This window comes from Lithobates pipiens, unplaced genomic scaffold (assembly GCF_037356315.1).
Source record: "Lithobates pipiens isolate NorthernLeopardFrog02 unplaced genomic scaffold, aLitPip1_a1.2 Scaffold_25, whole genome shotgun sequence".
Taxonomy (NCBI): domain Eukaryota; kingdom Metazoa; phylum Chordata; class Amphibia; order Anura; family Ranidae; genus Lithobates; species Lithobates pipiens.
The window spans coordinates 35,497,202-35,569,290 of record NW_027507787.1 but is presented as its reverse complement, the minus strand read 5'-3'; positions in this window follow the sequence as shown (position 1 = coordinate 35,569,290).

The window sequence follows — 72,089 nt, the reverse complement described above, 5'->3', positions numbered from 1 at the left end:
TCATGGGAGCCAATCAGCTTCTACCTTCAGCTTGTTCATGTCAGGTCACCTTGAGGCCAGGTGACGGATGCACACCATAGGGATCAGGAGTGCACCGCAAGGTTGTGGACCCTACGTCTGCCTGCTGCGGACAGGAGTCAAGGTGATAAGGAAGGCAGGGCCGCCGGAACACCAAGACGGATACCACCGGGGTTAGAGCGTAAGATTACCTGGGGCACAGAGTCTAAGAGCCAGCGGGTGTTCACCAGAGCCTCTAAAGGTGAGGATGGTCTGGGCTGCAACTGGCTCCAGGTCGTGACCCCCAGGGTCCCCCAGCTCACACCCACAGTAGGCAACAGGAGAATAGGGATAGTGAGGGATAAAGCCAAGGTCGGGGCCACAAGCAGAGAGGGATAGTCAGGGACACGCCAAAAGGTCAGGATCACAGGCAAACAGGGATAGTCAGGGACACGCCAAAGTCTGTAACAGAACAACAGAAGAGCACACGGCAGGTAACAGGAAGCCAAACACACAAAGGTTGATCAGCAGGTTTGGCCTGCAGTGCACAGGTTAATATAGAGTTCTCTGATAGGAGCTAGGGTGGAGCCATGCCAGAGGATGGATTACAAAAGCAGCCAGGTGAGGGTCGGCTGGTCTCTAGAGATGAACACATGGAGACAGATACGCAGACAAACTCTATTGCATAACCATGACAGTTAAATTAAGCTTTGACAAAAAAAAAACTGGAAGCTGATTGGTTTCTTTACAGAGCTACACCAGATTTTAAACTTTCCAGTTTAGTAAATCAACCCCTTTGTGTCTTTTACCAAAAAAAGGTTGCTGGTCTTGGGGCCGGTTCTTCCAGTTTGACATCTACCAAATGCAAAACCCCTGAATTGCCTTCAGACAAAACAGAAGAGGGTAGAGTATTACTACAATGTCTGATATTGTGGAGGATCGAGTGTTTGGACTTGTGACCAGCCCATTTCATGTTATGATACTGTGGATGCATTATATTTGTAATATAAATATACTGACTTGTTGAACATATCTATCTCAGATGTATAGAACTTGCGAGGATTAGCAGTGTACATGGTACACAGGTGACTGTGCTAACATGGGTGAGTGTCTTCTGATTTATATAGTGTGACTCTTTCATTATGCTTGAGTTGCTTCCCCCTGTATCCACACTTCACATGTTGCAGGTTAGTAGGGTTATCTACACCTATTCTGTTTCCTAAAAATTGGGTATCCCATGGCCAAAGTAATTTAATAGCAGACATTCAGTCATGATTTACATTGTTTGAAGATAAAATGAGAGGCGGTCAAAAATGTAATCCACATTTGGCTGGCTATCAAAAGAGAACTGTAGGAAAATAATCAGTAATGAATAAAGTTAAGATTAATATCTATGCTTGAATTTTGTTTCTGGGGAAAGTGTTTGGAAAAAGGAAACATCAAAGTATAGACTTATAGCAGGAAACAGTCTATTCGCCACATGGTGTTCCCTCTATATGCTAATGAGGTCATATAGCATTTGTATACAACAAAGCCTGAGTCACAAATGCACCCTTCCACTCAACCCCCCATCAACAAACTGCTGTATCGCTAGAAACTATTTGGACTACAAAAAAAGCTTTGTTAACAATTTCCATAATAGACCATTGGTCTCCTTTATTAAATTTGTCACACTGGTAATCTGTGAAGGAACTAAACCTGCAGTTATCCAGCATGAACAGAAAATGTGTGTATGAGGTATAAGCTTTTTCTCTTTAATTTTGTTTTAAAGCTGACGTTTATTTTCTGGCTAAGTTTTGCCTTTGCAACCCCCCTTACCCATGTCATCAACCCGCCAATTACATTTTTAAATATAACATTTCCGTTTTTAATAGGTGCCTTTTATTAGACCCCATGATGTCATCATTACTAAGTATCTGTGCTTCTCTATGCAATACAGACAAATAATACATAGTGGGAGCTGACAAAAGGGTGCTGCAGTGTTCCAGATGAATTTTTTTTTAAAAGTCAGCAACTACAAACACTGTAGCTGCTGACTTTTAATAAGCACACTTACCTGTGCAAGGGGCCCAAGATGTCAGCCGGCCAAGGCCGATAAGTCCATACGTTCGGTGCCACCATTCAAACTAAGGGAAACAGGCAGTGGAGCCTTGGGGCTTCACTGCCCATTTCCTACAAGCACGAGTCGCGCAGCGCTTTGTGAATGGCCGGTTGTGTTCTGGGACACACACAGGTCCCAGAAGACAGTGTGCCCCATTCCCCAGAAGACAACGTGAGGAGGAGAAGAATGAAGACTGCCGCGGAATAGGATGTGTCAGATTAGGATGATCTGCCTAGCAATAGCTATTTCTGGTAAGAAAACCTTTTTTTTTTCAGTTTTTTTATGTATTTTTTTATGTATTTTTTTTTTTATAGGGTGGACCTCCACTTTAAAGTGTTCCTAAAGGCTGAAGGTTTTTTACGTTCATGCATTCTATGCATGAAGGTAAAAAAAAAAACACTTTTGTGTTCAGCAGCCCCCTCTGCCCCCCTAATACTTGCCTGAGCTCCCTCTCAATCCAGTGATGTGCACTAGAGCATTGGCTCTCCACGGAATCTCCCTCCTCATTGGCTGATCAGCCAGTGAGCCCATGAGGAGAGAGGGGGGGCGGGCTAAGCCAGGGATCCGTGTCTGAATGGACATGCAGAGCAGCAACTCAGGAGCGAGCCTGCTTGGATGCCCCCATTGCAAGCTGCTCGCTCTGGGGCCACACAACAGGTGGGAGGGACCAGGAGCGCAGCGGAGTACCCAAGAAGAGAAGGGTAGGGGCTGCTCTGTCCAAAACCGCTGCAAAGAGTAGGTAAGTATAACATGTTTGTTATCTTTAAAAGAAGAAAAAAAATGCCTTTAATATAATTTTAATGAAAACACCACAGCACCCTGCCTCAGTACTCCTCTCAAGAGTTCTTCATCCCAGTGCAAGCAGTGGGCTGGCTCTTTGGAGGTGCAATGTAAATATCAAAATGCTTTGATAGTAGGATGTCAGTCTGGAGGAGTGGGCATTCCCAGGCAGGCTCCATTTTCATACAGACCTATGCCCTAGGTAACCCCCACGTTTGATGCTGAGCCTCCATGACTGAAAGAATTGAAGTCCAGCGAATGAAAGAGACAGGCAAGGAACAGTAATGTCCCGTACACACAAGCAGATTTTCCTTAGGAAAAAATGTGGATGTTTTTTCGACAGAATTCCGCTCAAGCTTGTCTTGCATACACACAGTCACACAAAAGTTCTCTGAACGTTTGAACCGTCACGAAAGTGGTGTACAACACTACGACAAGCAGAGAAAATGAAGTTCAATGCTTCCGAGTATATGTCGAATTGTTTCCAAGCACACGTAAGAATTTTGAGTGTCGGAATTTGTACATACGATCGTTATTTCCGATCTGAACTTTTTCCGACCGAAAAATAGAGAACATGCTCTTAATCTTTTGCTGGCTGGAATTTCGCCAGCAAAAGACCGATGGAGCATACACACTGTCGCATTTTCCGTCAAAAAGCTAAGAGTTTTGCTTACTGGAAACTTGGAGAAGGTTCCAGAAACAGCTGGGAGGGGTCTAGAAGGGGTTGGCTGGAGTGTTCTGAGGGCCCTGACCAATCCCCAACAGAAGGGTTGTCAGGGGGCAGGCCCCCTCAAATATTTAGGGTCAGCCTAGCTGGGGCAGTGTGGTGGTAGATGGAAATGGAGTGTTAGGCTGTCGGAGGCCTTTAAGAGTAGCTCTCCAGTCTGGGGGGTGAACTTGGGCCTGGGCTTGGGTGTAGAAGGGACCCCTTCTCATGACACTTGGAGGGATCCTGACCAGGAGGCAGGGAAGCAAAGGAGACAAAAGCAGGAGAACACTGCTGGGCAAATCTCCAGGGAGGAAGACAGCCAAGAGGGCTGGTGAGTGTTTCAGTCAGAGGACTGAGAGGCATGCCGGAAGGGACTGGGTGCAAGCAGTCTTTGATGGATGCAGAGTCAGTCTGGGAGGACTGTGGAGAAATAGCCAGGAGGGCTAGTGAAAGGAGCAGCTGCAGCCAGGCGGGCTGGCAGTGCCTGAAGAGGTGGTACTGGGAGCAATAGCCACAGGAAAGCACAGCTAGCAGCAAAGACCCCTATGTTTGCTACACTACTAAAGGGGCCCATGGTCCCTGCCTGCAAAGGGCATTTCACAAGGATCTAATGGAAATTGTGCTGGATCAAACTGTCAGTGCTAGCTGCTCCTGGGAGTTGTAGTTCTACAAGCAAGTTTGCTGGAGGTAGAAGAGAAGTGTGTATATACCAGATGTATATAGTATGTGTCCTTGAAGAATTCTTTACTGATCCTTACTTATGGGCATCCCATAAGAACCCTTACCCCATCCAAGGTTAATCCCCTAAATAAAAAAAACAAAGCTGCAAGGACTGCTTCTTGACTACTGAGTGAAAAGAAACTTCATATTCCTGGCTGTGTAGGGTGGGAGATAACCATATTCACCAGCGGCTCTTGCGGGGGTAGCGCTACATACATTTATAGACAATAAAGCAATTGTGCCTTCAAAACTTTTTTCATTTCAGGTGATGGATCGCAGGTTTGGTGTGATTGGCGGTCTTCAGTATACAAAAATTAATTGTCCAAAAGGTAGATTTGAAACAACAAGTTTGCATTTCTTCAGAGGAAACCATAGCTGAAAATTAAATATGTTTAATTAGAAAAAAGGTTAAAGCCTTTTTATAACTGTGCTTGGTGTCAGAATAAAAGCCCATTTAAGCCTCCCGTCACTCTCCGGATTTGTAGGTCAAAGGAGATTCTCAGTTTAAATTAAAATCAGAATTAAAACAAAATACACAGCCAGCAGAACTTCTAAGCTGCTTGTGCTTGGAGGTTCCAAATTTCAGGAAAAGGCATTATCTCGGCCCCATTAACGTTTTACAGCATTCGTTCACATATCCATTGCAGTACAACAATATGGGACACACTAAGGTCACAGCTAAACAATTTAGGTTTACTATAAAGCCACGACAATGATGCAAAAAATCAGCACCTAGGACTTGTACCTCTGTACTATGCTAAAATTTCTAGAGTAATCTAGGGTGGTATAAAAGTGGTTCTAAAGCCTTAAGGTTTTTCACCTTAATGCATTCTATGCGTTAAGGTGAAAAACCTTCCGTGCTGCAGCTCACACCCCCTCTTTTTCCTACCTGAGCCCATTCAGATCCAGCGATGTGCACGAGCACTGCAGCTCCCACTGCTGTCTCCCTTCTCATTGAACTGATAGATAGCAGTGGGAGCCATTGACTCCCACCCCTGTCAATCAAAAGCTGTGCGGGGTGGGGACGAGTCTGTCTGTGTCAATGGTCGCAACAGCAGCTTTCCCCTGGGGCACCCGCCAAAGAGGAGGGGCCTGGAGCGCTAGCGGGGGACCCCAGAAAAAGAGGATCTGGGCTGCTCTGTGCAAAAGCATTTGCCCAGAGCAGGAAAATATAGGCATGTTTGTTTATTTAATTGAAAAACAAACAAGGGTTTAATACCGCTTTAAATCAAAAGCAAACCTTTATTATATTGAAGCTTACCAATTCTTTGATGTGATGGGTGCATTTGTTTTATTTTTTAGGCTTTCTTTCCTTTATTTTTAGAAAGTTTGTTTAACAGAATAAGCTGTCCTGCAGATGCAACAGTTGGAGTGTTGAGAGAAATCAGTCACAGGGGAAATGCTAACAGGGGTGGTTACAATGATCAACTTTTATTTATGTAAAGCTTTTTTCCCAAAAGGAACAAAACGGTTGCTGTATCTGCTTTAAAATTGTGTTACTGGCCAGATCTGAAAACACAGGGAAAACAGAGGGAAAATAGCCTAAAAAAATAAAAAGAATGCAGCTACCGCATTCAATAATTGGTAAGATAAAATATCTTAAATGTTTGGTTTCAGGTTTAATATTTACAGACCACTTTTCGCTACAGGTAAGCCTATAATAAGGCTTACCTGTAGCTACCCCGGATATCTCTTAAACCTGCACGGTTCAGGGGATATCCCCTGTATTTGCATGTGCCAACGTCATCAGCACATGCGCACTGACACAAACTGAAGCAGCCACATGCGTGGGAGTGACGTCATCGCGGCTCTGGCCAATTGCAGCACCAGAGCCACGATACTCGAAAGTAACCCCTGGGAGCGATGTCACCGGCAGTGCTGTGTATGGGCACCGAAGCGGGGGCTTAATTCTCAGGTGAGTATTACATAATACGCTAGTATGCTATGCATACTAGCCAGGGCCAGATTAAGAACATCATGGGCCTGGTGCTGAGGATTTTGGTGGGGCCTTTAATGAACAGTAAATAAATAAAAATGCAAACAATTTTTTGTTATAACAAATTCAATTAAAGAGAGAGAGGGAGGGAGGATGAGAGAGAGAGAAAGAGAGAGAGAGAGAAAGGGGATGAAAGAGGTGTGAGGGGTAAGGGAGGGAGGATGAGAGAGAAAGGGGGGGGAGAGAGAAAGAGGATGCACGTGAGCACGTGTGGGAATGACATCAACGCAGCCTGGCCAAGGCAAGTGACCGAAGTCACAGAACCCAGAAGGAAGATCGGGTGAAGATGGAAATGCCCGGGCCCCCGGCGGGTTGATCACAGCACAGCACTGAAGGGCTCAGTCTGACAGGTATGTGTACCCTAATGTGCTAATATGCTGTGCATACTTGTACATTATGGTATAACCTACCCCAGGGCCTCTAAAAAGTAGTAATGTTAGAAAAGTTTACTACCGCTTTAATATCACAGGAGCCTCTCATGGGGCCCCTACTGACCCTGTGGCCCTTGGGCAGTGACTAAGTACATAGTTATCAACATTTCAAAAATATTTTCAGGGATGCTTTTTTTTAAGTTTTTTAAGTTTTAAGTGCTATATTTAGTATGTTCCTCTATACATCACAATAGTAATTACAAAATTTAATAAGTATTAATAAAGGGGCAGAACAAATATGAGGACTGTGAGATTTCCTTTAGTTGAACTGACAAAAGTGGCCATTCTAGAGCTGGTAAAATTGAGGATATTCAGTATAATTTTAAAGAACATTTTTTGTGGGTAAGAGGCATAGGGGAGGAGTATGGATTGTATAAAAGTGGGAAGTATGTGCAGGTGAGGGAGAGGAATGTGGAGGGTCTAACAGTGGGCACTATGTACATGAGAGGAGTGCAGAGGGTATGGCAGAAGGCACTATGTACAGGAGAGGAGTGTGAAGGGTATGACAATGGGCAGTATGAACAGCAGAGGAGTGTAGAGGGTATGACATTGGGCACTATGTATAAGAGAAGAGTGTGGAGGGTATGACAGTGAGCAATATGTACAGGAGTGTGGAGTGTATGACAGTGAGCAATATATACAGGAGTGTGGGCACTATGTACAGGAGAGAAGTGTGGAGAGTAGGACAGTAAGCAGTAATTACAGGAGAGGAGTGTGGAGGGAAGGTATGACGGTGGGCACTATGTATAGGAGAGGAGTATGGAGGGTATGACAGTGAGTAGTATGTACAGGAGAGGAGTGTGGATGGTATGACAGTGGGCACTATGTATAGGAGAGACGTATGGAGGGTATGACAATGGGCACTATGTATAGGAGAGAAGTGTGGAGGGTATGACAGTGGGCACTATGTATAGGAGAGGAGTATGGAGGGTATGACAGTGAGTAGTATGTACAAGAGAGGAGTGTGTAGGATATGACAGTGGGCGTTATGTATAGGAGAGAAGTGTGGAGGGTATGACATTGGGCACTATGTATAGGAGTGAAGTGAGGAGAGTATTGACAGTGGGCACTATGTACAGGAGAGAAGTGTGGAGAGTATGACAGTGGGCACTATGTATAGGAGAGGAGAATGAAGTAATCGGAGAAGGAAAAATTTAAATGTTTGTGGAAGGATATTTAGGGACTGCGTAGTGGTTATGTGGGCCATAAATGGATTGAAATTACAGAAATTAAGCAGAGACCAGCCATAGTCGATCTATGTATGGGCTAGCTGGTTTTACACAAGTCAACCTATTAACCGACTTGAGTACAACCAGCCTGTCAGGTTTTCCCCAAAACAATCAGTGCTGCCAGCTATAGTTAGCAACACTAATCATTGTATTCACTGGCAGAACACAATAACACCGCGGGAGTGATTGCCCCATTCACAGGCCAGCAGGTGAGAGGGTGTGTAGGGGACAGGCTGGGGAGAGATACTAGTCAATCCCTGGGTAGGCACTGGTTAGTATCAGAGCCAGATACCCACAGGCTACATACGCCACAATCATTGGAGCGAGAGCAATATTTCTAGCACTAGACCTCCTCTGTAACTATAAACATGTAACCTGTAAAAAAATGTAAAGCATCGCTTAGTACACAACAAAAAATCGTCCTAACTTTAGTGTTTTTTTTATGAATTAAACAGTTTCTTTCCCAAAAAAACGTTTGAAAAATTGCTGCGCAAATATCGTGTAACATAAAAAGTTGCAAAGACCACCATTTTATTCCATAGGGTGTCTGCTAAAACAATATATAATGCTTGAGGGTTCTGAGTAATTTTCTAGCATAAAAAAATGATGATTTTTACATGTAGGAGAGAAGTCTCAGAATGGGCCTGGGTGGCAAGGGGTTAATTATCATAAGTAATATACAAATAATTATTATAAGCTCTGTGAGTTCATCCTCTCAGTCTGCTGCAGAGTGTTCCAGCTTGTATTTAAACTGCCGCTCTGTATGCAGCTTCTGACAGGCTGTGCAAGGAGCCCCGTATCTCTGGAACCGTAGAGGATAGCAGCCCCATATTTTAACCAGAGCTGGAGTGGGTCTTTAGCTACCTACCCCCCAAATGTCGGGTCTCTGTGACTCATGATCGCCGAGCTACAATCCTCAAAGTCAATCTTTTTTTTTTTTTTTTTTTTTTTTGATTTTTTTATTGGGCAAATGGGCCTATCTTGAGAAAGGGGCCTGGAGCTGCAGCTCCAATAGCCCCTATGTTAATCCGGCCCTGATACTAGCTCATTATGCCTTTGTCTTGGAGATGTTAGTTTTTTTTTTTTCAAAGTGGGTTTCCCTTTCATCCCTATTAACCACTACAATACAGGGCACTTTCGCCCCCTTCCTTCCCAGCCCAATTTTCAGCTTTCATCGCTCTCGCACTTTCAATGACAATTGCGCGGTCATACTACACTGAACACAAATGACATTTTTATCATTTTGTTTGCACAAATATAGCTTTATTTTGGTGGTATTTATTCACAACTCCGTTTTTTATTTTTTGAGATATAAGCGCAAAAAAAGTGGAAATTTGGTAAAAAAAACAATATTTACTTTTTTCTATTTTAAAAGAAATCCAATAAAATCAAATTTTGTCATAAATTTAAGCCAAAATGTATTCTGCTATATGTTTTTGGTAAAAAAAATTCTGTTAAGTGTATAATAATTGGTTTGTGTGATCACGGACATATGTACGCAAATGATCATGTACATATGTGTGCAGATAATCATTGGAACATGTGAATTTAGTGGGACATATGTGGGGGACATGTTTTTTTTTATTTGGGGACATGTCTTTTTATTATTTGGAGACATGTGTGTTTTGGGGACATGTGTGTTGACATGTGTATTGTGGTGACATGTGTGTTTACACTGTGTGGTGATTTGTGTTTACACTAGACTGGTGATCAGTTAGTAAAAAGCTGTAAAAACAGCTCATACTCACTGATCACCAGCCGGCTGCAGCGATCTGCTCTCCTCTCCTCAGCGATGACTTCTGTGTGAGGAGAGGAGGAGCCGATTGCCTAGCAACCGGCTGTTTGTTTACATCACATGACGGCCGTGATTGGACACGGCCGTCATGTGATCAGGAGGGCCAATCACACAGCCCTCCTGCCGATCCGAGATGCGCCGTGTCCGGGTGACACAAGCACATCTGGATCGCGCCGCTGCGCGGGCACGCGAGCGCGCGACCCCCTCCTTCTGAAGGACGTTCCTGAACATCCTATCAGAAGTAGACGGCTCCCACCCGGCCATATATGTGCATTGGCCGGGTGGGAAGTGGCTAATCATGATTTGAAAACAAAGTAAGGATTAAAAAAAAAAATGGATAATGTGGTTGTAAACCCTTACATACAGTTAGATCCATATATATTTGGACACAGGCATCATTTTAGATTTTTTTCAGGTATTTACCAAAACATATTCAAGCTATAGTTATATAATGAGCAGTTCAGGTTGAACTGGATGGACTGGTGTGTTTATTCAACCTTACTAACTATGTAACTATGAATATGGGCTGAAAGTGCACAATCTCAGGTTTAATTTGAGGGTATGTATTGTACATCTAAATAGGAGGAACGGTTCAGGAATTACAGCACTTAAAGCAGAACTCCAGGCAAAAACTTTTTCCATGTTCTCGTTGCTGATCTCTATAGACCTTCACCAACTATGTCAGCCATGTTCTTCTGAGCTCTGTAGTTCCTCTGCAATAGCCTGCTGAACTTGCTGAAAAAACATTCCTGTTTGTAACACAGCTGGCTGCCTTCCCTCCACTAACCTCAGCCAGTGGTCTGACACACCCCCTTGTAGTCCTTTGAAAGCGAGTAGGGAGTTCTATTTCCACCTGGCTCGCTGTAGTGGGCAGATGGGGTCTTGCAGCCCCTGGTCTGTGTTACCCATAGAGGTGGTGTCTTCCTCCTCTGCTCCCTCCTCCTCCCTGCCAGCACCGCTCCTGTCCTCTCCGCCGCCACCGCCCACCCTCTGTCTCCAGTGCGGGGAAAGTTACAAATCATCGGGAGGACAGAGCACATCTCTGCTACGTTTGCATACGAGAACCTCGCTCTTGGTACAGCCCCACCTCCCTACACAATAATTGTGATAGACAGCGCAGAGTGCACTATTCCAATGTACAGGGAGGCGGAGCTGTACCACGATCGGTGTTCTCACATACAGACCTATCAGCTCGAAATGCACTCTGTCATCCCGATGATCTGTAACTATCCCCCGCTCTGCAATGATGTGCACTGATAAGGCAGTGGTATCACCGTACTGATGGTAACTGATAAGGCACTGGCTACTCTGCACTGATAATGCACTGGTGTCACTGCACTGATCAGCACTGGTGGCCCCTGACATTTGGTACTGGTGGTACCTGACATTTGGCTCTGGTGGTCCCTGACATTTGGCTCTGTTGGTCCTTGACATTCGGCAATGGTGGACACTGACACGTTGCACTGGTTTGCATTTATATTAAAATGCTTTGTATTTATAAGGCTGTAACCTATCATACCGTGTGTTATGTATGGCTTTCTGGCTGCAGAATCAGGGGTATGATTTATGTTGAAGTGGACGAGTTCACATTTGCATGTAAAAGCCTAATGTACCTCCCACATTCACTCCCATCCCAAGGATTCATTGGAAATGTAGGCTGATTAAGGTACATGCTATGTACACACAATCGGACATTCCAACAACAAAACCTTAGATTTTTTGGATGTTGGCTCAAACTTGCATACACGCGGTCACACAAATGTTGTCGGAAATTCCGATCGGCAAGAACACGCTGACGTACAACACGACAAGCCGAGAAAAATGAAGTTCAATAGCCAGTGCAGCTCTTCTGCTTCATTCCGAGCATGTGTGGACTTTTGTGCTTCGGAATTGTGTGCACATGCCCGGAATTTCTGATAATAACGTTTTTTGAACACAAAACAAAATTTGAGAACCTGCTCTGAAACAGTTGTCTGAAATTCCAACAGCAAATGACCGATGGAGCATATACACGGTCGGAATTTCCGACAACACACTCACATCGAACATCTGCAGAGGGAAAATCTGATTGTGTGTACGGCCCATTAGAGAGATAGAGGATATGATGCAATCACTGTTATAAGAGATCCTCCCTGCCAGAAAATATGATGCATTTTTTAAATCACAGAGCTGACTTCCTGAAAATTAAATCAGACATATCTCTTAAGGGGAAAGAAATTTCACAAATGTAATAACTGTTTAGTGTTTTGTGTGGGGGGGTTGTACTAATAGGGGTTTTTTTTAAAATCCAGGCGTTCTGCTTTCAGACTAGTCCTTCCTTTTTCAGGGGACCAAAAGTAAATGGACAATTGAATCAAAAGCTGTTTCATGGCCAGGTGTGGACTACTCTATTGTTATTTATTCATCAATTAAGCAGGTAAAAGGTCTGGAGTTGATTCTAAGTGTGGTATTTGCATTTGGAATCTATTGATGTGAACCTTCATTATGCGTTCAAAGGAGCTCTCCATGCAAGTAAACAGGCCATTGTAAGGCTTCAAAAACAAATCCATCAGAGAGACAGCAGCAACATTAGGAGCAGCCAAACCAACAGTTTGGTACATTCTGAGGAAAGAAGAAAGCACTGGTGAGCTCAGCAACATAAAAAGGACTGGACATCCACGGAAGACAACAGTGGTGGATTATCGCAGGATCCTCTCTATGGTAAAGGAAAACCCATTCAAAACATCCAGACAAGTGAGGGACACTCTCCAGGAGGTGGGCATATCATTGTCAAAGTCTACAATCAAGAGAAGACTTTATGAGAGAAAATACAGAGGGTTCCCCACAAGATGCAAACCATTCATAAGCCTGAAGAATAGAAAAGCCAGATTAGACTTTGCCAAAAAAAACATCCAAAAAAGCCAGACCAGCTCTGGAAAAGCATTCTTTGGATGGATGAAACTAAGATTAATCTTTACCAGAATGACGGAAAGAAAATTTAGTGTGGAGAGGGCTTGGAACAGCTCATGATCCAAAGCACACAATGTCATCTATAAAACATGGTGAAAGCAGTTTGACGGCATGGGCATTCCAGTGACACTGGATCATTGGTGGTTTATTGATGATGTGACAGAAGACAGAAGCAGCTGGATGAACTCTGCAGTGTTTAGAGATGTCAGCCCAGATTCAGACAAATGCAGCAAATTGATTGGATGGCGCTTCACAGTACAGATGGACAATGATCCAAAACACACTGCAAAGGCAACCCAGGAGCCTTTGAAGGAAAAGTGGAATATTCTGCAATGGCTGAGTCAATCACTTGATCTCAACCCAATTGAGCATGCATTTCACTTGCTGAAGACAAAACTAAAGACAGAAAGACCCACAAGGAACAACTGAAGACAGATGCAGTTAGAGCCTGGCAAAGCATCCGAAAGGAGGTAATCCAGTCTTTGACCATGTCCATGTGTTCCAGACTTCAGGCAGACTTCAGGTAGTCATTGCCAGTAAGGGATTCTCAACAAAATATAAAAATAGATGGACAAGGGAATAAAAAAAGAGGGGGGAAATATAGAGGGGTGAAAGGGGGAGGGGGTAAAAAGAAGAGAGGGGAAACAGGGAGAAAGGGTGGGGGCTGTCTCTGACTTCCCCTCCTCGGTGGCTGGTTGGATGTAGTTGATTCCTACAGGAGTTAATGAGAAAATTAGAGGAGGCAGCCCTAAAAGGGGTAGGAAATAATGAGCAGAAGTTTAGGCAATGGAAAGATCATGTTTTAAAGCCATATTACCTGGTGGGGTCATTATCCCCCCCCCCCCCTCCCTCTCCTTTATGTGGGTTAGTTATATAAGTGGAAGTATTCTGGAGTTGTTTGAAAGTGTGTCCAGTATGCCCATTTAGCACGAAGTTGTGCAGGAGTGTCACGTGAGATGTGGATCAGTTCTTCCATTTCAGCAACTTTATGGATTCTTTTAAACCATTCTTTAACCGAGGGAATGTGATGTGTGTTTTATTGCTTGCTTCCATTCTGTTACAGTGATCAGATATTCTAGCTTTTTAGTGGTATTTGGAATGAATTTGCTTAAGAATGATTTGATTTAATTATATATCTTTTTGAGGGGGAAGTAGTAGGGGGATTAAAGGCGTTTAGGTAATATAAGGTAGAGTAGTCATTTTCAAATTCCTGGGTGATATAGCAGTTTTTTGTGAGTATTTTACCAGTTGAGGTGTGTATTTGGTGAACTGTGTTTTTAGCTTTTTTTGATGGAGTGCTTGGGCAAGTAGATTTTTTCTAAGGTTGCATCCTAGTTCCTCCTGTAGGTGTTGGATGATGGGTTTTGATAAATTCCATGTAGGATTTTTAATCTAGGGTGTGTTTATGTGTTGTTTCAAGTGTTTTGAGTTTAGCAAATAGGTCTTTGAGTTGTGTTCTCTTTTCTTTGATAATTGCTGCTGCTCGGGATATACATTTTCCTCTCACTACACATTTGTGGGCCTCCCATTGAGTCAAGTTGGAAGTATCAGGGGTGTTATTCTCTTTGAAGTATTCAATAAGGCATTTATGAATCTGTTTCTCGCATTTTGTCTGTCAGGATGTTTGAGTCTAAACACCATATTTGTGTGTGAGTGAGCTTGTCGGGAAAGGTGAGTGTGACAGATAGGGTGGTGGTCAGAAAAAGTCATAGGTTTTATCGTTGCCGCAGATAAGATAGATCTTGTTGTGCTACAAACAGGTAATCGAGGTAGGAGTACTGCCGCGTACACACGATTGGGCTTTCAAGCGAACAGACTTGGCCACACACGATCACTCCAAAAGTCTGGCGGATTCAAACGTGATGACGTAGAATAAGAAAGTTCATAGCCAGTAGCCGATAGCTGCCCTAGCGTCGGTTTTACTCTGCCGGACTTTTGAAAAAAAACGCATTGTTTTGCTCTAATAAATATCCCCAAAAAATATATAAAAATGTTTTTTTCCTCATATTTTTGGTAAAAAAAAAATTGCAATAAGCGTATATAGATTGGTTTGCACAAAAGTTCTAGCATCTACAAAATAGGGGATAGTTTTATGGCATTTTCATTAATATCTTTTTTTTACTAGTAAGCGATTTTTATCATGACTGTGACATTATGGTGGACACGTCGGACAATTTTGACACAATTTTGAGACCATTAATACAGTGATCAGTGCGATTAAAATTGCATTGATTACTGTAAAAATGTCACTGGCAATTAAGGGGTTAACACTAGGGGTAGTGAAGGGGTTAATATGTATCCTAGGGAGTGTTCTAACTGAAGGGGGGATTGGACTGTGCAGGGAAACTAACAGATCGCTGTTCATACTCTTTATGAACAGACAAGCTTTCAGTTCACTACTCAGAGAACCGGAAACTGTGTGTTTACACACACAGCTTCCGTTTCTCTGTGTGCCCCGAGCGATTGTGGGAGCCTGGCAGTGATCGAGACCGCCGGGCACTTGCATCAGCTTGGGGAGTGAGCGGAGGGGCACGCAAGTGGCCGTTTATGTTACTGACGTAGCATAACTGCGATTCGCGCAGCCGAGCCATGCTGCCGCTGTAAAACTGCGGCGGCTGGTCGGCTAGCGGTTAAAATGTAAGCTGTAGCTGTAAAAATGTCCCATGTGCATGAGCCCTAAGGGTAATTTTTAATAACATTAAATTATAATTTAACTTCCTCCAAAGGCATCTGACTGTTGACATACATATGCTCAGGACCATTTTTAAGGCAGGGCAAAAGGGGCAGCTGCCCTGGGCCCCATCATTGTAGTGGGGCTCAAAACAGCTGCCTCATACTTGCCAACTATCCCAGTTTAAATTCCCTTATCCCTTGAAGTTTAAGTCCTGTGCTGTGTCCTGATATCTCAGTATAAACTTCTGCTGCTGCTGCCAGCTCTGCCCTTTTGCCATGTATAGATGACTCATCTGCAGCCCCTGGGTTTACATGTAAACAGTGGCGGCATTAATATGCAAATATTTGTGGACTGTGGCATTAATATGTAAATAGAGGCAGCATTCATATGTATATCATGTCCCCTTGAGGTTACATCCACCATTACTTCTGCTGAATGAGGCCCACTGGGGAGGTAAAGGAGCATGCTTGAATGTCCTGCCTACAACTGTGGTCTTTAAGCCTAACATCAGCCTGTTCTGCAAAAGTAAGCAAATTGGAGGTGGAACCCTTCTTCAAAATAACATGGTGCCACAGCACCCTGAATTTTGGTGCATGTGAATACGCAGGCAGGCAGTGAGGAGATGATGTGCTGTAGCCTTTAGCAACCAATCTGTTAGGGTCTTCAGGTAGTGAGTCTGACTTGGTGGAAGGGGACCTCTCTTACGGCTCTGGTTCTAGTCTCTCTGGAATGGAAACAGGGAGACCGGAGCGCAGCGGGGTAGGAGGATCCAGCCAGGTGCAGCAGCAGATGCTAGGTAGATGAGGATCCTCTGGTGCAGGAGCTCTCTGTAGCAAGAAGGCAGCTGGTGGAGAAGGCCACGGACCGTGGGACCAGGATGGGTGGATCTCTGGATGAGGAGGTAGCAGACACAGAAGCAAGCAGGAGCCAGCAGAAGAATCAGGTAACAAGCAGAGGTTCAGCAACAGGAATCAGTCCAAGAAGGGTCAAACAAGCCGGGGTCGGAGCAGGAGAGATCAGCAGAGTCAGACGGAGCCGGGTCAGGTATCAGATAGGGTTCAGGCAGAATAGCAGGTCACTTCAGGTACAAGCTGCAGACGAAACAGCACAGAACCCCCGCAGCTGTGCCTTTAAAAAGGGCCACTGGCGCCAATCGTACTAACGCTCGCCCGTGCGTGCGTGTACCGCGCGCACATACGAACGACGTGCACCCGCGCGCGTCTGAAGACGCTCGTGCCCACGACGACCCGCGGCACGAACGCGCGTGCGCGTACGGAGAGCCGATCGCACGGAATGGGCGGATTCCTGACATTGCCCCCCCACAAGGGGCAACCTCCGGGTGCCCCTAGTGGCTCTTTTCTCCGGGTGTGCAGCAAAAAAGGCCTGGATTAGTCTATTAGCATGTAAGTTAGTAGCAGGTTCCCATGAATTATTCTCTGGGCCATAGCCCTTCCATTTAATCAGAAACTGACCTTGTCCCCGTCGTCTTCTGAAATCCAGGATGGCCTCCACTTCAAATTCCTCGCTGCCATCAATCAGCACAGGGTCAGGTGGCCTTGTTCCTCTACCAGGGAAGGGATCAGGTACAGCAGGCTTAAGCAGAGCTACATGAAAGACTGGGTGTATTCTCATGGAATCAGGTAAGGACAATTCATATGACACCTCGTTAATCCTCCTCTTAACAGGAAACGGGCCCAGAAACTTGGGTGCCAACTTCCTGGAGGGGCAGGCTAATTTTAAATTAGAAGAAGACAGCCATACCTGGTCCCCGACTTGAAGGATCAATTCTCCCCTTCTCCCTCGATCGAAGCTCCTCTTGCTGTCAGCCTGAGCCTTGGTTATGGCCTCCTGCAGGGTCCGGTTATTCTGCTGAAGAAAGGATACTGTGTCCTGTACTGCTGGAACATGGGATTCTGTAAGGATATCGGGAAGAAAAGACAGGTTAAAACCGTAATTGGCAAAGAACGGGGACTGCCCTGTGGTAGCATGGCTGGCATTGTTGTAGGCGAATTCCGACAGAGGTAACAGGGAAACCCAATCGTCCTGAACAAAGGAAGAGAAACATCTGATGTATTGCTCGAGGGTTTGGTTGGTGCGTTCCGTTTGCCCATTGGTCTGTGGGTGGTAGGCGGAGGACAGGGCCAACTCTATTTTCAAAGCCTCACATAGGGCTCTCCAGAAACGGGAGGTGAACCCCTCTATCAGATACGATGTTGGTGGGTACCCCGTGAAGCCTGATTATCTCCTTGATGAAAATGTGGGCAGTCTCGGTCGCGGAGGGGGTTCCTTTTAAGGGTAGGAAGTGGGCCATCTTAGACAAACGGTCACAAACTACAAAGATGGCAGTACAGTTCTCAGAAGGGGGAAGTTCCACAATGAAATCCATAGTAATCATCCGCTAGGGGCGGTCGGGTGCGGGAAGAGGTTTAAGCAGCCCCCAGGCCCGATTTCTGGGGACCTTATTCCGGCTACATACGGGGCAAGAATTCACTTACTGCTTGCAGAACTCCCTCATGCCTGGCCACCAGAAGGAGCGTTGTACAAGCTCCAAAGTCTTGCGGACACCAAAGTGCCCAGCGAGCGGATGGTCATGGAGGAGACCCAAGACCTTTACTCTCACGTCTTCAGGGACGAAGATCAGGTTGTCCTTCCAAAGCAGGCCCTCCCTGGATGCTAATGAAATTCCTGGGGGACAGGAGGATGTGGAGGAAGCACTTCTTAGCAGAGACACTAGGTCTGGTTGGATGAGTAGAAAGGTGTTAGCAGGGAGGATGGTATCCGGGGGTGCGGTATCCTTGGAGCTGTCAAACATGCGGGAGAGTGCATCCGGCTTCACATTTCTTGATCCAGGGCGATAGGTTATGTGAAAGCAGAACCGAGAGAAAAAGAGGGCCCAGCGGGCCTGCCGAGGTTTTAGACGTTTAGCGGTACGGAGGTACTCGAGATTTTTGTGATCCGTGTAGATGAGCACGGGGTGTACCGCCCCCTCAAGTAAGTATCTCCACTCCTCCAAAGCAGACTTAATGGCAAGTAATTCCCGGTCACCCACATCATAATTCCTCTCCGCCGGAGAGAGTTTTCGGGAAAAGAACCCCACGGGGTGCATCAGGTCGTCTTTACCTAAGCGCTGGGAGACCACCGCCCCTACTGCTATCTCAGAGGCATCTACCTCCAGAATATAGGGTCTAGACGGATCCGGGTGACTGAGGATGGGAGCAGAGGTAAACAAGTCCTTGAGTTTCTTGAAGGCGGCCTGGGCTTCAGGACCCCAATGAAAACGCATATTTTGCTTAGTGAGCTGGGTGATGGGGGAGATAATGGCTGAGAACCCCTTAATAAATTTCCTATAGAAATTGGCGAAGCCCACAAAGCGTTGGATGCCCTTCTTGTCGGTGGGGGCTGGCCATTCGAGGACAGCAGCAACTTTTTGCGGGTCCATCCTGATGCCTGCTGGGGAGATTTCAAGGCCGAGGAATTGGATATCCTGTTGCTCGAATTTACATTTTTCGGCTTTAGCGTAAAGTCCATGTTGCCGGAGCCGAAGCAGCACTCTGCCGACGTGTCCCCGATGCTGTTCCAGGGACCTGGAGAAGATCAGGATGTCATCAAGATATACGATAACGAAAATATTCAAAAAGTCCCGGAAAACATCGTTAATCAAATGCTGGAAGGTGGCTGGGGCGTTACACAACCCGAAAGGCATCACTAGGTACTCGTAGTGCCCAAAGCGAGTTCGGAACGCAGTCCTCCACTCGTCACCTGCTCGTATACGGACCAAGTTATAGGCTCCCCTCAAATCCAATTTGGTGAAGATAGTAGCCGACCTCAGTTTTTGAAAGAGTTCTAGAATCAGGGGTAGGGGATAGCGGTTTTTAATCGTGATTCTGTTCAGCTCTCGATAGTCCACACAAGGTCGAAGGGTCTGGTCTTTTTTAGTAACGAAAAATATCCCAGCACCGGCAGGAGACGTGGAGTGACGGATGAACCCCTTCTTGAGGTTCTCGGAGATGTAGGCCTTCAGAGCCTCTTGCTCCTTCTCGGACAAAGGGTAGACACGTCCAAACGGGATCTCTGCCCCAGGAAGGAGCTCAATGGGACAATCGTAGGGGCGATGCGGAGGAAAGGGAATCAGCCCCCCGTTTACTGAAGACATCCAGAAACTCGTGGTAAGGCTCGGGGACTGATTGACATAAGTCCAGGTCTGGGTCTAGGCAGACGAGCGTTCCGGACTGTACAGAAGCCCCAGGAAGACAGTGGTCCTGGCAGTAAGGGGAGAGGAACCTCACCTCCCCAGAAGACCAGTCAATGGAGGGATTGTGTGCCTGCAGCCAAGGTATGCCCAGGATCACAGGAAAAAGTGGGGACGAAATGACATCAAGAGTTAACAGTTCCGTATGTCGGCAGGAGGTGGAGGTGGGTAGTGGAAGGGTCTCCTGGGTGACTCGGCCAGATTTAATCTGGGAACCATCGGCCAGGAAGATAGAGAGTCCACGAGGTTTTTTCTGGAGTAGAATGGAGTGTAGGTTGGTGAAGGCAGCGTCAATGAAGCAACCGCAGGCCCCGGAGTCAAGGATGGCGTTGACGTGGATCGTTCTTCCCTGTAGCTGAAATGAGAGCAGAAGGGCAACATGGAAAGAGTTTGAAGGCAGGTTTAAGGAACTGTGAGATACTGAAGAGAGGCACTTACGTGACTTAACGGGACAGTTGGCCACATAATGTCCGGAGCCGCCACAGTATAGGCACAAGTTCATCTGTCGGCGGCGGGCTCACTCTTCAGGAGACAGGGTAGGTCGGAGTAATCCAAGCTGCATAGGTTCCTCAGGAGCGGGAGAAACACTGGCAGGCCCCCTTTGGGGGGGAGGAGAGAAGAAAGGTGTGGAAGACGGGGTTCTGGCGGTCATCCAGGCAGGTCTCAAAGGTTGGGAGGAGCGTTCGGCCCTACGCTCGCGAAGTCTTCGATCGATCTGAATGGCCAGAGCAATTAAGTCCTCTAAGGCGTCAGGGGTACCAACACGGGCTAATTCGTCCTTGAGGCCCTCAGACAGGCCCATGCGAAATTGGTGTCTTAGGGCCGACTCGTTCCACTGGGTATCTGCGCTCCAGCGTCTAAAGTCCGAGACATAGTCCTCAGCCGTCCTACGGCCCTGCTGGAGCGCAGTTAATGCGGATTCTGCGGTGGCAGCCCGCTGGGGATCGTCGTAAAGTTGAGCCATCCCTTCGAAGAAGGTAGAGAGAGTCTGAGTAAGGGGACTGTCATTCTCCAGAAGGTGGTGGGCCCAGGACTGAGGTTCTCCTTGCAGAAGAGAGATAACAAACCCCACCTTAGTTGCCTCCAGGGAGAAGGTCCTGGGCTGGAGGGCAAAGTATAGCTGGCAGGCGTTGCGAAAAGCCCGGAATTTGGAGCGGTCCCCTGCAAACCTCTCCGGAATGGGAACCCTAGGCTCAGGTGGAAGCATCATGATTGCCGAATGGGCGGCTGGCTGAACCGAAGGAGGCTGAGGTGTGGTGTCTGATGAACCCGGGGTAGAGAGATGCTGAACACGCTCCTCTAACCTGGTGTAGCCATCCTGAAGAGACTTCACGGCCTGAGTGAGAGCCGCAAGGTGGGAGCAGATCTCCTTCATGGCGGAGGCCCCTTCCGCAGACTCAGACATGGCTGTTTCGTACTGTTAGGGTCTTCAGGTAGTGAGTCTGACTTGGTGGAAGGGGACCTCTCTTACGGCTCTGGTTCTAGTCTCTCTGGAATGGAAACAGGGAGACCGGAGCGCAGCGGGGTAGGAGGATCCAGCCAGGTGCAGCAGCAGATGCTAGGTAGATGAGGATCCTCTGGTGCAGGAGCTCTCTGTAGCAAGAAGGCAGCTGGTGGAGAAGGCCACGGACCGTGGGACCAGGATGGGTGGATCTCTGGATGAGGAGGTAGCAGACACAGAAGCAAGCAGGAGCCAGCAGAAGAATCAGGTAACAAGCAGAGGTTCAGCAACAGGAATCAGTCCAAGAAGGGTCAAACAAGCCGGGGTCGGAGCAGGAGAGATCAGCAGAGTCAGACGGAGCCGGGTCAGGTATCAGATAGGGTTCAGGCAGAATAGCAGGTCACTTCAGGTACAAGCTGCAGACGAAACAGCACAGAACCCCCGCAGCTGTGCCTTTAAAAAGGGCCACTGGCGCCAATCGTACTAACACTCGCCCGTGCGTGCGTGTACCGCGCGCACATACGAACGACGTGCACCTGCGCGCGTCTGAAGACGCTCGTGCCCACGACGACCTGCGGCACGAACGCGCGTGCGCGTACGGAGAGCCGATCGCACGGAACGGGCGGATTCCTGACACAATCAGTGAGCAGTAATGCTGTGCATTAACCTCTTGCAACCAATCAGTGAGCAGTAATGGTGTGCAGTTACCTATAACAACCAATTAGTGAGTGGTATATAGATGTTCAGTAACCTCTAGCAATCAATCAGTGAGCAGTATTGATGTACAGTAATCTCTAGCAACCAATAAACAAGCAGGAGTCATGTGCTGTAACCTCTAGAAAATAACAGTGAGCCATAATGTGGCTAGCAGCCAGTCAGTAAGTGGTAATGATGCACTGTAACCTCTGGCAACCAATCACAATCACTGCCTGATCTGAATCAGTAAACAGATTTTGAGTCTAGCTGCTATTTATTGTATGTCTCAAAGCATGTGGAAAGCGAAATTGCATGGAAGAGGGGGCCCAAGAAAATGTTTACCCAGGGTCCAGTCAATATTAAAGACGGCCCTGCATATGCTTAAACAATTTTGCTTAACAAGTGATTTGTAACTGTGTTCATCTGGTTTTATAATCCAGGTATTCCTGCCAGGCAATTTAGGTTGGGTCCTACTGACTAACAGCACTGCAAGTTAAACAAGCCTGACTTTGTCAGCGTGCTTTCCCAGAGTGCTGCTGTAAAAGGAGACAGGAGATATGGGGGGAGGGAGGAGTGGTAAGGCAGTCGGAGGCTGGATATCAGGATAGATTTGGATATTTATGCTAATATACATCTAATGATTTTTAATGATCACATAACTGCATTCAATTATTATTTTTTAGAACTAGCTAGAGCTAAGCTTGAAATTCATGCTTCAGTAAATCGACCACTGAATGGAAATTGAAGGGAGAGAAAGTGTAAATTAACATGGAGCCGTTACTCTATTTAAAAAAAAGTGCACAATAAAATAGTTAGCTGTCTCTTGAGAAAGAAAACAACTATGGCGGTGTCCCTTTACAATCTATCATGGCTCATTTCAGCCAAGACACAGTTCACTTGCGCACTGTGTGGGTAGCAAGTGAGTTATAACAAGCAATTTGAGTTAATGAAAATCTGTAGTATTCAGATAATCATAGGAAAGCTGTATATCTGGATACAGCCTATAATAGCCGTTCAACATCTCTGCCTTTCAAATTCCATTTATTATTGTTCTTCCCAGTGGTGTAGCAACGGGGGTAGCAATTGTAACAACTGCTACTTGGGCGTATGGCTTTAGATGGCTTAGCTCAGACACTTTTTCAACAATGCTTGTTTTTTTGTCCCTTATTGCACCAGTGAATGCTTCATTATAGTGTGCTTATCACTGCGAAGAGGCTTTCATGCCTAAAAGTTTGTTTTCTGGGTCAGATAACTGTGACTAATAAAACGAAACCATCATGGGGCTCTGGTTTACCTTTTACATAAGGACGCAGAAGTGTAGAGAGATACCAGGCTACTCTTTCATAATATCATATAGGGTGCTTTCACATTTCTCATTTGATTCTAAAGCAGCCTTTGATGTGCATTATTGAGCACTTTGTATGTGTTGTGCGGGTGTTCAAGTCACATCAGATGCTGCTCCTGAAATGCCCTTTTTAACATTTATACAAGGCCAAAATTAGAAATTATCACTTTTTACATTTTGCAGATGCACCTTTAATGCATTGTAAATGTCATAGGCATGTTTACAATGTGTTTATGGCACACTTAGGCCTCATGTACACTGCTGCTTCTAAATTGACGCTTAGGAGCAGTTGGGCATTTTTTCAACTGCTCCTGAGCTCTCTTCTGTTATCTCATCAGTACATGTGCACAGTGTCATTTACAGTCGTTTCTAGGCAGTTGAGTTTGTGTTCAGAAGCTGAGTTTAGAGGCATTTCAAGCGTCAAATGCTTCTAAACACGGTAACTCAAGTTTAGCCGCGTTTCGTTTACAGGTATTTTTCATTTTGAGCTATTTAAAAAAAATAAACGCTTCTAAACGGAAACACGGCAAAACGCAGCTAAACACAGCATGTAAACACGGCAAAACAGATATTTAAATGTGGGTTACTATCTACATATTTACATAGTAGGTAAGGTTGAAAAAAAACACAAGTCTATCAAGTCAAACCTATGTGTGTGATTATATGTCAGTATTACCTTGTATATCCCTGTATGTTTTGGTCAACCAGGTGATTATCTAATAGTTTCTTGAAATGATGCTCCCTGCTAAGACCACCACCTGTGGAAGGGAATTCCACATTCTTGCCGCTTTTACAGTAAAAAAACAGTAAAGTTTAAGGTTAAACCACTTTTCTTCTAATTGTGAGGCCCTGAGCCATAGACAGGTAACAACTAAATAGCCCAGCTGTGCAATCAGCGTGCCTTTTTCTCCAAAATCTGGCGTAAACCAGCAATCTTCCAGGTACCACAAGGTCCCACTGCCAATGAACTGTAGCTCCCCAGCTCCGGCAGCACTCATGCAGCCCCAGACCATGACACTCCCACCACCATGTTTGACTGTAGGCAAGACACACTTGTCTTTGTACTCCTCACCTGGTTGCTGCAACACACCCTTGACACCATCTGAACCAAATAAGTTTATCTTGGTCTCATCAGACCACAGGACAGGGTTTCAGTAATCCATGTCCCTAGTCTGCTTGTCTTCAGAAAAATGTTTGGCAGGCTTTCTTGTGCATCGTCTTTGGAAGAGGCTTACTGTATATATATATATATATATATATATATATATATATATATATATATATATATATATATATATATACATATATATATATATATATATATATATATATATATATATATATATATATATATATATATATATATATATATATACATATATATATATATATACATATATATATATATATATATATATATATATATATATATATATATATATATATACATATATATACATATATATATATATATATATATATATATACATATATATACATATATATATATATATATATATATATATATATATATATATATATATATATATACATATATATATATATATATATATATATATATATATATATATACATATATATATATATATATATATATATATATATACATATATATATATATATATATATATATATATATATATATATATATATATATATATATATATTGAACACTTATAATCTGCTATAATAACATACGAATGTAACATTTTGTGAAAGATGAACTTATACTTTAACTTAGGCTAGCCATTTAGTATGGCATTTTTCAACTAGCTATGTGATTTATGTGAAATGGTTAGCATTGTTGCGTACAAAGAAAAACATTAACTTGTGTATTACCTTTTTAAATAAAATTGATCAGTTTGGTGTTTTGTTGAAACTACTGGCTATAATCCATTCAAAGATATCACATTTACTTGTGCACCTGTGGCCTGTTTGGATTTGATTTGCTTTTTCCTTCTTCTTCCTTCGGTTCAAACATTACCAGTCTGGCGTAAACCAGCAATCTTCCAGGTACCACAAGGTCCCACTGCCAATGAACTGTAGCTCCCCAGCTCCGGCAGCACTCATGCAGCCCCAGACCATGACACTCCCACCACCATGTTTGACTGTAGGCAAGACACACTTGTCTTTGTACTCCTCACCTGGTTGCTGCAACACACCCTTGACACCATCTGAACCAAATAAGTTTATCTTGGTCTCATCAGACCACAGGACATGGTTTCAGTAATCCATGTCCCTAGTCTGCTTGTCTTCAGAAAATGTTTGGCAGGCTTTCTTGTGCATCGTCTTTGGAAGAGGCTTACTGTATATATATATATATATATATATATATATATATATATATATATATATATATATATATATATATATATATATATATATATATATATATATATATATATATATACATACATATATATATATATATATATATATATATATATATATATATATATATATATATATATATATATATATATATATATATATATATATATATATATATATATATATATATATATATATATATATATATATATATACATATATATATATATATATATATATATATATATATATATATATACATATATATATATATATATATATATATATATATATACATATATATATATACATATATATATATATATATATATATATATATATATATATATATTGAACACTTATAATCTGCTATAATAACATACGAATGTAACATTTTGTGAAAGATGAACTTATACTTTAACTTAGGCTAGCCATTTAGTATGGCATTTTTCAACTAGCTATGTGATTTATGTGAAATGGTTAGCATTGTTGCGTACAAAGAAAAACATTAACTTGTGTATTACCTTTTTAAATAAAATTGATCAGTTTGGTGTTTTGTTGAAACTACTGGCTATAATCCATTCAAAGATATCACATTTACTTGTGCACCTGTGGCCTGTTTGGATTTGATTTGCTTTTTCCTTCTTCTTCCTTCGGTTCAAACATTACCAGTCTGATCTGTTTTTGTTGCCTTTACAGAAGTAAATTGTTTTTGTGTGTTCTTACAATTGATAAGTCACTTGGCTCAGTATTAGATGCTGCATCAATATCTCGCTTATATTTGGGGTGACGTGGCATAGTGATTGCTCTTTTTGAATTTGTAACACAAATGACCTTTTGCAGGACAGGCTTGCCTTATGTGTAATTTATCAATCCTGCCACTTTTGAACAATTTATATCTGAATCGAGTTGTTCCTGTCTGGAAGCAATGGATTGCTTGCCTGCTTGGTTCACTTTCATTCAACCATATATTTGTGCCTTAGTGGCCTTCTCAGTTACTGCAAGATGTCTTCCATGGCTTTAACTAGGATACAATTAGCACTTTCTAAATTATTTTGTAGTTTACTTTAAATATAGTTAATTTATGAATATTGTTCATTTCTGCATTAGAAGTATGGGTCTCACGTCTGTAAACTATTTACATGGTTTATTTACAAAGACAATTTGATACCTGGTGGCACTTTTATTCTAAATTTCTGTATTAAAGTGGAAACTAAAAGGTTAAAAGATAAAAAGCCACCATTACTGGTTTATGCAGGCTCTGGAGATACCATCTGTCCGGCTTCAATGCCTGGCAAATCATTGACCAGAAACAATCATGCAAGATTAAGACTACATGTTTTTACCTGGTCAGTTACTCATCAAAAGCCAGGGTCAGGAGGAAAGCCCCCAACACCTTTAAACAACACATTGTCTGGTAACTCCCTTAATTCTGTTCTCACATGCTCACTTTAAAGGACAGGTTCACTTTACAAAAAAAATTCTCAAGCCTCCTAACCTATTATAAACTAAACCCTTCCGCTAACCAAGTGCCTACATATCTATATCTCTGACAATGACCATTTAGGACACCAAAAATGGACAATCATGAAGGTCCAGACAGGGATGTTTGCTTTATTGTATAAAGTGGAAAACTACTATAAAAAAAAAACTTGATTTTGATCAGTAAATTGATATTACTTAAAGTTGCTGGCTGGTAAGCATTGCATATTACCTTGTTTTTTAGTCTCACGTAATATCACCACTCTAAGTAACACAAGGAGCACATACTGTAATAAATTACAGAACACAATTTAAGTCAAGGAAACATCTGCAGTATGCACATAGCTTGATTGTAAGAAAAACATTTTGACATTAACTGAGCATTATGGATGAGATCTCATATGGTATTATAGACTAAGAACAAGAACAGATTCACACAGAGCAAACAGCATGCATGGGTACATTCGGGTACATGTAAACCTATTGGAAATAAAGTAATTGTCAGTTGCATATAAATCAAAATGTCAACATTTTCCAATAAACTGTAACTTTTATGGGATGCATATATAAGTATAAACAGTATCATACTGTGAAAATGTTGTTAGAATGTTGTTATCTCAGAGTGAAACTAAAAATGCACTCCTATAAAATAAAATGTATCCTATAAAATTCAACATAATTTAAAACCCACAAGCAACATTTACAGTCATGTAAGGATATCAAGAATTACAGTATTGTGTATTGGATGCCCAGGAAAGCAAGCATCCCTTGCATCCCCACACACAATTCAACCAACAAGCAGATAAGTGGGAACCACCCCAATCTTTAATGAGCATTTATAGTAATGTGCACATCTTAGGGGCTTAGCACATTACAAACAACAAAAAGGTTCCGTGCACAGTTACCAACTAGCCTGCAAAAAAAAAAAAAAAATTATCCCTGTCTAACAGTTCATGTCAATAACAGAGGGTTTAGTTGCCCACAGATTAGGCCAAACCTTGACTGGTCAGGCCCTTTGACAAATGACTGAACATTTACCTGTTCAACGGGCGCTGAACATCATGCATGTCAGCAGTATTACTACTGATTTAATACATGACAGCTTTATGCTATCATTGGTTATTAAGGACCCCAGGGGGTGCAAGCACCTTTAGGTCCTTAACGACCAGTGACATCAGCCATCCCATTCACTTAGATGGCAGGGAATCCCCAGCCATGTAAACATAGGGGCTTTGGTGATGGTGACAACACTGACCAAATATTGACAAGAAATATCAATCTCACTAATGCCCTGTACACACGGTCGGACTTTCCGACGGAAAATGTGCGATCGGATCTTTTTGTCGGAAAATCCAATTGTGTTGGCTCCATCTGACTTTTTCGATTGGAATTTCCAACACACAAAGTTTGAGAGCAGGATCTAAAATTTTCCGACAACAAAATCCAATCATTTAAATTCTAATTGTGTGTAGACAATTCCGACAGACAAAGTGCCACGCATGCTCAGAATAAATTACGAGATGAAAGCTATTGGCTACTGCCCTCTTTATAGTCCCGTCGTACGTGTTCTATGTCACCACGTTCTGAACGATCGGATTTTCCGTCAACTTTGTGCAACCGTGTGTATGCAAGACAAGTTTGGGCCAAAATCCGTCAGAAAAAATCAGACGGATTTTGTAGACGGAATGTCCAACCGTGTGTATGGGGCATAAGTGTAACTGATCCCAGCAGACAACAGACAAAACATTTTTTGCACACTAGCAGCTATTATATAAAAAGAAAATTGTAAAAATATGCAAAGAACAAATACAATCCCAGCATTACCACCACTTAAAATACCCAAAAGTATTCAGTACAGTAATTGACATTCAATGAACAATAAATTGTACACAGACATTAGTCAGTAAATGAAGAAATAATAAAGTCCATAGAATATACAATGAAGTATATAGGGTGATCCGTATCTCCACAGAACCATAGAAAAAATCACCAAGATCCTGATAACCGTCAGCGATACACCACGTGCACGAATATCCCCTTTGGTAATGCACTTGCCACAAGAATAAGTCAATGAGCCTGATATCGCCACACAATATTTGATAGGCACTTGTCCGTGAGTCATGAAGGTTCATCATATAGTGGCTCAGAAGTGCATCATGCAAAACAAAGAAACACTCCACATATCCACACATCCAGCGTAATACTGTAATTTTATTAAAACAATATCCCCTACAAACAATATATGATTACAGGAAGAACTTATAAAAACAGAGTGTATCCATTAGGTGAGTGTCACGTACCTTTAAGCAGAGCCCGGAGTGCAGGGAGTGGCCTCTCGTAGACCTCTGACTCGAGAGACCCTGGTAGTAGTGACAGGGGCTCAGGAGCACAGAGGGGCACAAGTGCCTGACTGGATAGCAGGTGGTAGTGGCAGAAGACTGTTGAAGGAGGAGGTGTATTGTAGTCCAGTGTCTGAATGCAGGCAAAGGTGAGATAAGTTCCAGCAGACAGCAGAAGGGTTCCGGTAGTCCAGCAACGGCATACAAGTGATTACAGGAGGTGACAAACAACGGAGGGGTATTGTAGTCCAACAACCGGTGCAGGTGTAATGGATAAGCGGAAGCGGAAGAGTCCAGTAGTCTGCGGCCAGAGGTAGAAGGCTACAAACGCAGAAGGAGTACAGCCAGATATTGCGGAGGACTGGGAGGTGTCCTGTAGTACAACAGCAAGCAACTTACAGTTGACGGATGGTGTAACAGTCCAGGTCAGGCACAGGCGGGCAGATCAGGTACAGAAACGGAATCCAGAAGAGTAGTCGGGTACAAGCCAAAGTCGGGGGGCAGGCAGCAAACAGCAGAGTCGGGAACAAGTCGGGTTCGATACGGATCAGGGTACAGGTACAGATACAGGTACAGGTTCAGGTTCAGATTCAAATACGGATCACCAGGACGCACAGGAACGCTGTTGATCAGGCAGCAAGGCAGTGAGGCATGGATCCAGTTTAAATAGCGCTATTGGCGCCAATTTGCGCCGATCGCGGTAACGCTCCTGGAACTGGGCAAGAGATCTTCTGCGACTTTCGCCGCTCGGACGTCCGTGAGGAGGATCTTCCTGACATTGCCCCCCCCCAATGGGCAGCCTCCGGATGCCCAACTGGGACATCTTACCTGGGTGAGATCTTTTAAATGCCAGAACCAACCTCTTGGCGTGGATGCCAGTCTCTGGTTCCCAGGAGTTCTCTTCTGGACCATACCCCTTCCACTTCACCAGATACTGTACCTGGTTGCGTCTCTTTCTGCAATCCAAAATTGCTTCTACTTCAAACTCCTCTTCACCATTAATAAGCACAGGTTCAGGAGGGCCCACGTTCCGATCGGTGAAGGGATCCTGGATTGAAGGTCTTAAGAGGGACACATGAAACACCGGGTGAATACGCATCGATTCTGGTAATTTCAGCTCATAAGCCACATTGTTAATTTTCCTGGAAATTGGGAAAGGACCCACAAATTTTGGGCCCAGTTTTCTAGATGGGCATGTTAATTTTAGATTCAGAGTAGATAACCAAACCAAATCTCCGGGTTTTAGGTCGAGCTCCCCTCTCCTCTTTCTGTCAAAAACTGCTTTGTTGCGTTCTTGAGTTCTTGCCATCGTTTCTTGAAGCAATTTGTTATTGGTGCAGAAAAAGTCCAAAGTTTCTTGAACTGCTGGAACCGTGCATTCTGGGATATTGGCTGATAGGAACTGAGGGTGAAAACCATAGTTCGCAAAGAAGGGAGATTGATTAGTTGCAGAATGAACAGAGTTATTGTAGGAAAACTCGGCAAGTGGTAAAAGGGATACCCAATCGTTTTGCGAAAAAGAAGAATAACACCGCAAATATTGCTCAAGGGTCTGGTTCGTTCGTTCGGTCTGGCCGTTGGTCTGGGGATGATAGGCAGACGAGAATGAAAGACCAATTTTCAAGGACTTACATAAAGCTCTCCAAAATTTTGATGTAAATTGTACCCCTCGGTCGGAAACAATGTTCGCAGGTATACCGTGGAGTCTTACAATCTCCTTAATGAAGATCCTTGCGGTCTCAGGGGCAGAGGGTGTACCCTTCATGGGCAGAAAGTGAGCCATTTTGGACAATCTGTCGACCACCACAAGGATAGTGGTGAAGCCTTCTGACGGTGGTAATTCTACAATAAAGTCTATGGAAATCATTTTCCAAGGCCTTTCCGGGATGGGGAGTGGTTTCAGCAATCCCCAGGCTTTGGTCTTGCTACTCTTGTTCTGGGTACAGGTAATGCAAGATTCAACATAAAGTTTACAGTCTCTTAGCAGCTGAGGCCACCAGAAGGTGCGTTGGAGAAGTTCGGCGGTCTTGTGTACCCCAAAATGACCGGCCAATTTGTGGTCGTGGCAAGACTTGAGAACAGCAACCCGTAGTTGTTGGGGCACGTAGATCTTGTTTTCATGCCATAACAAGTTATTGCTAGAGAGTAAAGTGGTGTTTGAGGGATGTGGAGCTGAAGATGAAGCCTGCTTAAGTTGGGATAGAAGATCTTCCTGGAGCATAAGGAAATTTCCGGGCGCAAGGATGGTGTCTGTGGGTTGAGGAACTTCGGGTTCGCTGAACATCCGGGATAGCGCGTCGGGTTTGGTGTTCTTTGATCCGGGCCTATAGGTTATGTGGAAGGAAAATCTTGTAAAGAACAGTGCCCATCTGGCCTGACGCGGCTTCAGCCTCTTAGCAGTCTTTAAATACTCTAAGTTCTTGTGGTCGGTGTATACCAGAATGGGATGGGCTGCTCCCTCCAGGAGATAGCGCCATTCCTCAAGTGCGGCTTTGATAGCGAGTAACTCCCTGTCCCCGACATCATAATTCTTTTCCGCTTCAGACAATTTACGTGAGAAAAACGCCACTGGGTGCAATAAAGCCTTTGGGCCCTGTCTCTGAGAAAGGACTGCTCCCACTGCAACTTCGGATGCATCCACCTCAAGGATGTAGGGTAGCGCAGAATTAGGATGCTTCAGGACAGATGCTGACACAAACTGTTCTTTAAGGGAAGAAAATGCGGCCTGTGCCTCCGGAGTCCACTGGAACTTGATACCTTGTCTCGTTAATCTGGTGATTGGAGCGATGATTGTAGAAAATCCCTTGATGAATTTTCGATAAAAATTCGCAAACCCCACAAAGCGTTGAATTCCTCTTTTATCAGTAGGGGCTGGCCAGTCCAGGATGGCCGAAACTTTTTGCGGATCCATCTTGATTCCATCCACCGAAATAATCAGCCCCAAAAACTGAATGCTGCGACGTTCAAACTCGCACTTCTCAGGTTTTGCGTACAAGCCGTGTTGGCGAAGCCGAGTGAGAACCTTCTTAACGTGCTCCCTGTGAGCTGGTAGAGAGGGGGAGAAAATTAAGATGTCGTCCAGATATACTAAAACAAACAGGTCGAGAAAATCTCTAAAGATATCATTCACAAAATGCTGGAAAGTCGCAGGAGCGTTACATAGCCCAAAGGGCATTACGAGATATTCAAAATGTCCGAAGCGGGTGCGGAAGGCAGTCTTCCATTCGTCCCCGCTTCGGATACGGACCAAATTATAGGCTCCGCGAAGATCCAATTTTGTGAAGATACTAGCTGATCCAAGGCGCTGGAATAATTCGGGTACCAAAGGCAGTGGGTACCGGTTCTTGACTGTAACTTTATTTAAGTCCCGGTAGTCAACACAAGGGCGGAGAGAATGGTCCTTCTTTTCTACAAAAAAGATTCCTGCCCCAGCTGGGGACGTAGAAGGACGTATGAACCCCTTTTTCAGATTGTCATCAATGTAAGTCCTGAGAGTCTCCAATTCCACTTCTGTTAAGGGAAATATTCTCCCGAAAGGGATTTCGGCTCCGGGAATGATCTCAATTGGGCAATCGTAGGGTCTATGAGGGGGAAGTGTTTCTGCCCCTTTCTTGCTGAACACGTCCAGGAAGTCATGGTAGGTCTCAGGAACGTGCTGGCGAGTCTCAACATCGGTCTCCATACACATTAAATGGGGTGAAACCTTAGTTGATTCTTGAAAGCAGTGTTGACGACAATAGGGGGAGAAAAAGAAAATGTTTCCGGTGGACCAGTCTATTTGCGGGTTGTGTGCCCGAAGCCAGGGCATACCCAGTATGATAGGGAAAAGGGGAGATTCAATAATGTCCAGGCAGAGTTGTTCCTGATGGTTACCGGAAATAGTAGCAGTCAAAGGACATGTCTCTTGTGTCACTGGTCCTGATTTGATAGCTGACCCATCAGCAAGGTGTACAGACAACCCTTTCGCCCTGGGCCGTAAGGGCACTTGGAACTTTTGGGCAAACGATAAGTCCATAAATCCACTGCACGCTCCAGAATCAACTATTGCGGGGACTTGAATGTTCCCTCCGGGTAGCTGAAGAGAGACGGGTACAGCCAGGTGAGTAGCATTACTAGGCACAGCAGGTAAAACAGGAGAAGATACAGAAGAATGCTTACGGAATTTGGCAGGACAGGATCTCACGTAATGTCCGGGTTCTCCACAGTAAAGACACAGATTGTTGAGCTGCCGGCGTTGTCGTTCCTCGGTGGTGAGCGTTGGTCTAAGTAAGCCCAGTTGCATGGGTTCAGGCGTGTCAGCAGCAGGATGTGCAGGGGGATTAGGTACACGGGGTAACATCCAGACTGGTCGGGACGGCCCGGCAGTGCGTTCTGTTCTCCGTTCTCTCAAGCGTCTGTCTATCTGGATGGAGAGGTTGATAAGGGCTTCAAGAGTTGCTGGAACACCCACCCGGGCCAATTCATCCTTTAGAGGTTCAGAGAGTCCCATGCGAAACTGGTATCGCAGAGCGGCATCGTTCCAGGTAGTATCGGAACTCCAGCGCCGAAATTCAGACGCATAGTCCTCTGCCGCTCTGCGGCCTTGCTGAAGAGAATATAAAGCTGCTTCCGCTGTGGCTGCCTGTTGAGGATCCTCATAGAGCAAACCCATGGCTTGAAAAAATGTATTCAGATTATTAAGGCAGGCTTCCTTTTGCTCCAAAAGGCGGTGGGCCCAAGCCTGGGGCTCACCCAGTAGAAGGGAGATAACAAAACCCACCTTAGTGGATTCTAGAGAGAAAGTTCTGGGTTGAAGTGCAAAAAACAATTCACAGGCATTGCGAAAAGCTCTATACTTGCTGCGATTTCCCGAAAACCTCTCCGGAGTTGGGACCTTGGGTTCAGGGGGTAACATAACCACTGATGGCGCAGAAGAAGTTCCCGACACGGTAGGGCCTGTGGTAGATAAGACCTGGACACGCTCTTCCAATCGAGAATAGCCTTCTTGTAGAGATTTAACAGCCTGGGTAAGTCCAGCAAGATGACGGCATAAATCATCCATGGCCGAATCTCCCTGCGTGGGCTCAGACATGGCTGCCTGATACTGTCACGTACCTTTAAGCAGAGCCCAGAGTGCAGGGAGTGGCCTCTCGTAGACCTCTGACTCGAGAGACCCTGGTAGTAGTGACAGGGGCTCAGGAGCACAGAGGGGCACAAGTGCCTGACTGGATAGCAGGTGGTAGTGGCAGAAGACTGTTGAAGGAGGAGGTGTATTGTAGTCCAGTGTCTGAATGCAGGCAAAGGTGAGATAAGTTCCAGCAGACAGCAGAAGGGTTCCGGTAGTCCAGCAACGGCATACAAGTGATTACAGGAGGTGACAAACAACGGAGGGGTATTGTAGTCCAACAACGGATGCAGGTGTAATGGATAAGCGGAAGCGGAAGAGTCCAGTAGTCTGCGGCCAGAGGTAGAAGGCTACAAACGCAGAAGGAGTACAGCCAGATATTGCGGAGGACTGGGAGGTGTCCTGTAGTACAACAGCAAGCAACTTACAGTTGACGGATGGTGTAACAGTCCAGGTCAGGCACAGGCGGGCAGATCAGGTACAGAAACGGAATCCAGAAGAGTAGTCGGGTACAAGCCAAAGTCGGGGGGCAGGCAGCAAACAGCAGAGTTGGGAACAAGCCGGGTTCGATACGGATCAGGGTACAGGTACAGATACAGGTACAGGTTCAGGTTCAGATTCAAATACGGATCACCAGGACGCACAGGAACGCTGTTGATCAGGCAGCAAGGCAGTGAGGCATGGATCCAGTTTAAATAGCGCTATTGGCGCCAATTTGCGTCAAACGGCCGCGCGCGCACCCGCGTGCGCACCGCCGATCGCGGTAACGCTCCTGGAACTGGGCAAGAGATCTTCTGCGACTTTCGCCACTCGGACGTCCGTGAGGAGGATCTTCCTGACAGTGAGAGGACACACACTGCGTAGCACAGGTTAACCACTTAACCCCCAGACCATTTGGCTGGCCAAAGACCAGAGCGTTTTTTGCGATTCGGCACTGCGTTGCTTTAAATGACGACGTGGCTCCCAAACAAAATTGATGTCCTTTTTTCCCATAAATAGAGTTTTCTTTTGAAATTTGGTATTTGATCACCGTTGCAGTTTTTATTTTTTGTTCTATAAACAAAAAATTGCAAAAATTTTGAAAAAAACGCAGTGTTTTAATAAATATTCCCCAAAAATATATAAAAATTTATTTTTTTCCTTAGATTAGGCCAATATGTATTCTTCTACATATGTTTGGTAAAAAAAAAAACTCGCAATAAGTGTTTATTGATTGGTTCGCGCAAAAGTTATAGCGTTTACAAAATAGGGGATAGTTTTATGGCATTTTTATTAATCATTTTTTTTTATTAGTAATGGCGGCGATCAGTGATCTAGTCTGTGGGACCCGCAATCACGCTCACAAAGCTCACAAAGCTCCCGGTGGGTGCACGCCCGCCTCTTAAAGGGCAACGTACAGGTATGTGATTCTGCCTGAACGTGCCCTTCTGCATGAGGTGGCCGGGAAGCGGTTAATTGATACATGCTGTTTTTATAATTTCTTCCTGTAAGCATATATTGTTTGTTCTAACATCTGAATATTTTGTATTTGCATATTTCAACAGTTTAAACTACTTTACCTCTTTATTAGCAATAAAAACTGACAGGGGCTCTAATTCTTCTCCACTGTATCCATTCCACTGAATATCGTATGAGATAAAATACTGCACGGTTTCGTTAGATAAATACTGTATATTTAATTTTAAAGAGGAAATACTTCTTTGTGAATGGAGCCCAGTATGTAGTATACCTGGAGTAGTCATCTATAAAGTGAGAAAATGCCTCTCCATTTTTTTTTATTAGACCGCAAAGATCTGAATGAATTAAGACCAGAGGTTTCTTAGGTCTGTTGTTACTCTGCTAATTTTTATTCTACTTGTACAGTCATTCTCATTTAATTTCTTTATTATATCAAGACTTCTGTGCCATGTGTGAATGTGGTTTGAATATTTTTCCTCCTTAGCATTATTAACCACCTCAACTGATGCAGTTCATCTGTAATTTTAGCTTTTGCAATTAAGATTTCCCTTTTTGTGATGGCACAACTGTCATATTGGAACATCACTACATTGCATTGTTTTGTGAGCTTACTTTCAAGGGCAGAGACATAGAGGACATTTTTCATAGGTATCTTTCTGGTGACACTCTAGGAAATAGGACAATAAAGTAAACTGTCTCCAATTCCTTCTGATTCCAATATTTACCCATTGGCTGTGGTAATTTTTTCTGCTTTACTCTGGTCAAGGTAAAAAAATTCTGAATATAGCCCTACAGAATAAACAAAGCGCAATCTACATGTATATATCTGCTGCTTAACTGCAAACAGGAACTTTATTCACAGAAAAGACATAGAGTTTAACCATAGATGCAACTACAAACTTATAAACATTGCAATCTACTGGATGATGCGGTTGTCTCACAAAATACATGAACAATGTATTCAAACAGAGGGGCTATCACAGAGATCAAATAATCAAGAACCTGGACTCCCAGTTCCTGATTTCTATTATAACACTTAGGGCTGTCAGTGAGCGCTCAGTCACTATGCTGGGGGCATGGTGTGCAGTACAGTGCAATCCCAACAAAAAAACATACATAAGTCTTTGAACAAGCACAGTGTTCATGGCAGAGCACCACGGTGGAAGCTCTCCAAGAAAAACATTGTTGCGCTCATGAAGTTTGCCAAAGAGCACCTTGGCAAATTGCAATGCCACTGTGAAAATGTATTGTGGACTGATGAAACAAAAGTTGAATTATTTGGGAAGAATAATCAGCACTAAGTATGGCTCAAAAAGGGCACAGCTTACTAACTTCAAAACATCATCCCAACGGTGAAATATGGTGGAAGGAACATAATAATTTGGGCATGCTTTGCTGCCTGGACCACTGAACCACTTTGAATCACCTTTTGGATTGGCCCAGTCAGAGCCCAAACCTTAACTCCATAGAGAAGCTGTGGAATGACCTCAAGAGAACTGTTCTCACCAGACATCCTATAAATGTATCTGAGCTGAAGCAGTTTTGTAAAGAAGAATGTTCAGAAATTCCTTCTGAACATTTTTCAGGTCTGATCCAGAGCTATCGAAAGCACTTGCTTGGAGTCATTGCGGTAAAAAGAGGTTCAACCAGCTATTAACCTTGGGGGTTCACTTAATTTGTCCTCCATCACTGTGATTGTTAAATGAGTGTGTTCAATAAAGACACAAGACAATAGTATTGTTTGTGTGCTTTCAGCTTAAAGTAGAACTATACAATTTTTTTCCATTTTGGATGGCATAAGGGAGGATTATAACCCCAGTCAGTTTGTTGTTGATCTGTATCCAATTAGGGAGATTTACCTTCACTTTCTGTTCCATAGCCAAAACACAAAGTGAGAGAAAATCCCTGCAAATAAAGGGAATTATTTGAGGACCTAAGGTGAAGGAGAAGTGGTTGTAAACCGCTGAACTTTTTTTTTGAAACCCTGCAAGGTAAAGTTATAATGTGTTAGTATGCATCACATACTAGCACATTATGTTAAACTTATCTGAAAACAAAGCCTTCAGTGAGATGTCAGAGCTGTGATCGGGCGCGCTGTGATTGTGAAAGGGCTCTAAAACCCTGACAAGTGTTCTAATCCATCTCCATTCTATCCAACAAAAAAAGTTTTGCCTGTAGTTATGCTAAGAATATTGTGTTTCCTCTATTGTGACCGTCACTGGATGAGGGTCAGATCACATTTTTTCATTAATGTGCATGCTTTTCTAAGTGGTTCAAATCGATTTTTTTACTGCTTAAAACCAGTTAATTAACGTGTATGCTTTTCCAAGGGGTTTTTTCTGGTTTTTTTTTGTCATTGTACTGTATATGCAGCCTTATGGAAGAACACCTACTTCATCGAGGCTGCATATCTGTGTACAGTCAGCGGAAAGAGGTTAACCAGCTTTTTTTCACTTTTGCTATATTATGTTGTCTACATAGTAGAGACCCTCAAGCACTTTTTTTAATTAATAGTGAGTTTTTAGTGTTGTACATGCATTATTATTAAATTCACTCTTCCTGTAAAACAGCTGCTTTTCTAATTTAAATGTTACTTTGGTACATGTCCTCTGGGGCAGTTCCCAGATCCCCCATGCACTTTTTGACAACCTCTTGGCTATTAGCCTTCAAAAATTGAGAAATTGATTTGACAGATTTGCCTCCTATTGACATAAATGGGTTTTTATTCGGATTCTGCTATATCTAAACCTGTGCAAACCAAACCCAGGTGTATTCAGCTCATCCCTAAGTACATGGAATAGGAGGGCAAAAAATAAACATTAGAAAAATACAGTTTTCTGTAATCTTAACATAACTATATTTACTTCAAAATATACTGTAACTGTCAAAGAATTCTGATTTAACTACTTGACTTCCATAAGGTTTTATTCCCTTCATGACCGGGACATGCTTTGCTATTTAGCATTATGCTAATTTAACTGGAAATTGCACAGTCATGCAACATTCTACACAAATTAAATTTATATAATTTTTTCACACAGATAGAGCTTTCTTTTAGGGTTATTAAATCACCATTATGTTTCTTATTATATAATTAAAAAGACTAAACATTTTGAAAAAAACAAAACAATAGGCTGCATTCACAGAACCAGATCACATGTTGTATGTAGGTGTCCAGACACCTGAAACTGTCAATTCACTATACCGTTCTGTGGTATTTACCATAAAACACTGAAAATGTTAATGCATTAAACTCAATTTACAAAAGGAAATAAATAATTAAATGCAGTAATTAGTGTTCAAGGCATGTGGGAATGATGGAATGTGTACTGGTTATTAAGGAGCTGCGTCCTTAACAACTGATGAGTCAGCCCCAAAATCCCAGCACCCCCCCCCCATGTGAATGAGTAGGAGTACCCCTTACCCCTTACAACTTATAGTGTGACTGTGATAGGGTCACTAAAGCCGGACATACATTACACAATTTTCTTTTTCAATTTCCTTTATGCTGCGTACACATGATCAGACTATCCGGCGAACTTTTTGTTGTCAAAATTTCAGCGGACTTAGAAAGAAGTTTTGACTCTGTGTGCTAGTCCGCCGGACTTTTGAAATGAACGGACTTGCCCACACACGGAGAAAAGTCTGTTTGTTTTGAACGCGGCTCCAGGTAGATGGGACTAGCGAAGGAAGTCAATGTCGCCGCCTTCATCGGCGAGATTGACACGTCACTAGCCCCGTCACCTGGTATGGACTTAAAGGGAAAGCCCTACAACGAAAAAATGGTGTGGGGGTCGCCACAAAGTCCATAGCAGACCCTTACCTGAGCACGTTGACACGACGCTGTCTCTGGCTGCAATGGCAGGGACGCGTTGTGCAGTGACTTATATAGGGACAAGGGGCGGGGTCACCGGGTGATGTCCCCGCCCCTTATGATGTCACAGTCCTGGAGGATGCTGGGACTGTTAAATCATAAGGGGGTGGGGTCACCATGTGACATCACCCGGTGACCCCGCTCCTTGTCCTTATATAAGTCACCGCACAACGCATCCCTGCCATTGTGGCCAGAGACAGCATAGTGTCAACATCGCAAGGAAGAAGAAAAGAAGAAGGAGAAGAATGCAAGAAGGCGGCAGCGACAGCAACAGCAACAGCAACAGCAACAGAAGACCGGGCCAACGCTAGTAAGGCATGAAGGACCGAAGAGGGGGACAAGACCCCTTAAGAGCGGAACAAGACCCCGAAGTCGGAACAAGACCCCCGGACAGCGGCAACGACGAAGAAGAAAGATGGGCTCCTCCACTAGTAAAAGAGCTAGCAGAAGATAGTGGAGGAGTCCGGTGAGAAGACCCCCCAAGACGGAAGAAGAGAAGAGAACCTGAGCTGTCCAATAAATTAATTTAAAAACTTGTGTTGTGTTTTTTTATTTACACTTTTTTTCCCCAGGTGAATGGGTAGGGGTACATTGTACCCCATACTCATTCACATAGGGTGGGGGGCCGGTATCTGGGAGCCCCCTTATTAAAGGGGGCTCCCAGATTTCGATAAGCCTCCCGCCCACAGATCCCGACAACCAACAGCCAGGGATGTCAGGAAGAGGCCCTTGTCTTCATCAACATGGGGACAATGTGCTTTGGGGTGGGGGGGCCGCAGGGCCGTCCCTTTTCCCAAAGCACCCCCCCATGTTGAGGGCACGCGGCCTGGTACGGCTCAGGAGGGGGGGGGCGCTCACTCGTCCCCACCCCCTGTCCTGACCGGCCAGGCTATGTGCTCGGATAAGAGTCTAAAGGGCTTCCCCTTTAAGTCCATACCAGGTGACAGGGCTCGCTTAGTGTCAATCTCGCCAATGGAGGCGGCGACATTGACTTCCTTTGCTAGTCCCGTCTACCTGGAGCCGCGTTCAAAATGAACAGACTTTTCTCCATGTGTGGGCAAGTCCGTTCATTTCTAAAGTCCGGTGGACTCCCGCCATAGTCCGGCGGATTGTCCGCCAGACCTAGTTCATTGGAAAAGTCCGGTCGTGTGTGGGCAGGTCCACTAGTTCGGAAAGTCCGATCGTGCGTAAGCGGCATTAGATTTACCTTCAACTATGTAGTCCAGGGGGGGCGTGGCCAGCGACGGACATGTAAGCAGCACGCTTGCTGAGCTCCTCCGGCACCGAATCATCCTGCACAGCATCCGCTATCCCTAACACGATACCGACCTCATAGCCGCCACCGGAATACCCACTGCCTCCTCGGGGAACCGCTGGAATGGGTCGGAACGGCCCTGCGAGCCAGAAATCCGCCGCGGACCGGACGGCCACGCTGGCGGGCAACAAGGCCAAAGATGGCGCCGGCGCGTCCTCCACCATGGGGAAATCCTCTAAAGGCAAGTCGCAGACGAAAGCTGACTCCGGTCCCTCGGCGAGCTCACAGGTGTCCTCCGTTAATCCGGGTAAGCCTAAACCGCCGACGACTATTAGGGAACACTTTGCGGATTCTCCGCTCGGACAGCATACCCCCCCACCGGTGTCCCCGCAAGCAGAGCAGGCCGTAGACCCCTGGGAGGAGGGTGAGGCATGGGAAAGGGACAGCGACCCTGGAGATCCCACTCCACAGGTGGACAGGGGGATGGAAGTGGAAAGAGCAGCGGAGGGTGAGGAGGAACTTACTCTGAAGCATGTTATGGAAGCTATCCATCAATGCCAAACCACGCTGACCACACAGATTGAAACAGTTAGGCTGGATCTCTCCATTGTAAAACATGACATGCAAAAGATTCGCTCTAGGATTTCCACTGCAGAGCAAAGAATCAGTGAGGTGGAGGACAATATGCAGCCTATGTCTTCTACTATCCGCACACATCAACAGGAGATTACTGAACATGCCGCTAAATTGGGAGACCTTGAGGACCGGATGCGCAGAAATAATCTCCGTTTCGTGGGATTCCCTGAAGGCGCGGAGGGCAAAGACGCGGAGCAGTTCCTGGAGCAATGGCTGAGTACCTTGTTGGGACGGGAAGCACTGTCACCCCTGTTTGCGATTGAACGGGGTCATAGGGTACCTATGCGCCCTATGCCCCCTGGAGCTCCCCCGCGCCCCATTTTGGCCAAGATCCTTCATTTCCGAGATAAAGAATGCATTATGCGCACCGCGCGGAACTTGCAAGATATACAATACAACGGAAAGAAGATCTCCATTTTCCCTGATTTTTCTGCTACTACTCAGAAGCAAAGAGCTGCCTTCCTCCATGTTAAGAAACGCCTCCGGGAGAAGCATCTTCCCTATAGTATGATGTATCCGGCCAAGCTGCGGGTGGTTAATGACGGCAGGGTGCAGTTTTTCCTTTCACCCACTGAAGCTTCAGATTGGTTGGATGGACTGTAACATTCCAGTCCCTATATGGTTTCCTATGGCCGTCACGATGCTCACTTTCCCTACCTTTTATAACTGAATTTTATACACAGGGAGGAGGACGAACACTCTATACGGTATTTTCTGGTTGCCCGTATTTTGTTCTTGTTTCTTTTTATTTTTCTTTGGAGTTGTCCCACCCGAAGCACCGCGATTATCGCTGTAACGCCATTATGTCCTGCTGGCGGACTTGGACCTGGCGCCTACAATTACTCAGGGATGCGCATATTTTTCTTTGGTTACTACGTCACGTGCCTTACTTGTGATATGTTTTTGCCGGGGGATGCACAAGCTTCCCCTTTACTGACCTGACAAAGTTTTTCTTACTTAACTGACTCTGGGAGCTACGACTGGTCACTCCCCGGACTAAACTGTTTTTTCCTTTTTTTTAGGATCTTTTTGGGCTAAAGCTCGTTATGGTTGGGGGTAATGAGCAGGGAGGGGGGAGGGGGGAATGGGGATGGTTAGAATGGAGATGTTTGCTCCTGTTTTTCTCCTTTTTTCTTGGTATAACTGATGCACGCACACACTGGCACCGAAAGTATTGGTGGGAATTTCAATCTCTATATTCTATGTATATTGTATGTAATATGTCGGGGGGGGAGGGGGGCGAGAGGTGGGTTATTTTTGCTGTCCTGCCCTCTCTCCTCCTCCCCATCATATGGCTCCCGCATTGTACTAATTAGCTTTAATTGTCTTACTTGGAATGTCAGGGGGCTGAACTCGAAGATTAAGAGGTCACTGGTCTTTGACTATTTGAAACGTACTAAGGCGCAAATAATTATGCTTCAGGAAACTCACCTGATGGGGTCGAAGGTCATGGCCCTGAAAAAGAGACATATTGCTCATGCTTTCCATGCTACTTACTCGACCTATTCTAGAGGGGTATCTATACTTATATTACGGTCCCTACCTGTCCAGATACTGGAGGTCAGGACTGACCCACAGGGATGCTATGTTGTGGTCATACTGCAATACCTGGGTGTGTTGTATACTTTGGTAAATCTTTATATGCCACCACCGTTTGATTTACAAAGATTGGGAGCCTGCATGGCAGTGGTACTCCCTATGTTACGTGGTCACCTTATTATGGGAGGAGATTTTAACCAGGTCATGAATGCTGATCAGGATAGGCTGCGTTGCACTAGACCATTGTCCACGGTGCTAAGTGACTGGGCCGCGTCCTATGACCTCAAGGAGGTATGGCGTTGGAAGCACCCAGAGACCCGAGAATTCTCTTGTGCATCGGCATCCTATAGATCGCTTTCTAGACTGGACATGTTTTTTCTCTCTGGGGCTGCATTGCCCGGAGTGGAGGACATCTCCTATCTACCCAGGGCTATATCGGATCATTCACCTCTGCAACTGACTATGAGAGCGGGTAGTGTCCTGGGTGATCGTGTGTGGAGAATGAGCTCATATTGGTTGCAGGAGACCATGGTAGCATCGGTTTGTAGGGACGCAGTGACACATTTTTGGCAGGAAAACAGGGAGGAGGTCCCCGAACTTGTCACCTGGGATGCTTTTAAAGCGGTCTCTAGAGGGGCGTATATGCGAGGAGTATCTGATCTCAAGAGAGCGAATGGGGATTTTTTGAGAACATTGGCCTCTCAGTTACAGGGAGCAGAGGACTCTTATGTTAGAGATCCCTCTCCTCATCATTATCAAGCTTTGCAGAGTATCAGTAGGGATTATGAACTTGCACTGCTCTCGAAAACCCAGAAAAAAGCTCTATACCAACGTCAGCGGATTTTTGAGATGGGGGACAGGAGCGGGAAATTCCTGGCGTTTTTGGCCGCTCCGCTCCCGGACCCTATCTTCATCCCCTGTGTCTATGATACCTCGAACACGCTTAAGGATACTCAGGATGAGATTATGGAGACTTTTTATAAATTTTATACGGAATTGTATCGCTCCCAAGCCCATTACACCATTCCCGAGCTATATGAATATATGGATAGAATTGACTTCCCGGTGCTACCCCTAGAACAAAAGATGTCTCTAGAATCACCTATCTCCGCCGAGGAGATAATGCTTACCATTAAAAGTTTTGCCAAACATAAAACTCCAGGCCCAGATGGCTTCCCTATAGAATGGTATTTAGAATATCAGGATATTCTAGTCCCTAGACTGAGAAAGCTTTTTTCGACCATCTTTGCGCAAGGATGCTTACCTTCATCCATGAAAGAAGCCCTAATCGTATTAATTCCCAAACCCAACAAAGACCCACAATACTGCGAATCCTATAGACCCATCTCTTTAATTAATACAGATTTAAAAATTTTATCTAAGATTTTAGCCACCCGATTAAATACCATCATTGGCGCTCTTATTAACCCAGACCAAACCGGCTTTATCCCTGGTAGGTCCACCTATAGTAATATTCGCAGATTATACACTAATCTACAGGCCCCCAACACATCGGCTGTTCCCCGAGCTATTGTGTCGTTGGATGCCCACAAGGCATTTGATTCCGTGGAATGGCCGTACCTCATATACATTATGGAAAAATTCGGTTTTGGACGTAATGTTATCACCTGGATTAGGATATTGTATGACCAACCCATTGCTCGCCTTAGGCTTAATGGTATTATTTCTAAACCCTTTAGAATCCACAGGGGCACCAGACAGGGTTGCCCTCTGTCGCCCCTGCTGTATGCTCTGGCAGTGGAGCCTCTGGTGAGGTTATTGAGGAGTTCCTCGGAACTTCAGGGCATGTGGATTGGTCCCTTGGAGGAACGTATATCACTATATGCTGATGATATGTTGCTCTATTTGTCAAACCCCAAATGCACGATTCCCAAAATGCTGAGGTTGATCACTGATTTTGGCGTATATTCAGGCCTGAAGATTAATTGGACTAAGTCCACTGTATTTCCACTGGACTCTGATTCCCCTGCCCACTTGCCACAACATTGTCCGCTACAATTCACCTCATCGTTTAAATACTTGGGGTGGTGGTTCGGCTGCCGATTTCGGCATATATCCAGGATAATCTTCTTCCTTGTATAGCTTCTCTTAAGGTTAAACTTAATAACTGGGTTGGCTTGCCTCTTACATTGATGGGGAGGGCTAATTTATTTAAAATGGTGTTTTTCCCTAAGTTGTTGTATGTTTTGGCGAACTGCCCAGTGTATGTGCCAAAGAAGATCTTTCGTGAGATTGATTCTTTGGTATCTACATTTTTATGGTCTCCCAAAAATCCACAGATTGCATTGGCTACTTTACAATTACCTACACATAAAGGGGGTCTAGCGATACCGAATTTGCGACTGTACTACTACGCCTCACAGTTGGTATATATTCACTGGTGGCTGTTTCCACAGTTGAACAATGCTGCCACTGCAACAGAGGCAGCGTTGCTCTCCTCCTATGAAGCACTGTCAAATGTGATTTTTAGGGGAGCGATTTCTGAGAGGAGGGGTACAGATATGATTGCAGTCTCTCTCAAAATCTTTAAGATATGTAAGACACTGGTGCCCGAGCCCCACCCCACGATTTCACCTAATCAGCCCATATGGAATAATCCGTTCTTCCCACACTTTAGAGATCTCCCCTCCGCTGGCAATTGGGCTGAAAAGGGTTTGAAATATGTCCACCAACTGTACGAGGAGGGTAGATTCAAAACATTTCCAACATTACGACGGGAGCTAGGTATACCTGAGTCCTGGAGGTTTAGATATTTACAGTTGCAGCATGCATCCGAGTCCCAACTAGGGCTCCGTGATGTCGTCTTTCAGAACTCTACTTTGGAAGGGGCGCTTGCCCAACCCGAACATGTTAAACTGGTTTCCAATTATTACAAAGTATTGAATGAGCCTAAAATTTCTAGATTGCAAATCCTGAGACAACAATGGACGAGGGATATACCTGACCTGTCAGACGATAATTGGGAGGAACTCCTAGATACTTATTTTAGTACTGCTATTTCCGCCAGAGATAAAATGGTTCAGATACGCATATTTCACAGGATATACTATACTCCTCTACGTCTTTTCTGTATGCGGAAGCTACCTTCTCCTCTGTGTCATAAGTGTGGTAGGGAAGAAGGTAACCTACTACATATGTTGTGGGAATGTGAGCGGATAAGACCATTTTGGTCTCAGGTGACCCACTTTGTGGCGATCACCTTTGACCTCCCCAATATATGTAGCCCTAAATGGTGCCTCCTCTCGGTCTTCGAGGAGGTTGACATCAGTAACTATCGGAAACAATTTTTGCGTTTTCTATTTTATTATGCCAGGAAAACTGTCCTGTTACATTGGACGCGCACATCATTGATCTCCTTGAACAGATGGAAAGCTTTGATTAACCAAGACATTCCAATATATAAAATAACGTATGAAACACGGGGTAAGCCAGGGAAATTCCTCAAAATCTGGGGAGACTGGGTGGATAAGATAGACACATGTGGTTCTGCTGCTCTATGATCTGTTGTGCGGTGAAAGTGTTGCCATGGGACTGTTGTGCCCTTGATGAGCTGATTTGAGGTTTTAGACCTCATGCCCACCTATTTGTCATCCTTGTGCGTGCATCTGTTCTTTGTAGGGTTGTTTGTTGTTGTTGGGAGGGTGGGGGGATAGGGTAGAAATAAAAAATACAATTGGTATACGATTTTGGTATAACTGAGGTACAGGGCAATTACTGTAGTATGACTTGCCAATGTTTATCATGTCTTGTTTATATCACACAAAGATGTATACAGTCTGACTTATTATATATGTCTGTGCCAACTATTGTTAATAAAAAACGGAGTTTAAAAAAAAACTATGTAGTCCAAAGGGCTGCCAGACTGCATAAAAATAGGAGGTATTTAGGTTTGACCTCATATTATATGGTTTTGGTAAATCTAAAGGAAAATTGTACAAAAGAAATGTATAATGTATGGACAGCTTAACTGACACTGCTAGTGACACTAATACAGTGATCAGTTACATAGTTAGTCAGGTTGAAAAAAGACACAAGTCCATCTAGTTCCACCAGATGCGAACCCAGAACACAGGTGGTGACGTACAGGTACATTGCCTAGCTTGCCTGTGCCACTCGTTCACAGTAAAGCTACTGTGGGCGGGTGGCAAATAGTTAAAGGATATCAAGAAAGTTAAATTTTGTAAATGTAGCACAAGAATAATTACCAATTGAAATGTCTGTGGTTTAACTTAAGAGAGAGGTTTTCCCCCTTCCAAAACTACCCTGCAACATATGCAAGACAATCTGTTTATTTTCAGGGTGTCCTAAGTTATAACTGTGATGGAACCGATCCCACACTCCGATTGAGTGCTTCCGTCAGTATACCGCTTCCTAAGTCTGAATATAGATATCAGATATTCCAACCGCTCACAAGCACAAAACAAGACAACACTTGCTTAGCTGCTCAACATGGACTCCTTTATTAGAACCAAAAAGACAAGTATTTATAATACAGTAGAAAACTAAAACCTAACCTAATTAGCATGAGCTAATTATGTAATCATTGACCCAGACTAGTTGTCTGCGAGATAAGACTTTTCAGGGTAAGACTTTGTCTCCTAGCTCACTGACTGACTATTCAATACACATTACCATAAACATAAACACAGGGTTAATTAGCACAACCAACAATGTGTGGGATATTCTTACAAGCCAGACTAGACTCATTTACACAACAGACAGGTGGCTGGAGTTGGTGAATTAGCATCTAACAGTTTGTGTCCCAACAGTGGAATTCAGTCTATTGCTAAAATGTCTAATACATATCCAGAGTCTGTGTGTCTTGGGGGGACATGGATCTGAATCCAAGTAACACCACCTCAGGGGTCCCCAGGCATACAGCTCAAAAAGAGCACCATTCCCCAAATGCCAGGGATCATAATCGCAAGGTAAGAGGCTTGCATTCTGTCCCCTCCAACAGCCTCTGTCCCGGCTAGGTCTGTCACAATAACTTTACCATGAAAGCATAAAAATTACCGGACACATAGCAAGCACATGTTAAATTGCTTGTCACTCTTTAATCATGCACTTAAAGCCAAACTCTTAGTTTGCCATGGCGCCCAAGCCATGCCTATCATCAGGGCCAATCCTGGACGGATGTACAGGGTGCACCGTGCCTGGGCACCCGAGATCCTCTTGTTGCACTGTCCTCTGACCTATACTGCCCACCGCACTGGTTGCTAGGATCTCCTGCCACCTGGCGTCTAGCAACCAGTGACATCACGACACGAGGAGAGTGAGGCCGAGCCCCAGCATTCAGAGCCTAAGAGAAGGGAGCATGTCTGCGGAGGTGAGACAGCCTGTTCTGGAGATCTAACAGCAGCACTACTTGTACTGGGTACCACTTGTCAGTTGCAAGCATGGTGGTTGATATTGCTAGCATCATATGCAGTCCCAGGTTTCTTTAAAAATGCACATATCAAAGCTTATATTTTATATGTTATAGCACTTTGACTAGAGTCATTTTCATTACTTATGATAAGATAGTAATATATGAATTGTTTTGGAGGAACAAACTATGCTCTTTTATGCAGTGCCATGAGCTGAGGCAGAGGGGAGTCTCCCGGGGCCGGCCCTACCATGGGTCCCACTGGGTCCATTGGACCCAGGCGTAACTTTGGGCAGGGGCAGCCACAGCTCGAGGGTGGAGGGGAAGGGGGCGAGTACGGCCTAATCACACAGAGCGGGGATATCAAACAGCATGGATTTTAATTTATTACCTGGCAGCCGGTGTCATACAAAGTCCCGCCTCCTGGACCAGCTCCTATAATAGACAGCACACTGGTCCAATGCCGGGACATGTGAGGTCTATCAACAGAGCCAGTCCCGGAGGCAGGTCTTCGTATGACAGTGGCCACTGGGTAATTCATTAAAATCCATGCTGTGTCACAACGGGAGATTTATTAATATGTTAATTTTAAAAAAAGCTGATCACTCATCAGTTGTTAAGGATGCTGTGGCCACCTGACACCTGCTCCTTAACAATGATGAAACTTAATGGTTGTTGGGGATGCAGACAATCTCCTGCTCCTTAACAATGCCCATTTAGCAATGTAAATGAATATGCTGGCTAGTACTAGGCGTTCAATTACTGCATGTTTTCACTACTAAAATACCGCAAGACTTCTTAAAAAAACGAATGCAGTATTTAAGTAGTGTTTTTTTTGTGAATACCAAAAAGCTTTTTGAAAAACGCTGAGTGGTATTTTACTGCATTTTAAAAAGGGGAAACACACCACTTCATCAATGGAATCCAATGTTTTTTTTCTCTTTAGAGTGGAGAGGGATTAGAAAATCTGTCAGCTTTTATTGCATGCTGCGTATCTGAAATTCACTGCCTCAATTTGTCCTGAATATTGTTCTCACTAAGGTGAAGGTGAAAGAAAAACACAAATTTTAGGTTGTCACCAGAACAGGAATGGGAGGAAATCTTCCAATGGGGGACCTAGTTCCGATGACCCTGGTGAAACCCAGGAATTTGCAAGTGAGGGAAAATACCGCGCTAAACCCAAAAGCATAAATGTACAAAAAATAATAATACAAATATAAAAATGTGTATAATGATACAAATATGTATAGAAAGCTGCTGATACCCAAACAAACAAAGTCTAAACAAGCTCCTGCTTCCCATATTGCTTTTTAAGATTAATACTTGATCACAATTTTATTTATATCAACATTTCATTGTACGGTATTTTTTTAATAAACCTTTGCTGGTTGATCTATGCCATGTGGAGCGTTTCTATTTTTTCCCTCCTTTATGTTTGAGCACTGATGAATGCTTTTTGATCATCATTCAGTGGATTGGTTTGGCTGCCCATCCGTTTTGGAATCATTGTCTTGGAACCAATGCTTTCAAATGACCATCTACCTTCATGCAGATTTGAGTTCCAGCCTTTGTGTTACCATCCAGTCGGGCATCTTTCATCATTGGTTATCCAGCACTATAAGCCTATATGACGCACCGCCATATGGTTGTGTGTCCACCTGTTGCGGTAAGAGTACCCACACTCTTATCAGTTTATGTTTGTTTCATCACTAGAGCTCATTTGGAATATATGTTCCCTGCTCAAGCTCGGGATAGAAGAACTAGTCATCCATTTTTTGGACATTTATATGTGGACATTGGCCATTTGACCAGCATTCATTGCTGTTCTAGATTTTACATGGTTTATTTTGTTGACAGTATAATTTAATTTATTTTATTGTGAATATATTTATTCACTGTGGCCCCTGTCTTGGAGGCCCATTATAGCACTACACTATTTCACTATTTATGAAACCCAGGAATTCCCTTATTTTGAAGGTATTTCCTCTCTCTTCCTGTTTTGACTATGGGACAGGATTTGAGGGTGGGTTCACACTATTGCAAATTGGATGAGGGTTTTCCTGCATTCATTTCGCATGTCAGGAGGTAGAGACCGGCTCTCTATGGAGCTGGTTCACATATTTCCGGAGCTGCTCCGGTGCAAATTGCACAGGAGTCCTGTGCATCTTCTGGTCCATTTCAGGTCTGAATTCAGCCAAAAATTTGGACGGAAATTGGACCTTAGGCTCGATTCACATCTATGCATGTTGCTTTTGAGCATTTCTGCAGTGCTTTTTGCAGTGCTTGCCGTGTTTTTGTCACGTTTTGCATTTTTTTTTAACAGTGTGGTTGCTTAGCAACCAGCTATATACCATGTAAAAAAATGAAAAAAAATGAAAAAAAAACCCCTGCAAAATGCAAATCGCTGCAAACTCGCTGTAAAGCGTGGCAAAAACGCGGTACATGCGTTTTGGATGCGGGTCCATTGACTTCTATTACATGCAAAACGCTGCATTTTGCATGAAAAAAGTCCCCGACCCTTTCCAAAATCACAGAGGCACAAAAATGTTAAAAAAAATTCCCTGCATTTCTGCAAAATGCATCAAAAACGCATTAGTGTGAATCAATCCTAAACGGTGAACAGGGACGCACCAGACCCCTGTGGTGAACTGCTTCATGCTGCAGTGTGAACACAGCCTAAATAAAAATTCCCCCCAGCAGCAAAAAAAAAAAAAAACACGACAGGGGTTATAGCTCTCCCTTACTCTATCCAAAATGATTATTATTATTTTTAATTTCTCCTTATTGAACATTTTTCTTTTGCAGTAGAAAACAGGGCCTTTGGAGCATACCCCGGCCAATCGATGTACATAGTCATGTGCATAATATAGTACTACTAAACCGACTATCTAACAGCAATATAACTAAGCACCACACATTCGCTGCTCAGGTAACACGTTAGGATTTTGTAATGACATATTGTTTCTTGGGGGACTATCTCTTGGTTTTAGTTATTGGCCCTGGACTCTATAAGGACATTTGAGGATAGATGTAGAATAAATGTATTGTTTTTAATTTTTAGGCTAGCCTCTCCGACTATCCTTCTGGGGTCTAGGCTTCAGCGCTCAGGAAAGCTCGATAGAGATAAAGGAGATCTATCTGGGTTGGTCCCCTGAGGGCTGGTCGTCTATTGTGGAATCTGAATCCGTCCACAAATGCCAGACCTTGTCACATTTTTGGGGGCATCCTCGGGACAGATACGTTGCTTTATAGAGGGGTATCACTGCGTTAACTAATTGCATCCATGAGGACAGCGTGGGGGAAGTGATTGACCTCCACTTTAATACAATGGCTTTTCTCGCAGAAAGGATACCTGTTAGGGTGCGTATTGCTTTGGCAAAAGCTAGCTGTTCCACTAGGCCAAGGAGGCAGACACTGATTGTCAGGGGAATAGGAATAGTAGTCAAAGTATGGGTGAATTGATTTACCTACCGCCAATAGTCCTGAATTTGTGGGCCAAATTCCCAGAATATATGCGCAAAATCCGCAGGGGTACCAGAGCATCTCCAGCAGCTGGCCGACACAACTGGGTATATGCGGTGGAGGCACTGGGGCGTATAGTCGATCCTGTGTAGGATTTTGAATTGGATCAGTTTATCCCTAGTAGCAACCAGCGGCCGGAGTGGATAATCCCACATGTCCTCCCAGTCCTCGTTGTCTACTTCCTGCACCTCCGCCTGCCACAGACTACGCAGACCATCCAGTCCGACCTGGACGGATGGTAGAAGTGCTCGGTAAATTTGGGATAATGGTTTTAAGAGATCAGCATCTTCTAGAAGGATCTCCGTGTCATCATATTCCAGCCGAAGCTGAACTGTTTTGAATTGTGAGTCAAAGGCATGGCGGAGCTGCAGGAACCTGAAAAAGAAAGTTTGGAAGTTGGAATTTATTTTTCAGCCTATCAAATGTAAATAATCATCACAGATATCCCTCAAATATTTGATGCCCTTATTGGCCCACAAACCCGGGTCCTGTAGAGAGTGGAATTCTTTCAGTCTTGGGTTACACCAGAGCGATGTGTTAGGAGACCATTTGGCCTTAACCAGATTAGGTTTAGTCACTACTGTGTGCCAAGCCTTAATAATTGCCTTCATTGTCAGTGTTAAAGGTACTGGAGAGCCCCTCGACCCCCTATAGAGGGTGTTGTGGAGGGCCTCAAAGGATCCCAGTTGGGCTGCCTCTAGGACGCATTGGTGTCATCCGAAAACCAACCAGTTATGTGCATGAGTGAGCATTGCTGCTAGATAGTAGGTGTGAAAGTCTGGGCAGGCAAGTCCCCCCTGTGTCCAAGGCCTATGCAAGATTTTCCTACTAAATCTAGCCAGGCGTGATTGTCATAAAAAGGAGGCCACTGTGGAATCCAATTGTTGGAAAAGAGTCTTGGGTAGCCAGACCGGGGAGTGTCTTAGATTATACAGCAAGACCTGGAGTAATTTCATTTTAATTAAGTTAATTTTCCCTATAAGTGATAGTGGGAGGTTTGACCAGGCCTTCAGTTTCAGTTTATACCACTGCAGCACTGGAGCTAAGTTAAGATTGACAAAGTCAAGTCCTGGGTATTGGAAGAGATATTGATTCCTAGATATTTAATGTTGCTTGCCCATTGTAGAGGCGAAGCAGGATCACTCAACCTCCTTGCCCCGGGATCTATGGGTAGAATAAGTGATTTGCTCCAGTTGGTTCGGAGGCCAGAGAAAGCGGTCCAGAAGCCGGAGCACCCCGAAAAGCGAGGGATCAGGGTCCCGGAGGAAGAGGATTAAATAATCTGCGTACAATGCTAGCCTCTCGACCACCAAATCAACCTGGATTCCAGACACCTTGCTCGATCTCCGTAAAGCCTCAGCTAAAGGTTCCATCGCCAGGGCAAACAGTGCAGGGAAAAGAGGACACCCCTGCCTTGTTCCCCTCCTAATTGTAAAAGATGGCGAAAGCCTACCACTGATTTTAATTTGGGCCTTGGGAGTCTTGTATAGTAAGCCGATCCATTTCTGGAAAGCTGGGCCGAAGCCAAAGCCCCTCAGAAACTGCCAAAATGTTTAAAATAAATAAAGTTTTGCCTTTAGTTCTACTTGAACTTAGTAGGTCCAGAACTATGTTAAGCCGCGTACACACGGGCGGACTGTCTGGCCAACTAAGTCCGTCAGACAATCCGACAGACAGTCCGTCCTACTTTTGAATGAACGGACTTGACCACACACGATGAACAGACAGTCCGTTGAAAGCTTGCGCGATGACGTGTACAGCACGTACGACGGTACTAGAAATACGACGTCCAATACACTGCAATGCAACCTTCGGCCGTGTAAATCCTTTCTGAGCATGCGCCATACTTAGTCCGTCCAACTTGCCTACTCACGAGCGGACTGTCCGCTGAAACCAAAGTTGGACGGACAATATTACGGAAATTCCGAAAGACTTAGTCCGCCAGACTGTCCGCTGAAAAAGTCCGCTGAAGCCCACACACGAGCGGACTGTCCGCTGAAATGTGTTTCAGCGGACTAAGTTGGACAGACAGTCCGCCCGTGTGTACGCGGCTTTACAGGAGTGAGTTTTATTAGGCACAGCTTCCATGAAATTATCCCCTGAATGCTGAAAGCTATAGAAAAAAGCTAGTGTAATGCAATATCCTTAAGTACATACTTTTGGTCCTGTGTCATCATTGACTGATTTTGTGTTCTCTTAAAATATAAAGGTACTTAATGAGCCGGTCACACAGACTCCATATATTATGAGTGATTGATCGTTATTATGGACCTGGTTCTATTCTGAGGAAACCATTACCACTGCTCTTCTGTGACCTTGGCATTATTTATCATCATCAGTAATCACAATTCATCAGTTTTATTGCAGAGGGGCTTTTCATTTTAAATGTCTCGTGTTAATTCAGCATCCTTCCATGCTAACAATAACTCATGACGCTCGCGGCAGCAAAATGGTTACAAAGTGACGTCGTATGGCACATAAGTACCTCTGTTCTTGCTGTTCCTAAATCTATTTTATTTTTTTCATTTTTAATACCCACGTGACATTTTTTTTTTTTTCATTTTTTAATACCCACGTGACATTTCTGAAAAGATAATAAAGCAGTCTCCATAAGCCTCTGCTTTTCATTTTGTTCAGTATGCTTTTATTAATGATGTATAAAGAAAATAAAATCTGTAGCCTGCTTGCCGCCGAACAGGGAGATTGGATTTTTAATAGGGTATTTGTAAATTACTTTCACTATTTACAAACTAGCTCTGTCCAAATATTTCTCATTAAATCTTTTGATTGATTGTTGTTTTTGTTTTTAACCTGCGTCCTACAATCCATACAAAATTGAAGCAATGCTTCTAATCTTTTTCTGCTGCGTTTAACTGTAAATAACAAGACTGTTCTCTATTAGAAATGAAAAAAAAACTATTGTGTTTCTGCGCTTGTTTGGATAGATTAAAAATAATAATAAGCAGATGCAATTAACATTTAGGAATGTATCATTATAGAGCTGTAAAGGAGAAGTATACTGGAAGTGTGCTTACAGCACATTTAAAAGGAGCTGCGGCTGTGAGGATTACTGAAATCTATTACCGTCTGTGTCAAGCACATTACAAACTTTATAGGGCGCCAAAGGTACACGGAGCTTGCCCTCTAATTAATACTACTTATATCCCTCATCTTCTAAGCTTTCTCACCTGAATCCTTGATGGTCATTACTCTACTTCTGTGATTTTGGCATTGCTGACTGTAATGCTGGCCATACACGGTTAGAATATCGTTCGGAAAAAACGTTTGCAAATTTTAAAATTTGTCGAACGTGCATGCAAGAACGCCAACATTGTATCAATAGATCCCACCCAATATTCGACATATTAGCGATCGATAAAACATAAATAGTTCAATTGTCCTCGATTGATTATATAAGCAGCGGAAATGCGCATACGCTGTAAATTTTTCAAACTATTTTTGTTTGTTTACACTACTAATCGTTCGAAAATCAATAATTTTTGCGAAAAAATTCCAACATGTTGTATTTTTTTTTCGGCACAAAATTTGCATTTCGAGAATCGAAATGTAACCACTAACGTTTCGAATGTCGAACGATCGAGCGTAGCAGATGTTTTTCCGAACTATATTCTAACCGTGTATGGCCAGCATTAGACACACTATATTAGGCTTGTGCAATTCGTTTCGTAACAAATCAAAATTTGGCAGAATTTTGCATCTTTCGGACATGCTGATGCATCCGAATAAAAAAATAATGAATTTCAACGAATACAAAAGCAATTATAGCAGATATAACGAATGAATTCGACATGATTCAGAAATTAGTTAAAGATCTAATGAAACAAAAGGTCAACTCAAATTAAATCTTACAGTCCAATCAGCTGATTAATTTTGTGCTGGAGGTTGGATTACTGGCAAAGTGCATTCCTGAGAACTGACTGAGAAGGATGTTGAATTGTATTTGAGCAGAGGATAAGAGATATTGTCATTGTGTGTGTTCAACAAAGATTCAACAAATGACTTTCCAAACTACGAATCATTATCACGAAAATATATACATACATAAATATCGAATTTCAACGAATACGAACGAAATTATAGCGCATATAATAAATGAATTTGACGCGATTCGAGACTGAGTATAACAAATATTGACACTCTACAGAAATAACAAATTATCCGAAACAGTATTAACATAACATAACGAATATAACAGAACGAAATCATGTATTTTACGAATGACAACGAAGTGAAACGAAAAACGAAATTTTCCATTGCGCACAAGTCTACACTATATATAACTTTAATGGCATGCCGGTCCAAAGCCTCCTACATACGTACACACGTCCGTTTTTTGTGCCCTGCTAGTTTCATTTAGAAGGTGAAAAGGTTACTCAAAATACGAACATTTTCATAGGACAGAATACAACATCAGAAGCAACGTAATGTGTTGAATAGTTTTGAATGTATTCTTTCATTTCTGAGCATGCGTGGTCTTGCTCTTATAATTTTTTTTGTATGAAAACCATATTAACGAAAGGAAATTCGGACGTTGAGTTCATATCCGACAAAAATTTTATAGACTGCACATCCAGCTTTTATCTGATGAAAAAGAAAAATCGGCTGTCGAAAGCACCGTTCTAACGACCCGAAAATTGTCAGACAACTTGTCGTATTAATTTTTTCATCAGATTTTCGTATTGTGTATACGGGCATTTTGTCGGCAGGGTTCAGTATTGAGTTGGCCCACCCTTTACAGCTATAACAGCTTCAACTCTTCTGGGAAGGCTATCCACAAGGTTTAGGAGTGTATCTATAGGCATGTGTGGCTATTCTTCCAGAAGCACATTTGTGAGGTCTGGCACTGACGTTGGACGATAAGGCCTGGCTCACAGTCTCCAGTGAAATTAATTTGAAAGGTGTTCTATCAGGTTGAGGTTGAGGTCAGGAATCTGTGCAGGCCAGTCAAGTTCCTCCACCCCAAACTCGCTCATTCATGTCTTTATGGACTTCGCTTTTTTCTTGCTTTTATAGCTGTTATACTTGCCTTCTGCTGCCATTGTTCTGTTGCTAGGTGTCCCGTGTGTCCCTGCGCCTTAAGGAGGGATTCCACCCACTACAGGCTGCCTGAAGCAAACTACAGGAGGGGCGGAGACAAGACCATTCACCCTGCACAAGGAGAGAGCAGCCCTGACTGTTGTAAAATAACTCCTGCACAGAGGAAAAGGTTCACACTGGATTGTCTGGAAGAATTACACAAAGCACATCAAGATTCAAGATTGAACAATATTTGTTTATCTGAAAGTTGAGTTCCGCCGAATTATTTTTTTTTTAAAGTCAGCAGCTACATAACGTGTAGCTGCTGACTTTTAATAATTGGACACTCACCTGTCCCACGGTACAGCAATGCATGCATACAAAGCCCCACTCCTCTCCACGGCACCGGCATTCTTACTGTGGGCACAGCTGGGTACGCACTGCGCATGCGCGAGCCTCATTGCACACTGTGAATAGCCGGGCAATCTTCTGGGACCTGTGATGTGTCCCAGAAGATTGCAGGGAGGGAGGGGGGAGAGATGAACTTCCTGCTGGTACCACAGACCCCCGGAGGAAGGGAGAGCTGAATTCCTCTAAAAAGAAGGTATCCACTCCCCCGCCAAAAAAAAAAAAAGATTTTGGTGGGGTAGAACTTCACTTTAAGTTGTTCACCCACCCACATAAACCCACTGAAGTGACTGGCCTCAGGTGGTACACAGAGTGAAATGTGTTGGGTGAGTGGCCTGGCTGGAGCCTAGGTTGAGGCTGTTACCATTTCTTACCTGGGGTTTGCAGAGATGTGCGACTCATGTGGACATTTTCTTCCCCATACATTCCTCCTACATAGGTTGTACCTGTTCATTTGGAGTCTTTTCTTATCTACAGTCATTCAAGTTGGATGGTTTGCGCTTGTGAACAGCAATCTTTAAGTCTGACCACAGATTTTCTGTTGGATTGAGGTCTGGGCTTTGACTAGACATTCCAACACAGTTACATGTTTCCCCTTAAACCACTCAAGTGTTGCTTTAGCAGTGTGTTTGGGGTCATTACCCTGCTGGAAAAAGAAGCCCGGAGTAGATGGAGGGGCCAACGACACTGCTGAGTTTCTTGGGCATTGTCTTGGACTCGGACGACATGGAGTGCAGACTACCAGAGGATAAGCTGCTGGCGCTGCAGGCTGAAATTTGGGGCATAATGGGATTACGCAAGGTGCAACTTCGGACTTTGCAGTCACTGTTGGGTAAGTTGAACTTCGCATCCTCCCGATGGGGAGAGTGTTTTGCAGACGGCTGTCAGCAAGTACAGCAGGCATTACGGCCTCCACTCATTATGTGCGACTGAGACGAGAGCATAGGGAAGATTTGAGGATTTGGCATGTCTTCCTGGATGATTTTAATGGACGGGCACTATGGATGTCAGGGCTGGTTAGCAATATTGATCTGGAACTGTACACAGATGCAGCTGGATCGCCGGGTTTTGGGGCCTTCCTTTAAGGTAAGTAGAGTGAGGGGGCCTGGCCAGATTCATGGAAAGAGGCAGGTTTTTTGAAGAAAATGTTGTTACTGGTTAGCTGTTTCCAGTAGTATTGGCGATTGAGTTATGGGGGGAGTCATTCAGGAACTTGAAAGTGTGTTTTCACTGGGATAACTTGGGGGTGGTGCAGGTTATCAAAAGAGCATCCTCACCGGTGATCCAGCTACTCAGACACCTAGGGGTTCATTTACTAAAGGCAAAAAAAAAGTGCAGTAGCACTCTACAAGTGCAATTGCTACAGGGCTTAGTAAATTAGGTAAACCTTCACTTTGCAAAGAGTACTCAATCATGTGCAAGAAAAATGAAAAAAAAAACAGCATTTTTGCTTGTACGTAATTGGAGAATAGCAGTCAGCAGAGCTTTTGCTCATTTACTAACCTCTGGGGCAACTGTACTTTGCAAAGTGCACAGTCTATTTGCCTTTAGTAAATCAATCCCCTAGTGTTGTGTTGTCTACAGCTAAATATTTTTATTCATGCTGTCCACCTCCTGGGAGTGGAAAATGTCATTGCTGGCACTTTGTGACGCTTCCAGTGGGACAAGTTCTGGGAGTTGGCACTAGAGGCAGAGCAACGCAGGTTTCCTTGTCCCGAATGGCTGTGGAAAGTTGCCTTGGAAGAGTATACGGATGGATAAGACAGTCGGTGAGCTCAGCGACGTGGCTGGCTTATACTAGGGTATGGCGTGAATGGTTGTCACTGTTGCAGCAAGTCTCGAGTGGTCGGGAAGGACAGGACTTCAGATTGGTGGTATTGTACTTTGTTTTGCATAACTTGGAAGTTGGTGTGTCAGTATCGGACAAAAAGTTGGCGGGGTTGGCTTTTTGGTTTACATTTCAAGGTTGCCCAGACTTTAAAAAATATTTTTTGGTAAGGCAGGCATTGAAGGGATATCGGCGATCCATGTCAGACAGAGACGCTCTGCGCCTTGTTTCTTTTCAGCTATTGGGTAGGTTATTGGGTCAGTTGGTCCACACGTGTTCTTCCCCATATGAGATGGTGTTGTTCAAAGCGGCGTTCTCCTTGGCATTTTTTGGGGCTTTTTGGATCAGTGAGCTGGTCAGACCTTCCAAGAAGTTAAAGGGGGGTTTAGGGGCGGCCGAGGTCATCTGTGGTAATGATCGGTTGCCCATATTGGTGTGCAGATAAAAAACAGATCAGTGGGGCAAGGGCAAAACAGTGCAGGTGTTTGCAATACCGGGTTCGCCCTTGTGCCCAGTGGTGTTGGTTAAGGGATTCCTTGTGGTATATCCAGACATGGCGGGCTCCTTCTTGGTACACGGGGATGGCAACTCGTTATCAAGATTTCAGTTCATTGCAGTTTTAATAAAAAATGTTTGGTGGCCCTGGGGTTGGGGGATCAGAAATTTTCATCCCATTCATTCCGCATTGGAGCTGCTATGGAGGCAGTTAGATGGGGGTTGGATGAGGCAGCGGTAAAACGCATTGGGAGATGGGAGTGGCGGCGTTTCAAGTCATATGTTAGACCCCACCTGTTGACTGTTTAGTGGGGGAGTGGGGTCATAGAATGTGTGGTCTTTGATATACATGCTCAGGTCAGCAATTGTTGCTATGTGGGTTGTTTTTCTTTTCTTTAAGGAGGAACCCATGGTCTGGTCTGGATACTGGGCCAGTCATATGTCTTTTGGGGGGCAAGTAGGGCAGATGTGTGGTCCGAGGGTAGACAATTGGGCATTTCAAGGAGTAAGGCTTGTATTAGGTGGCTGGGGGTACCTAGGATGCTATGGAACAGGACCATTCCAGAAGGGCACAGATTTGCGCACCTGGATAGACCCCCAGACATTTTAGTATTACATGTGGGTGGTAATGACTTGGGGCTCAGGTCTATGTTGGACATTGTGCAAGATGTCAAGTTTGACTTCTTGCAGCTCCGTATGGCCTTTCAGAAGATGGTCATAGTGTGGTCCAACATTGTGGCATGGACCACTTGGCACTTAGCTAGGTCAGTGGAATGGATCAATAAGGCTATGAAGAAGGTGAACAGGGATGTCAGTAGATTTGTTGTCCGTAATGGGGTGTTGGCGATCAGACACTTGGAGCTGGAAGTTGATACCTGGCGTCACTTTCGGGGTGACAGTGTACACCTCACTGCTGTGGGGATTGATATGTGGGCTTTAGGTTTGCAGGATGGGATCCAGAGAGCATTGAGGGTGTGGCGGGGCACACAAGGGTAAAGTTTTCCCCTGTCTTTGTGGGTGAAGGAAGAAACCTCGGATACGGAAGAGTCCGGGACCCATCGGTGGTATGGGTGCCGTTGGTGGTATTCCAGCTAACGGTGGTTTAGTTGGAATTTGGTTAATGGGTGCACTGCAGTCAGTGTTTGGTAGTCTCCGAAATAGCATGTCAGCTGGAGGCCTATTTTAATTTAAAGGTACCACAGTGCCGATTTGGATCATGTGGCAAGCTTGGGATTTTCCTGCAAAGACCAATGCAAATATGTGACTGATGGGTGGTAATTTTAACGGATGTTTTTTATAAAGTTCTTAAATCTAAATATACTTGAGTTGTTAATAAAAATAGCTGCTATGGCCAGTATTTACTCCAGCTTTGTGTGGTCATTGGTAAGGGTAATGTAAAAGTAGAGCTGGGTATGGGTCTGGCAGAGGATGGTAATTATGTAGCATCTGTTATGCAATGTCAGGTGAACCTACATCCTAGCCTCAAATTACACACAGAGTGATACAGGTTTTGCTCAAGAATATACCTGAATTTAGCACCATCCATCTTTCCCTCAACTTTGACCAGTTTTCCAGTCCCAACTGCTGAAAAACATGGTGTTCTTTGGGTGATGTGATGTGTTGGGTTTGTACCAGACATAGCGTCTTCTTTGATGGCCAAAAAGTTCAATTTTTGCCTCATCAGACCAGAGCACCTTCCTCCATACATTGTGGGAGTCTCCCACATGCCTTTTTCGCGAACTCAAAAGTGCCATATTGTTTTTTGCTGAAAGTAATGGCTTTCTTCTGGCCACTCTGCCATAAAGCCCAACTCTATGGAGCGTACGGCTTATTGTCATCCTATGTACAGATATTCCAGTCTCTGCTGTGAAACTCTGCAGCTCCTCCAGGGTTACCTTAGGTCTCTGTGCTGCCTCTCTGATTAATGTCCTCCTTGCCAGGTACGTGAGTTTTGGTGTGTGGCTATCTCTTTGCAGGTTTGCTGTTGTGCCATGTTCTTTCCATTTGGTTATGGTAGATTTGATGGTGCTCCTAGGGATCATCAAAGATTTAGATTTTTTTATAACCTAACCCTGACTTGTACTTCTCAACAACATTGTCCCTTATTTGTTTGGAGAGTTCCTTGGTCTTTATGGCAGTGTTTGTTTAGTGGTGCCTCTTGCTGAGGTGTTGCAGCCTCTGGGGCCTTTCAAAAGAGTGTGAATGACAGATCATGTGACACTTAGATTGCACACAGGTGGGCATCATTTCATGAATTATGTGACTTCTGAAGGTAATTGGTTGCACCAGAGCTTTTTATAGGCTTCATAACAAAAGGAGTGAATACATACACACATGCCAATTATCATTTTTTTATTTCTGAAAAATAGTTTTATGTATAAATTTTTTCTAATTTTACTTCATCAACTTAGACTATTGTGTTCTGATCCATCACCTATAATTCAGATTAAAAAAACATTGAACTAAAGGCTGTAATATAACAAAATATGTAAAATGCCAAGGGGGTGAATACTTTTGCAAGGCAGTGTACATTTATTTTGGTTGTAACATGACACAATGTAGAAAATTTCAAGGGGTATGAATACTTTTTCAAGACACTGTACGTGCAGAAAAACTGCTGGAAACTGACACGCAGTATTCGCTTGCAGAGACACAAGTTTACTCGCTCGTTCACACCAAACCTGCAGAAAAACTGATGGGAAAACACGCACAGATTTCACCTGCAGATATATTATTATTATTATTATACAGGATTTATATAGCGCCGACAGTTTACGCAGCGCTTTACAGCATTGGGGTAGACATTACAATACAATACAATTCAAGACAAGGGGAATCAGAGGGCCCTGCTCATTAGAGCTTACAATCTAGGAGGGAGGGTCAAGTTATACAAAAGGGTAATAGCTGTGGGGGATGAGCTAATGGAGACAATAGTGAAGTTGTTAGATGGAGGCAGGATAGGCTTCTCTGAAGAAGAAAGTTTTCAGGGATCGCCTAAAAGTGCATAAATTTGGAGACAGTCTGACAGATTGGGGTAGTGAGTTCCAGAGGATGGGCGAGGCTCAGGAGAAGTCCTGTAGGTGGATATGGGAGGAGATGATGAGGGAGCTAGAGAGCAGGAGGTCTTGGGAGGAACGAAGTGGGCCATTAGGTTGGTATTTTGAGACTAGGCTAGTTGGCAGAGAGGGGTAGCAGACACTGTGCGGTTTGTAAGGTGTATGAGTCTGGCAGCAGCATTCATGATGGACTGAAGGGGGGATAGTCTATTTAAAGGTGAACCAATGAGGAGGAAGTTGCAGTAGCCAAGGCGAGAGATAACCAGGGAGTGAATCAGGAGCTTTGTGGTTTCATTGGTTAGAAAGGGACGTAGTTTAGAGATGTTGCGGAGGTTGAGATGGCAAGATATATGAGTTTACATCAGTTTCACATCAATTTACATCAGTTTTCATGCACGTTTTAGTGAGTTTTTATGCAAGTTGACATCAGTGTTCATACGCATCAGTTAGGCTACTTTCACACTGGGGAATTGGCGGTAAAGGGATGCTTTTCGGCCGCTAGCGGGGCACTTTTAACCCCTGCTAACAGCTGAAAAAGGGTTAAAAGCACCCGCAGAGTGCCGCATTTTTATCTTATAAACATAAATATACATGCTCTTTGTTATTAATATTTTTTTTATTCACAAAAACATTTTTTAATAAAAACTTTTTTATTATTAATTTTATGTTCAACTTTATTCCTCATGCTGTTTAGCAGTGGGCATTTTCTACTTCATTGAGACATTTGGGGACACTTCTGGGATGCCTTGTGTTGTATTATGTGATGCGGCTCTTGGGTGTCATGGCAATTGGCTCACGCTATATAAATCGAGTGCCAACGTCATTTCCCTATCCACTGACAAAGTCCAGCCCACTGGGACGTAACACGTACAGACGGAAGGAAGCATGACATCACCCACAGCCATCGCTGACTTTTTGCACACATGCTGGAATACTAAGCACTGAGTTACATTTTATTCAGTTTTTTAAATAAAATAAACGTCTTTGCTTGCAGAGAGCACTATATATGTTTGTTTATTTACATGATGTGACTGGAGTTTGGTTTCCTGCACTTGGTATTTTGAAATTGGTATCGCTTATCAAGAAATTACCCATTAGGATCTGTTGTCTGTTTCGGCTGACTGCTGACACATTATTAAACCCTATGAGGAAAAGTGTATATGAACCTCTGTAATTAAAGGGGGGTCCATTCGTTGAGGTGAGCGGCCATTTCTTCCATTGTTGGAGGTTTGCCCACAAAGTCACCTGCATGTTTACCATATTGTAGCACCATTGAAGATATCGCTTTGCCGGCGCTGCCCATTGATTTCAATGGGCATGGCCGCTTTAGGAGCGGTGTATACACCGCTATTACAGCGCCTGTAAAGCACCTCAGTGTGAAAGCAGCCTAATATGCCCAGTTTACATCAATGTTGATTTCATGTATTTTTTTTTTTTTCATGCAGAAAAAAATCTGAAAGTTGTGGTGTAGAGAGGGCACATAGAGAACAATTGTTTTCTTTGAGCCTTTGCAAAACGCCAGCATAAAAACTGATATGTCTGCACCATGGCATGAACAAGGCCTACATTATTGTTCATGCATGTTTCAGTCAGTACATGTTGCAGATTCTTGCGCAGAAAAAAATCTGCATGTGCACTAGTGTTGTGGTGTGAACAGGGCACATAGAGAACAATTGTTTTTGTTGCGTCCTTGCAGAACATGTGCAAAAAAACTTACCTCTCTGCACATGGTGTGAATGAGGGCTTAAGGTTTGTGGCTATTCACTTATTGGTTCTTTAGACAGCAGAATGTAAACAACTCTTTTACCTAAATTTTTACTTTCATGTTTCAAATGGCTCTCAGCTCTCTGTATCAGATTTTTTTGTTGAGCTGTAGCAGATGCATATCTTCTCATGATAAGTGTAAAGCTGTCATTTGAAATAAAGGACAACAGGCTGCCTCTCCTGGCATATCGTTTAGGTCTGTAGCTTAGACGACACAGCTTTGTCTAATGTGAGATCAGGATTAACTAGCAGGTGTCTTTCAAAGCTGGTTTGGCAATGCTGAACAAAATTGTAATTTCTAAAAAATGTACCTACAAATTCAGCTTCAGTTCTTTCTAGCATTGACCGAAGTAAAGCACGCCCAAACCAACATCTTTGCAATATGCTGCGTTTCCTGAGACTACAGTACATTGTTTTCTTAATGTTAGCAACGCCTCTTCCATTGTGCTGATTGAAGATTTATACATAATTTAACACTATTGGGGAAATTCATAAAGAGTGTCCACACAACAAACACTGGCACAGATGACAGATTTGTGTGCCTGTTGTAAACAAGTACCAGATTTAGGGACAAGCGTTGCATGCAGGGCTCTGTTCACTGATCAGCTGTCACAGTGCATTTACAGTTATGTGACTGGGCAGGCATAGCCTGATGGCGAAGCTAAGACACTAGTTCTCCATCAGGTCTGCTCCCTTTGTGATTGACAGCAGGCAGGCTGTTTACTGCCCCCTACCTGCTGTGAATTGCAAGGGGTGTGGACCTGAATCGTCTCAGCTACCCCATTAGGCTTCACTCAATCTCAGACTCGGTTCCCATTTGTGTGATATGGGAACCAGCGTGATTCCAGTGTAGGTTGCCACTAGGGTGACCACGCGTCCCGGATTGCCGGGGAAAGTCTTGCATCTTGGAGGTCTGTCCCAGGCCCCGGGCACATTCATTCCGGGACAATAGTGTCCCAGAATGAAATTTACATGGCCGATGCAGTCATTCACGATTCTGTGGTCATATCTGTCTGTCTTCTCTTCTGGCTTTCTCGCCCCACCAACGATTTCATACTATCAGCACAGAGCAAGGGGGCGGGAGGAGCTGGAGATCTGCACAGACAGTGGGATTGGCGGAGTCTTTTTATAACAGCTCCTCCTGCCCCCTGCTCTGCTCTGCTGATAGGCAGGGCCACCTTTGCCCTCAAGGAAGTAGAGGGTGATTGCTTGGAGGAACAGGGCTGGCAGTGGGGTAGTAGTAAGTTGCCAGGGTCAGGGATAGCGGTGCCGGTGTTCTGGCATATAGTGTCCTGCCATTGGATACTGTCCGCCCCTTACTGCACATGCGCAGCGCTTGCGCAGTACAGAGCGGACATAGAAGAAGCTTCGGAAAATCTCCGAAGATGAACGGCGCCTGCACCGTGAGTCGAGGTGGTAGCCCCACAATCCAAGCGGACATAGGGCTGGCGATATTAGAGGGCCCCTCGCGGGCTCGCTTCGCTCGCCACGCTTGGGGCTCGGCCACGCTGCGCTCGGCTCTTTTTATTCCAACTCTATGTCCACTTGGATGGTGGGGCTAGAACCTGAACTCACGACGCAGTCGCCGTTCATCTTCGACTATTTTCGGAATCTGTGTGTGTTGTGTACTGCGCATGCGCAGTACACAGCGGACACTATCTGATGGGGGACTCTATATGATAGGACACAGGCTCCCTGTCAGATGTACAGTGTACGGCTGATCCCGGTTATCCGTGCTCTGGCACTGTTTGTCTCTCATGACTAAAATGGGGGCGGGTCCCTCCTTCTCTATGCTCGCTCACCCTCAGCTGCTCCCTCCCTGATTGTCTCCCCCAGCTCTGATCCAGGTCCCTCCAACTGTTCCAGGCTGTCAATGTCCAGGGTCCCCTCTGACACTGTCCTCTGCCCTCTACTCCTCCATTGAACCCTGTGTGGGAACCCTCTGTTCTTCCTTTACCTCCCATCTACCCTGCACCCCTCCCCCCTCTACGCTACAGAACCCTGCCCCAAGCACATAGTACCCTGCATCCCTCCACAGAACCCTGCACCCAACTCATAGTACCATGCACCCCTCCACAGAACCCTGGCCCAAGCCCATAGTACCCTGCGCCCCTCCACAGAACCCTGCCCCCAACCCATAGTACCCTGCACCCCTCCACAGAACCCTGCCCCCAACCCATAGTACCCTGCACCCCTCAACAGAACCCTGCCCCCAGCCCATTTTACCCTGAACCCCTCCCCATAAACCTGCCCCCAACCCATAGTACCCTGCACCCCTCCACAGAACCCTGCCCCCAACCCATAGTACCCTGCCTCCCTCCACAGAACCCTGCCCCCAGCCCATAGTACCCTGCAGCCCTCCACTGAACCCTGCCCCCATCCCATAGTACCCTGCAGCCCTCCACAGAACCCTGCTGCCAGCCCATAGTACCCTCCACCCCTCCACAGAACCCTGCCCTAACCCATAGTACCCTGCCCCCAACCCATAGTACCCTGCATCCCTCCACAGAATCCTGCCCCAACCCATAATACCCGGCACCCCTCCACAGAACCCTGCCCCCAGCCCATAGTACCCTGCACCCCTCCACAGAACCCTGCCCCCAGCCCATAGTACCCTGCACCCCTCCACACAACCCTACCCCAACCCATAGTATCCTGCACCCCTCCACAGAACCCTGCCCCAACCCATAGTACCCTGCACCCCTCCACAGAACCCTGCCCCCAGCCCATAGTACCCTGCACCCCTCTACAGAACCCTGCCCCCAACCCATAGTACCCTGCACCCCTCCAAAGAACCCTGTCCCAAACCCATAGTACCCTGTACCCCTCCACAGAACCCTGCCCCAACCCATAGTACCCTGCACCCCTTTACAGAACCCTGCCCCCAACCCATAGTACCCTGCACCTGCTACAGAACCCTGCTCCCAACCCATCGTACCCTGCACCCCTCTACAGAACCCTGCACCCTTCACTACACACCCTCACTATTGGCTCACAGCATCTGGTGGAAGGGTGTGGGTGGCAAGGGGCCCATTGCATCTGGCGGCAGGCTATGGGTGCTAAGTGGCAAACTGCATCTGGTGGCAGGCTTTTGTGGCAAGTGGCACACTGCATCTGGTGGAAGGCTATAGGTGGCAAATGGTATACTGCATATGGTGGCAGGTTATGGATGGCAAGCAACAAATTGCATCGGATGACAAGTGACACACTGCATCTGGCAGCAGATGGCGGTGGCAAGTGACAAGGTGAGTTGAGCTATTTCATTATATATTGCAATGTAGTAATAGAAACAATGTTATTTGATCATCCTGACACCATATCAAGCATGGTGACGGGATGATTTAAGTGCTAACATCAGCCATTCACCCGACAAATCACCCGCCGCCAAATTCCCTTTCCATCCAGAGACTACTTTCCTCCCCGCTTCCACAAAACCAGTCCCCCATGCAAAAAAGGTTGGAGACCACTGTTCTAAAGTGACATCACTTCCTCCTAGCGTTCTATGATAGAGATAGCCACGCAGGAGGGAAATGAGTGACAGATTCCATCGTCGGCGAGGGTTTTGAAATTATTTTTTTTTGGGAAGGGGGGGTGTCCCTGAATGGCAGTTTGGAAATGTGGTCACCCTAGTTCCCACATCGCATATCACTCGCAGGCAGTTCACACTGCCCTTTGTGAACCACAGCGGGTGTCAATGTAAAGTTAATGACACCCCCAAATCGCTTCATAGATGGCAGTGCGAACTGTGAAATGGTACAGGAATAGGATCGCGTGGGTATGAACACCCATGTGATCCGATTCCAGTGCATAAAAAAAGGGTCCTACACCATTTTGGTGAATGCGATGCGGTTTAACCCATACAATTTGTATGGCTGAATTTGCAACACACAGACATTGCATGTGATGTGCACAGCAATGCAATGTCTGTGATTGCACCAGTGTGAACCCAGCCTTAGCGTAACTATTTGCTAGAAGCTTGTCAGGTGTAAAGTATTTCTAAAGTCAGAAGGTTTTTTATCTTCAAGCATTCTATGCATGAAGATAAAAAATCTTCAGTGTGCGGCAACCTCCCTAACACTTAACAGAGCTCCATCCCCATCCAGCGATGTTACACGATAGTCTTGACTCTCCTTCATGGTTGGCTGAGACACAGCAGCAGGCGCCATTAGCACCCACTGCTGTCAATCAAAGTCAGAGAGCCAATGAGGAGAGAGGGAGGCAGGGCCAAGCCACAGCTTCATGCCAAGCTGCTTGCTGTGGGGGAACTCAGTAGGAGAGAGGGGCCAGGAGCACCAGAGAAGGACCCAAGAAAAGGAGAATCTGGCCTGCTCTCTGCAAAACAACTACATGGAGCAGGTAAGTATGACATGTTTGTTATTTTTAAAGAAAAAAAGACACACTTTAACAGCCAGTGGCAAGTGGGGACAGGGTAGCTATGGCACATGTCACCTGTTACACAATTTACAGATACAGGCACTGTGCCTGTCTGTATGCCAATCTGTAGTTGGTCTTAATCACTTCCATTTTTGTTAGCAGTGAAGTAGAGGTAATTATTTTTTAATTTTTTGCACTAATAATGCTATTAAGAGCAACCTGAATCTGTTGTACATATAGGTAAATTTACCAATGTGAGCAACAGGGATTTCTGAATTTGGCACAGGGCCATACCACCAAAAAAGGGTTGTTATTGAATCCCCCCCCCCTCCCCCCATGTTTTAATTTTGTTTAAGCCTGAGGAAAATATAAAAGGCAATGTAGGACCAGCTCCCTGTTAAGTTGCCCCTTTCTGCACCATTGAATGTGCGTTGCAATAAAATTCACCAAATTGATTCAAATACAGTTGCCTTTACAAATCCTTAGTGGGATAGCTAGGTAACATAAACATTATTTATAATACAGCCAATGCTTCATTTTCAGCACTGATTGTTTTTTAAACTTTTGCTGTTTTAAAAATTGTGAAATATCAATATTTTAATTTGATTCACCATTTATTCCCTATAGAGTCCTGCCCTGCTTAATACTAATCATTAATTACATTTGCTGCACATTTCCACACACTGACAAAAAAAATAATATTACCTAAACTCTTAATTTGCAGACACTAGCATTCACCTTCTCAACTTGCACTAGACCCATATTATAAATAACATGGACCATTGCTGGAAAACAGTCCATAAATGCGGGTCATGCTAGGCATGGAAATATGCCTACTATCACTGGTTTTGTATAAACATGCTCCAGTGCCAATTATACCACCTTTATGTTCCTCTGGGAAATTACTAGCGTCAGCTGAAATCAAAAGAATTTCTCTTTCCATCAACCTCAGTTTTTACCAGGCTCAGATATAGCCTGTCTGATGTGGGGGTTCAGTAAAAAATGTCAGGTGGGCAGAGAATGGGAGGTCAGCAGGGTAGAGGATAACCATTTAAACAATTACTTATGTTCAGTCTTCTCAGAAAAAAGGGCAGTAAGGTAGCAGCTGTCAATAAGAGGCCAGTGAGTTTAACATCAATTGTAGTCAAGTTAATGGAATCACTGCTGAAAAGAAGGATCCTTTATATCACCTAAAAATACACAACTTGCTGGATCCAAAGCAGCATGGCTCTACCGAGGGCAGATCATGAAAGACTAGTCTGATTTCATTTTTTGATTATATTACCAGTGTTTTGGACCAGGGAGGTGCTGTGGACATAGCCCATCTTCATTTCCGCAAGGCATTTAAACAGTTCCACGTGATGATTTAATACGAAAGTAGTACAAGCTAGGACTTAACGCTTGGGTGGTTTCATTGGATATGCAGTTGGCTAAAGGATAGATCCCAGAGTGTCCTTATAAATGGGGTTCACACAGAACAGAGATCAGTTAATAGGGGTGTACCACAAGGCTCGGTACTAGGTTATGTTCTATTCAGGGGTGTACCTAGAGCAGTGATGGTGAACCTTGGCACCCCAGATGTTTTGGAACTACATTTCCCATGATGCTCATGCACTCTGCAGTGTAGAGCATTTGGCACCTGGGGCAGAAAAAATTACACTTTGCTACAATGTAAAGTAGGGAGTGTACAGCTATTGAGCATCTGTGGGGCATCCTCAAATGGAAGGTGGAGGAGCACAAGGTCTCTAATGCCACGTACAGATGATCGCATTATCCGGCGGACTTAGAAAGAAGTCTTGATTCAAAATTGTCCGCCAGACTCAGCAGTCCGGCGGACAATCCGCCTGTCTGTGTGCTAGACCGCCGGACTTTTGAAATGAACGGACTTGCCCACACGCAGAGTAAAATACGTTCATTTTGAACGTGGCTCCAGGTAGAAGGAACTAGCTAAGGAAGTCAATGTCGCCACCTCCATCGGCGAGATTACCACCTCACGAGCCCAGTCACCTGGTATGAATTTAAAGGGGAACCCCTATGCCGAAAAAATGGCGTGGGGGTCCCCCTAAAGTCCATAGCAGACCCTTATCCGAGCACGCAACCTGGCCAGTCAGGAAAGGGGGTGGGGACGAGCGAGCGCCCCCCCTTTTCTGAGCCATACCATGCCACGTGCCCTCAACATGGGGAGTGCTTTGAGGAAGGGGGGCCCTGCGGCCCCCCCACCCCAAAGCACCTTGTTCCCATGTTGATGAGGACAAGGGCCTCTTCCCAACAGCCCTGGACATTGGTTGTCGGGGGTCTGTGGGCGGGGGGGCTTATCAGAATCCGGGAGCCCCCTTTAATAAGGGGCCCCCAGATTCCGGCCCCCCACCCTATGTGAATGAATATGGGGTATAATGTACCCTTACCCATTCACTTGTCGAAAAAAGTGTACATAAAAAAAACACAACACAGGTTTTTAAAGTTCTTTATTAGACACCTCCGGGGGTCTTCTTCCGTCTTTGGGGGTCTTCTCGCCAGACTCCTCCACTATCTTCTGCTCTTTTGCTAGCTCTTTTACTAGCGGAGGAGCCCGGCTTTCTCCTTCATCGCCGCTGCTGTCCGGGGGTCTTCTTCCGACTTCGGGGGTCTTCTTTCCGACTTCGGGGGTCTTGTCCCGCTCTTCGGTTCTTCTTGCCGGGCCTCCGCTTTCTTCTTCAAGCTCTTTAACTAGCTTTAGCCCAGTCTTGTCGCTGTTGCCGCCTTCTTCTTCCTTCCGATGTTGAAACGACGCTGTCTCCAGCCTTAATGGCAGGGACGCGATGTGCGACGACTTATATAGGGATAAGGGGCGGGGTCACCAGACGATGTCACACGGTGACCCCGCAACTTATGATGGCACAGTCCCGGTGGATACTGGGACTGTGACATCATAGGGGGCGGGGTCACGATGTGACATCACTGTATATCTCATCATACTGTATAACTAAAGGTTTGTTCGGCAAAGTATGTATTTTTTCTAATAGGGTTGATATCCCTGGATGTGTCTGTAACATGGAACATGATTTGGCATTGCTGGAAGATTGGTC